Here is a 54,161-nt window from a genome sequence, read left to right as displayed (position 1 = left end):
AACCCCTGCATCGGAGGATTAATTCTCATAGGCACAATATTGCCAAAGGGTTTTTGCTCCATGGACTCTCGAGGCATTGTACTCTGGTTCACAATAAGATAGTAAAGCTCAGTTTTACCCCAAATGAGCAAATCCCAGTGGAAGCTCCTAACCGTATTCAGACTTTGAATCGGAAGGAAACTTTCTGGATCCATAAATTGAAGACTTTGAATCCATTGGGTCTGAATGAAGTTACGGATATTTTTAAATAATTATTTTTAACTAGTTAATATATGTAAGTCCATTATCTATTCTCCATGTGGAAAACTAATAGTGCTTCTTGTCCCTCCCCCGCCCTGGACTGAATGCTGGATTCTATTGTTACATCGTTTAACTTTTTAATGATTAATCATTGCATGATATTAAACTATTAGATATATGGATATTTTTACCAACCAATTTAATAAATACATAGATACTATTTATTTTTTATACTATTACCTTTTATTAGACTTAATAGTATCCATTCTGTCTCGTTGAGGGTGGGTACTACTATTTGTTTTAGTTTTATTGTATATGATTTTGCATTCTCTTCATCAGTAGATAATCATATATGAGATTTATCCCTTTTAAATGCACGCAATTGTGTGCACAACTCACTCCACAAGCTGCCCCTTTAAATATTAATACAACAGTTTTGATGCATTCAATTATCATCTTGCCTTACTACTTATGGATTAATGATGGATGTATACACAGGGTCTACACAGGGTCTATGTATCTCTTACCTTTATTTGGTTCCCTCCTCCAGAATGTTTCCTGCTGTGATGGTTTTATTACTATGTTGGAGCTGTTTTTTCTTTCAATCTGAATGGGGGACTACTAGGGGTTAATTGCGTTGGTTCGTTTTCTTTATCACCCTCCTGACCGGGTGTAGCCCTACACTGGTCCTGGGCTCATTGCTTCCTATACCACCTCTAAGGGACTGGCGTCACAGTTTGGGGAGTTCTCATAAACTCTCCTCATGGTGTTTTCCCCTTTTTTATTTTTGCTTCATGTTTGTTGATACATTTTACCTGATGTTAATTAGGGGTTTTTATAATAATTTTTATCAGATATTAATGTCCTGAGCAAATCTATAGGTTTTTTTTTACTATTAACAAGTTCAGAGTGAAGAGAATGAGAAAAGAAGCTGTTGCTGGAGCTAAATGGCTGATTTCAGCTAATATGTGTATTTATAAGAACTATTCATTTGTGTTTGCACTAATTTCTGCTCTTGTATTCACAATGTTGTTTCTCATGATTACGAGCGATTTGGATTATGACACCGATCTTCTCTGGTGGCTCCTATGGTTAATAGATAAATACACATGTCCTTTTTCCCGTTTTATTTTGGGGTTCTGATCCCCACTGATTTGTATTTATCTATTTTATTTATTTGGTGTTTATCACATTGTATCTCTTTACAGTGGTTTTATGAGAATTATTAAGAACATATTTGTGTTATTTTTCTGTAACATGTCATTTGATATTTTTTTTCTCTGATCATTGTGAACACTCGCCCCCTCATTTACTAGACCATATATATATGTGCCTTTCACCTGTATATGCTAGTCCTGATGAAGAAGCCTCTGAGGGCTTTTAAACTCGTTGACCAATAAATCACATTTTATCTATATTATTTGGACTGGTTTTGGGGCGCAGGAGATTAACTCTTTTTTTCCTTCCATTGTTTGTATCTCCACGTGGGTTCCGCTGCGGCCCCAGGCATTTTATGGTGGTTGAGACTTGCACCTCCTTTCGGAGATGTTTCACCTTTGATTTTATTTGTATAAGACCCTATTTTGTATGATTTCTCTTTCCAGGTCCTATTTACTGCAGAGGATCTCAGAGCAGATGTGCCTTCAGCTTTTGAGCCAGTTTCTCTTTGAGACCCACGTGTAGGGGGTTATCTCTGACTTTTCTTCATAGCTAACCCTGTTGACGTTGGTGGGCGCACACTGGAAACCGTCTCGGCACTTGTCACATCATGCAGATGCAGGAGAGCATTCTGGCCTCTAATAGACAATTGTCTAGCGCTATCTGGGACCCCCAATCATAATGGTGGTCTAACAGATGGAGGGGCAGGTGGAAATTGTGAATGAGTCGTAGTCAACTTTACCTTTATGGCAGCGGCTTTTGGCGTTACGTATTGCCTTCCAGTACGCTTGCTTATTAAACTGTTTCCTCCTATGGCCTCCATGGTTTGTTTTAGATTTCCCAGTCTAGCCTTTGGTAAACTCTGGCAAGCCATTGGGGGGCAGATAAAAGGTATCACAACTACAAAATTATAATTTTGTTTTTCTCACTGAGAGCAATCAATCAGAAAATCCCAGAGATTGGCAGCACGTGTTGTTATCTGACAGTTCTCTGTTTCTGCAGTAGCGGACTCGGTTGCCAGTCTCTGACTTCCTTTATAAACCTTACCATGGGGTGCTTTAAGTGTGGTTTATAGCTGTTCCTGGCTGTGGTCTTTAGCTGTCTTCTCCTCTTGTTGTTCCATAGATGTCTGTGGTAACTGCTCTTAAGAAAAGTGTTTGACTTTTGCTATATACCTGGGCTCACGTGGTAGCATCTCTTTTTCCCCTGTATTGTTTCCTTTTGTCTCCGTTAGCGTTCGTGGTGTTGACGTCCAGTGCATACCCACCATCCTTACTTAGGGCCCAGATCAGGGTTTGCCTAGGGTGAGGTATTCCTGCTCGACAAAATGTGCACGATTTCTATAGGGTTGGTGAGGGTTAGCTGCAGGTTATTGTCAGGGGTCACAACCGTCCATAATCAGACCATTTCCGGGGGAGTGAAGTCTATAACAATGTTTTTACCTCCCCTTGAAAGCCATTGAAACACTGAAAGCAGCTCGCACTGTGGTTAGTACCGAGTGTACCCGAGCACAGCGATGAGAGATAGTGGTTAGAATACATAATGGACCCGAACTCTGAACTCCATCACTGATTTATTTTTTTTATAAAATCTGTGTTCGGTGCAAATTTTACTGTTCGGGTTCACTTATCTCTGCCCACAAACCTTTATTACAGTTTAGATTATGGGTGTAGAAGAGACAAGAACTAAAAGAGGCCTATCACCTAATGAAGAGCAAGTAACATTTATGATACCTATGCTGGGGTTTTGTGAAGGGATTCTGTCACTAAGTCTTTACTTCTTAATTAAAAATCAGAATAATATAAAGTCAGTGTCACGCTAGGTACGAGGAAGTACTAGGAGAAAGGGAAACCCTGTGTCTAGGGAAGGGGGAGACAGTGACCCCTGACAAAGCCTAACACTGGGCCCTGGGTTCCCTCACTGCCCTTGATAGGTTCCACGCCTATGCACCGAGCCGGATACCTGACTCCAGGCTGACCCTGATCTGAGCCCTAAGTAGGGAGCAGATGGGATGAGCTCTTCGTCAACCCCATTAGGCACTAAAGGCCACAAATAGATAACAAACAAGGGAAAACAATAACTTATCTCTAGACGACTCAGTAAGAAGTTCAGTAAACTGAGCAGCAACGATCCTACTGATGCGTGCAAGCCACCTGCTTGCATCCAGGGCTTGTAACCCACCTCTTCCGACAAGCCTACAACCTGCAGTAACCTTCAGTCCATTACACCACTGCAAAACCAGCTCTGTCCTCACCTATTGTACCCTCACCCATTCCCTGTAGACTGTGAGCCCTTGCGGGCAGGTTCTTCTCTCCTGTACCAGTCTGTTTTCATAATGTTCATGATTGTTGTACTAGTTTTTTATCTATACCCTTTTCACTTGTAAAGCGCCATAGAATAAATGGCGCTCATTATTATTATTAATAATAATAATAATAATAACTGAATATCACAGGGAAAATTAATGAATTTAAGCCCAAGGGGAAATACAGATGATTAACAGCTGAAAGGAAGAGGAGCTCCCCTGGATCCTAAATGGAAAAGGATGAAAACCTGGGAGAAAAACTACCTAGTACACTGTATACTGACAGCAGGAACAATAGAAAATCAGGAACCATTTTGCACAGCCAGACGCTGTGACCTTCTATTGCCGGACACCACAGGACTGTCTGTCACCTGTGACAGACAGAGACTCTGATTCCAATGATGTGTAATTTTCTGAGCTTCTTGCTGTAGTTTTGATAAAGTCACTGTATTATCGCTAGGGGCTTATCACTAGATAACTAGTAAATCTGCTGCGATGTATCCTCCATCTCCATCAGCTCTGTATAACCCCATCCCCACCCCTGATTGGCAGCTTTCTGTCTGTGCTCACTGTATACAACTGAAAATCAGTGGTGTGGGTGGGTTATACACAGAGCAGTATTTCGAGAACTGGTAGATCTTAAGCAGATAAAACTGATTTTTATCAAAACTTCAGCAAGCAGCCAAGTAAGTGACACATCGCTGGAATCAGGGTCCCTGCATATACAGGTGGATTGGACACACGTTACAGGTAGCTTTGTCCCTCCTAATCTAGAAAACACATCCCGAAGCCATACACTATTAAATGTTGTTATATATTTAATCTGAAAAGTAGGCAGGAAATTAACTCCTGCTAGTCTGATCACTAATGAGCACATGGCTGTTCGCCTGTGCAGCTCAGAAGCACAAGAGAAAGTATAGTGTGGAGTGTCACAGTCTGTGGTCTGAACAGCGTCTGATGCCGCCATGACACTCGGCAAGTTTACAGAAAAACACCTTGGACATTTTTAAAAAGTAATTTTATTGTAAGTTTATTTAAAATACCATTTTCAAACCTTCATCCAACATATTTATAAGGATTTAGAAAATACATCAGCTGCATTGATTGTAATCTACGGTAAGTAGTATTATTGTCATATGTCATATTTTCATTTTATATAAAGAGGCAGCAATAGCCCTATACATCCCGCCTTGTCTGACTTACGTATAACCAAATAGTTATTATTTTATAGTTCACAATCAGCATTTAATTGAATTTTTTTGTAAATTATATACTTTATTTTTATTGGAGGAGACATAACGGTGCGGAGCCAACTGGTCCTTTTCTATCATATTCTGGAACATGTGTAATGATGGTACGCGAGATGTTACTGGATAATAATGAGGGTGGGAGACCTTTGGTTTTACGTCATGATCCTCCACCAATTCTTCCAAATTCCGATCCTCATCCATTTAGTTTAGCATTACAATGGCCTTCTGTTCAGAGAAGGAGAATCCTTCCAATTCATTACACGTTGTAAATTTATTAGATAAATTCTGACCTGAAACATTTCTATTCTCAGGAAAAAAATTCCACTGAGAAAATTTAAACCCCTGTCCAGGACTTCGATCTACTCAACCGATAAGACTGTGGGTGTCAAAACCAAAACACTATGTCACACCAGAGCGTACAGACACTCAGCATGCAGCGTAACACAAGGGTAGCATCGGAAATGGTAAAAAAAGGAAGACCTTTACGATAGGGAGAGGAGACATCTGCTACTCACCTGAGTCTGTACCCTATGCTCCCTAATGTCCCTATATGGGTCTTTCCCCCCATCATCATCACATGCCTAGGCCCTCATTCACTCGGGCTAGTGAGAAGGCCGGTGAGAGCAGTAGTCTCACCACAGCAATAGCACAACAGGTAAAGGAGATAAAGACAAAATAGACAGAAAGGAAAAACATTTGAAGCTCTTCCAACTCAGCTAAAAACCACAGCTGCAATAGTCACAACTCCTCAGCTTCTTCCAGAGACAGGCTCCTTCCAAAGAGATCTGCATGGAATGATAATCTATAACCAACATCAGATGCTAAGATACATGACTTTTGTATATTGAAGGGAAGTGGTCACATTAGAGATGCACCTGAGATTAAGGCTACAAAGGATAGCCAGATTGGAAAGAGTCTTTAACCCCTACAGCACTAAAAAAAAGTAGATTCACTGAAATCAAGTTGTAGACCTGCGAACAATAAGGCGCTGTGACCTTCTGATCCCAGACTCACCAGAGATCTCCCCAGAGCGGGACACACTCATGACACATTATCCATAAATACATTCATAGGCAAGTTCATTTTTTCTTCCGTATTGGAGATCTTCTCATATCCTTCTTATTGGTTCTCCTTCCTCCTCTTCATTTTTTGAATTCCAAAATTCTCTGAATGACGTATTAGGCTCTGTGCGCACTAGGCCATTTTGCCTGCGGATTTGCTGCGGAAATTTCTTGAGAAATGTCTGCAATCTTTGTGGATTTCCCAGCAAAACCTATGTGAAAAAAAATAGCTGTGCGCACGCTGCGGATTTTTCTCAGGAAAATTTCTTGAGAAAATTTTCTCGAGAAACTTTCTGAGAAAATGATCATGTCCATTATTTTCCACAGGTACCTGCGGAATACCCCCGGAATTTCACTCCATTCACTGTAATGTAATCACGAAATTCCGGGGGTATACCGCAGGTAGCAAATGATGTGCGGTATACCCCCGGTATAGCCGCGATTTCCCTGCGGTAATGCTCATCGCTGCCTGCGGTTTTGCAGGAAGTGATGTCATTATGACAGAAGAGGAAGCGGAGCAGAGTAAACACACACGTCACACTCCCTGGACGCCGCACAGAAGCACTTCCGTGCAACCTCCAGGTGCCCGTGCAGTCTGTGTCCCACTCCAGCCCCGCCGCTGCCTGCACAGCAGTGTCAGTGTCTGCTCGCAGAATCCGCAGCTTGTCACGCGGCAGCGCAGGCAGGAGGTGAGATCATTACCTGCTGTGACGATCTCCTGCCTCCTGACGTCACTGTGGTCACTGCTGTCTATGCCCGTCTCGCGGGCGGCCCGAGACTGTCACTAGCGGTGACGTCACGGGCTCTCGCGATACTTCTGACAACGCGGCGGGCATAGAAGTCAGTGACAGCAGTGACGTCAGCAGTACAGGAGATGATCACAGCAGGTAATGATCTCATCTATGCTCCTGATGACAGCGCTCGGCATCCCCTGCAGTGACCTGGGCTATTGATTTTAGCTCAGGTCACTGCATTGCTCTCCCAGCCAATGGGGAACATTCTGTTCTTCATTGACTGGGACAGCGACTATGGTATGGATCGCCGTGGGACCCCCCCCTTTATTGGATTACGCCGGACGTGGAATTGATTGTTCTTTTCAATAAATTGGTGAAAGAGGGAATGTGGGGAGTGTTTTTTCAAATAAAACTTTTTTTGTCGTCTATTTTTTATTTCTTACTGACTGGGTTGGTGATGTCGGGTATGTGATAGACGCCTGACCTCACCAACCCCAGGGCTTGATGCCAGGTGACATTACACATCTGGTATCAACCCCATATATTACCTCGTTTGCCAACGCACCAGGGCAACGGGATGAGTTGGGGCGAAGTGCCAGGATTGGCACGTCTAATGGATGCGCCACTTCTGGGGCGGCTGCGGCCTGCTATATTTAGGCTGGGGAGTGTCCAATAACAGTGGACCTCCCTAGTCTGAGAATACCAGACCACAGCTGTCCGCTTTACCTTGGCTGGTGATCCAATTTGGTAGGGACCCCACATTTTTTGTTTTAAATTATTTATTTAATGTAAAATAACAGTTTTGGATTACCAGCCAAGGTGAAGCTGCCAGCTGTGGTCTGCAGGCTGCAGCCGTCTGCTTTACCCTAGCTGGCTACAAAAAATGGGGGGACCTCACGTCGTTTTTTAAATTATTTATTTTATGGCTAAATACAAGGCTAAGCACCCTTTAGTGCCACATGAAAGTCACTAAAGGGTGCCAGCTTAGAAAATGCAGGGAGGTGGGACATTATATAGGTCTATCTATCTATCTATCTATCTATTCATCTATCTATCTATCCCTCTATCTATCTATCTATCCATCTTTCCCTCTATCCATTATCTGTCTATCGATTATCTATATTATTTATTGCAAAACTGCAGGGACCAACCTGCGGTAAATCCGCGGCAAATCCGCATGCGTTTTTCCCGTGGATTTTTCCGCAGGTGCGGAAATCTTCAACTCCCAGAAGTTTCTCAAGAAATTTTCTTGAGAAAAATCACTTTTCTAGTGTGCGCACATAGCCTTAGAATGAACATTTTCTCTTTGATAATCACTTAAATTCTCAGGATTACAGTCTGGAGATTCCAGATCTGTAGATTTTGCAGCGTCCGTGCAATAGTTATTGTGAGGGGTTTTCTCCAAGATTTACTTTTGTGAAAGAAGGTGTTTGCCCGACATTGCGCTATGAGCCAAATGTCTATCATGGTGCAGAGAAATGCGGCAATCGCTCCCCCCCTAGAAGTGGACTCCTGGGACAAACAGGGGACAAATGTGGAGTGGGAAAATGTGTGATCAGTGTTGGACAGAAATAAAATCCATTTTAGTATAGGTTATTACTTATGTTGTGCTCTGATCTGGAGGAACAGGAATTGTGAGCACTTTGGGAATGTCACAGAATGGATTGATAAAGGTATAACTAGATTGTCCCCATTATTTAGAGGAATGTGATATGTACATTGTGTAATGTTCAGCAGAGATTTGGGTAACAGAAGAATGACTTTCACTATCTGCAATTATTATTTTACTTGATAAAGGATAAAAATAAATGTTATTCACTGATAAAGGGGAGAATAGATCAATAGAAAACTAATCAATAGATGTAAGGGGAAGGGAAATTCAGAGTTGTCACAATTTTATGGATCATTGTTGGATATTTGGCTGAACACATCCACTTGTTACACGCCTGTCCCGTGTCTGGGATCTGCCCCTTCCCCCGCTCTGCTAAACTTTCCTGTGCTCCATGTTGGGCTTTGTAAGTAGCCGGACACGCTCCATGTGCTGAGCTTAACTGGCCTATATAAGGCTACCAAGATACACCCCTGTGTCCTGGTATTAGGACTATTAGTCTGTGCACAGCGACCTGTCTGCAGCCTCCAGAACATCTCCAGACTATCTGTGGCCTCCAGCACCTCAGCTACCAATCTGCCTGTGGCTTCCAGTATGTCTGCACCTGTCTGAGGTCTCCAGAACATCTCCAGACTATCTGTGGCCTCCAGCACCTCAGCTACCAATCTGCCTGTGGCTTCCAGTATGTCTGCCCCTGTCTGAGGTCTCCAGGACGTCTGCGGCTTCCAATACCTCAGTTACCTGTCTGCCTGTGGGTGTCAGTACCTCTGCAGCCTGTCTGCAGTCTTCAGGACTTCTGCTGTGTTCACACGAGGCTCCGCTCCGTACACCTCGTACACACACGGCTCTGCTCCATACACCTCGTACACACACGGCTCTGCTCCATACACCTCGTACACACACTGCTCCGCTCCGTACACCTCGTACACACACTGCTCCGCTCCGTACACCTCGTACACACGCGGCTCCGCTCCGTACACCTCGTACACACGCGGCTCCGCTCCGTACACCTCGTACACACGCGGCTCCGCTCCGTACACCTCGTACACACGCGGCTCCGCTCCGTACACCTCGTACACACACGGCTCCGCTCCGTACACCTCGTACACACTCGGCTCCGCTCCGTACACCTCGTACACACTCGGCTCCGTACACCTCGTACACACACGGCTCCGCTCCGTACACCTCGTACACACACGGCTCCGCTCCGCACACCTCGTACACACGCGGCTCCGCTCCGTACACCTCATACACACTCGGCTCGGCTCCGTACACCTCGTACCCACACGGCTCGGCTCCGTACACCTCGTACCCACACGGCTCCGCTCCGCACACCTCGTACACACGCGGCTCCGCTCCGTACACCTCATACACACTCGGCTCGGCTCCGTACACCTCGTACCCACACGGCTCCGCTCCGTACACCTCGTACACACGCGGCTCGGCTCGGCTCCGTACACCTCGTACACACGCGGCTCCGCTCCGCACACCTCGTACACACGCGGCTCCGCTCCGTACACCTCGTACACACGCGGCTCCGCTCCGTACACCTCGTACACACGCGGCTCCGCTCCGTACACCTCGTACACACGCGGCTCCGCTCCGTACACCTCGTACACACTCGGCTCCGTACACCTCGTACACACACGGCTCTGCTCCGTACACCTCGTACACACGCGGCTCCGCTCCGTACACCTCGTACACACACGGCTCCGCTCCGTACACCTCGTACACACACGGCTCTGCTCCGTACACCTCGTACACACACGGCTCTGCTCCGTACACCTCGTACACACACGGCTCTGCTCCGTACACCTCGTACACACACGGCTCTGCTCCGTACACCTCGTACACACACGACTCCGCTCCGTACACCTCGTACACACGCGGCTCTGCTCCGTACACCTCGTACACACGCGGCTCTGCTCCGTACACCTCGTACACACGCGGCTCTGCTCCGTACACCTCGTACACACGCGGCTCCGCTCAGTACACCTCGTACACACGCGGCTCCGCTCAGTACACCTCGTACACACGCGGCTCCGCTCAGTACACCTCGTACACACGCGGCTCCGCTCAGTACACCTCGTACACACGCGGCTCCGCTCAGTACACCTCGTACACACGCGGCTCCGCTCCGTACACCTCGTACACACGTGGCTCCGCTCCGTACACCTCGTACACACGCGGCTCCGCTCCGTACACCTCGCACACACGCGGCTCCGCTCCGTACACCTCGTACACACGCGGCTCCGCTCCGTACACCTCGTACACACGCGGCTCCGCTCCGTACACCTCGTACACACACGGCTCCGCTCCGTACACCTCGTACACACACGGCTCCGCTCCGTACACCTCGTACACACTCGGCTCCGCTCCGTACACCTCGTACACACTCGGCTCCGTACACCTCGTACACACACGGCTCCGCTCCGTACACCTCGTACACACACGGCTTCGCTCCGTACATCTCGTACACACTCGGCTCCGTACACCTCGTACACACACGGCTCCGCTCCGTACACCTCGTACACACGCGGCTCCGCTCCGTAAACCTCGTACAAACACGGCTCCGCTCCGTACACCTCGTACACACACGGCTCCGCTCCGTACACCTCGTACACACATGGCTCTGCTCCGTACACCTCATACACACACGGCTCCGCTCCGTACACCTCGTACACACACGGCTCCGCTCCGTACACCTCGTACACACACGGCTCTGCTCCGCACACCTCGTATACACACGGCTCAGCTCCGTACACCTCGTACACACACGGCTCCGCTCCGTACACCTCATACACACACGGCTCTGCTACATCCACACTGTAAACCCCTCCTGACCCCACACATAAACTTCCCCTCATCCAGCACCATGACAACCAGCACAGCAGAGTCCTGCATACACTGAGGAGCTGACCATGTGACCCTGACTCCTCCCCTCCATGTGACATCATCACAGGTCCTGTAAGCACAGAGCAGCCATATATCTAGTGTGCGGCTCTGCAGGTGGAGGTAGGTGCAGGGTATTATATATCTAGTGTGCGGCTCTGCAGGTGGAGGTAGGTGCAGGGTATTATATATCTAGTGTGCGGCTCTGCAGGTGGAGGTAGGTGCAGGGTATTATATATCTAGTGTGCGGCTCTGCAGGTGGAGGTAGGTGCAGGGTATTATATATCTAGTGTGCGGCTCTGCAGGTGGAGGTAGGTGCAGGGTATTATATATCTAGTGTGCGGCTCTGCAGGTGGAGGTAGGTGCAGGGTATTATATATCTAGTGTGCGGCTCTGCAGGTGGAGGTAGGTGCAGGTTATTATATATCTAGTGTGCGGCTCTGCAGGTGGAGGTAGGTGCAGGGTATTATATATCTAGTGTGCGGCTCTGCAGGTGGAGGTAGGTGCAGGGTATTATATATCTAGTGTGCGGCTCTGCAGGTGGAGGTAGGTGCAGGGTATTATATATCTAGTGTGCGGCTCTGCAGGTGGAGGTAGGTGCAGGGTATTATATATCTAGTGTGCGGCTCTGCAGGTGGAGGTAGGTGCAGGGTATTATATATCTAGTGTGCGGCTCTGCAGGAGGAGGTAGGTGCAGGGTATTATATATCTAGTGTGCGGCTCTGCAGGAGGAGGTAGGTGCAGGGTATTATATATCTAGTGTGCGGCTCTGCAGGTGGAGGTAGGTGCAGGGTATTATATATCTAGTGTGCGGCTCTGCAGGTGGAGGTAGGTGCAGGGTATTATATATCTAGTGTGCGGCTCTGCAGGAGGAGGTAGGTGCAGGGTATTATATATCTAGTGTGCGGCTCTGCAGGTGGAGGTAGGTGCAGGTTATTATATATCTAGTGTGCGGCTCTGCAGGTGGAGGTAGGTGCAGGGTATTATATATCTAGTGTGCGGCTCTGCAGGTGGAGGTAGGTGCAGGGTATTATATATCTAGTGTGCGGCTCTGCAGGTGGAGGTAGGTGCAGGGTATTATATATCTAGTGTGCGGCTCTGCAGGTGGAGGTAGGTGCAGGGTATTATATATCTAGTGTGCGGCTCTGCAGGAGGAGGTAGGTGCAGGGTATTATATATCTAGTGTGCGGCTCTGCAGGTGGAGGTAGGTGCAGGGTATTATATATCTAGTGTGCGGCTCTGCAGGTGGAGGTAGGTGCAGGGTATTATATATCTAGTGTGCGGCTCTGCAGGTGGAGGTAGGTGCAGGTTATTATATATCTAGTGTGCGGCTCTGCAGGTGGAGGTAGGTGCAGGGTATTATATATCTAGTGTGCGGCTCTGCAGGTGGAGGTAGGTGCAGGGTATTATATATCTAGTGTGCGGCTCTGCAGGTGGAGGTAGGCGCAGGGTATTATATATCTAGTGCGCGGCTCTGCAGGAGGAGGTAGGCGCAGGGTATTATATATCTAGTGTGCGGCTCTGCAGGTGGAGGTAGGTGCAGGGTATTATATATCTAGTGTGGGGCTCTGCAGGTGGAGGTAGGTGCAGGGTATTATATATCTAGTGTGCGGCTCTGCAGGTGGAGGTAGGTGCAGGGTATTATATATCTAGTGTGCGGCTCTGCAGGTGGAGGTAGGTGCAGGGTATTATATATCTAGTGTGCGGCTCTGCAGGTGGAGGTAGGTGCAGGGTATTATATATCTAGTGTGCGGCTCTGCAGGTGGAGGTAGGTGCAGGGTATTATATATCTAGTGTGCGGCTCTGCAGGTGGAGGTAGGTGCAGGGTATTATATATCTAGTGTGCGGCTCTGCAGGTGGAGGTAGGTGCAGGGTATTATATATCTAGTGTGCGGCTCTGCAGGAGGAGGTAGGTGCAGGGTATTATATATCTAGTGTGCGGCTCTGCAGGTGGAGGTAGGTGCAGGGTATTATATATCTAGTGTGCGGCTCTGCAGGTGGAGGTAGGTGCAGGGTATTATATATCTAGTGTGCGGCTCTGCAGGTGGAGGTAGGTGCAGGGTATTATATATCTAGTGTGCGGCTCTGCAGGAGGAGGTAGGTGCAGGGTATTATATATCTAGTGTGCGGCTCTGCAGGAGGAGGTAGGTGCAGGGTATTATATATCTGTGTGCGGCTCTGCAGGTGGAGGTAGGTGCAGGGTATTATATATCTAGTGTGCGGCTCTGCAGGAGGAGGTAGGTGCAGGGTATTATATATCTAGTGTGCGGCTCTGCAGGTGGAGGTAGGTGCAGGGTATTATATATCTAGTGTGCGGCTCTGCAGGTGGAGGTAGGTGCAGGGTATTATATATCTAGTGTGCGGCTCTGCAGGTGGAGGTAGGTGCAGGGCCTCTATTATTTGGGATCATCATTATCATTAATCCCTTCATTTCGCAACTATTTTCAACTTTAACCAGTTCAGGACCAATTTCCCGCTATTCCTGACCGGCTCATTTACATTCAGTTTAACCCTTTAAGGACGGAGCCAGTTTTGTACTTCATGACTCGGCCATTTTTTACAATTCTGACCAGTGTCACTTTGACAGGATTCGAGAGGTAACGCCAAAAAGTGGACCCCACGGTTTATTACCCACTTTCTTATGAGCTCGGTGATTCCCACATGTGGTCAGAAATCTCTGTTTGGACAAATAGGAGGAGCCGGAACAGAAGGAGCAATATGTGAATCTTGGAACACAAATTTGTCTGAAATAGATTGCGGGCACCATGTAGCATTTGTAGGGCCACTAAGGTATCTAAACAGCAGAAACCCCCCACAAGTGACCCCATTTTGGATACTAGACCCCTCAAGGATTTTATATAGATGTTTGGTGAGCACCTGGAACCCTGGGAGGCTTCACTGAATTTTATAATATTGAGCTGTGAAAATAAAAAAAATTAAATTTTTACCACAAAATTGTTACTTCAACCAGATAGCTTTTATTCATAAGGATAACAGGAGAAACTGCACAATACATTTTATGGTGCATTTTTTTCCTGAGTACACAGATACCTCATATGTGGTGGAAATCAACTGTTTGGGCGCACTGCTGGGCTCGAAAGGGAAGGAGCGCCATTTGACTGTAAAATTAGCAGGAATTATTAGCGAATGCCTTGTCGTGTTTAGAGAGCCCCTAAGGTGCCTAAACAGTGAAGCTCCCCCACAAGTGATCCTATTTTGGAAACTAGACCCCTCAAGGATTTTATCTAGAGGTATATTGAGCATTTTGAACCCACAGGTACTTTACAGAACTTGATAACCTTAGGTCGTTGTATTGAAAATCTTCATTTTTTTCAACAAAAATGTTGCTTTAGCACCAAATTTCTCACTTTTTCAAGAGGAAACACCAAAAAGTGCACACCACAGTTTAACAAAATTTGTATGAGCTCATTGGGGTACCACATGTGGCCAAAAACCTCTGTTTGGACATACGAGGGGGCTCAGAACGGATGGAGCCCCATGTGAATTTTGGAAACGTTGAAATAAATGGCTGGCACCATGTCGCATTTGCAGGGCCCCTGAGGTACCAATACAGCAGAAACCCCCCACAAGTGACCCCATTTTGGACACTAGATCACTCAAAAAGTTTATTCAGGGTTACAGTGAGCATTTTGACTCCACAGGTAGTTCACAGAAATGTTGCTGTAGTGACAAATGTCTCACTTTTAGGCTGTGTGCCCACAATCCGGTGATACTGCATCTAGCACTCAGTGTTAGCCCTTCTGCACATATGCCAGTGTTGTCAAAACGAGAATGCAGCTGCTCGTGCCCACGATCCACGTTCAGGCCACTGCGACTTTATTCTCCCTGCGAAGAACACTCTCATCTCCACAGCATAAATTGATAGCCTGCGTAAACCTCAGGAAGCCGCACCGCTGGGCAGTTTATGCTGCAGATAAAAGAAGTACAATGGGCAGGAGATCTCTAAACATCCCACTACTGCGCTTGTACTGCACAACATCACAGTCAAAACACTCTGCGTCCAAACCGCTGCAAATCCTGATTGCGGGCACACAGCCTAATAAGCTAGGATGGATGGATAGATGGCTGGATAAATAGATGTAAAACACATAAATAATATCCCACCCCCCTGCATATTCTAAGCTGGCACCATTTAGTAACTTTCATGTGGCACTAAAGGGTGTTTAGCCTTGTATTTAGCCCCCCCCCAAAAAAATTAAATAGTTAAAAAAAAAAAAAAAAAAGACAAAAAAAAAACCAGCTAGGGTAAAGCAGACGGCTGCAGACCACAGCTGGCAGCTTCACCTTGGCTGGTATTCCAAAATGAAGGTCTCCCCATGCTGTTTTTTTTAAATTTATAAATAATTAAAACAAAGTGGGGTCCCCTGTGAATGGGTCCTTCTCCCATATCACACAATCAACAGAGCGAGAGGTGAGTAAACAATCCAAAGCATATTTATTCACTGCAATGTAGAATGACCATCAAATAATCCACCACACGGAGGGTAAAACTAGTCCAGAAACGGCATAAATGTCTCGGAGTTCAGTCACATTCCTCCAGCAGTCCTTCTCCCATATCACACAATCAACAGAGCGAGAGATGAGTAAACAATCCAAAGCATATTTATTCCATGCAATATAGAATGACCATCAAATAATCCACCACACGGAGGGTAAAACTAGTCCAGAAACGGCATAAATGTCCCGGAGTTCAGTCACATTCCTCCAGCAGTCCTTCTCCAGGGAAATCAGGGTTTCTCACAGTCTTTCTGGGGTGCTGGCCGCAGCCTCAGCGTCTCCCTCAGAGGTTCAATCTTGTTTCTTCTCTCTTGTAAAGGTACCGTCACACATAACGAGATCGCAGCTGAGTCACGGTTTCTGTGACGCAGTAGCGATCCCGTTAGCGATCTTGTTATGTGTGACACCTACCAGCGATCAGGCCCCTGCTGTGAGATCTCTAGTCGTTGCCGAATGGTCCAGGCCATTTTCTTCAAAGGCAATGTCCTGCTGGGCAGGACACATCGCTGTGTTTGACACTGTGTGACAGGGTCACAGTGACTGCTGAGATCGTTATACAGGTCACTACTGCGATCTGTATTGTTCCTGCATCGCTGGTAAGATCTGACTGTGTGACATCTCACCTGCGACCTCCCAGCGACTTACCTGCAATCCCTATCAGGTCGCATCGTTTTCGGGATCGCAGATAAGTCGTTGTGTGTGACTGGGCCTTAAGTCTCACCCAGAATCACTAAACTCTCAGGTAAACAGAGAGTTTAGGTGGATTCCAGGCCCCCTCCCCCAGACCTAGGCACAGGAGCACTTCAAGGGGATATAACCTGACTTAACATGACACACAATATATCGAATAGACAGACCACCACGCCCAAAACATGAACACACACAAAATGGTAGATAACCCACAATATCACACCATGATATCCCCCAAATTGGATTTCCAGCCAAGGTAAAATGGACAGATGTGGTCTGGTATTCTCAGGGTGGAAAGAACCATGGTTATTTGGCCCTTCCCAGCCTAAAAATAGCAGGCCACAGCCATCCAGAAGTGGCGCATCCATTAGATACGCAAATCCTGGCGCTTCGCCCCAGCTCTTTGCATTGCCCTGGTGCGGTGGCAAATGGGGAAATAAATGGGGTTGTTTTGGGTTAGGGTTAATGATGTCACGGCGTCTATCAGATACCCGATAGCACTAACCTAGTCAGTAATAAAAAAAAAGACAAAAAAAAATTATTTGAAAAAACACTCCACAACACATTCCCTCTTTCACCAATTTATTAAAAAGAAAAAAAATCCGGTCTGCCATAATCCATTTTGGAGGTTATACGACAACTTTGGACCTTCCAGAATATAGGTGGCACACTTTGAGAACGTATTTCCCATTTTCTGAAAGTGCAAACCCACCTTGTGAGGAGTGTGGGTGCAGTGATACTGCACTCACACTCCCCGGGTCCACAGCATGGTAGTGTGAGCTGCAGTAAGCTCAGTGTCACTACTAGCTGGGTGCTATCTGAGAGCCACTCTGCACATGTGGCCAGGATCTTCTGAGAAGGAAGATGAGGGATCGTGGGGGATCGTCACTGCAGGAGGTAACAGGAGACTGGGGATTGACAGGGTGACCTGGCTGGACCTGAGAACTTTGAGGAGGAGGATGAGCGAAGCGTGTGCGCCGGCCATTTTAGATGATCAGGTGGGGCATGCGACTGGGGGGGCACTTTGGCCACATCGGGGGACCGGGGTAGGCAACTTATCTCCCATCTGACATGATTGATCATGCGAAGTGGGAGATAAATCATTTTTTTCTGCCCGAATCATGATCTCCAGGGTCTGAGCTACCCTTGGTAGCTGAAACCACAGAAATTATCCGATGCTGGGGGGCGGTGTACACTTGATTTCTTTATTGCTTTCCGGCAGCAGCGGGAGGGGATTAAGACTATGACCGCTAGGACATAATTTTACTGCCCACGGTTAAAGTCTACAAGCTCCGAAACCAGTTTAGAATACATTTTGTAATGGGGTTAATTTTCACTATTTTGCTGCATTCATACAAGAAACAGGTGGTAAATTGTGCGCGTCAGCGAGTGCACAGATCTGTACGCCATATGTGGGCCCCTCTTCTTCCGTTAGGATTCGATGTTTTCTTGTTTCTAATTCCATTGCCCTGTTCTTAACCGAAAAACTGGGAAATTATTTGTTTTTGCACTTTTATATCTTCCTACTCTTATTCCGGGAGCAATTACTCTTTTTTTTTTCCGCTCACATTGCCGTATGAAGGATTGTTTTTTTTATAAAGATAATGTACTACTTTTACAGTTGTACTACTTACATAGCACATTTCATGTTGAATATTTTTAGTACCCAGATGATATCTCACCTCCCTTATCGCCATTAATTTTACATATCGGCTCATCTCCTTCCCATTCAGGTCATTATAATATCGGATCCTCTCAGTGATTTTATTCTGTTTAAGAAAACGTCCTGTCCAGGATGGATAATGACAGGGACAAGATGGCGGAGAGGATATTACACCTCACCCTAGAGATCCTCTTCCGGCTTACTGGAGAGGTGAGAGATTCTGATGAAGTCACATTACATCATTCTTATCTATGGGAATAACAGATGGACAGAACTGGAGAGGTGAGGACTCTGGAAATGTCTGGAGTGAGATTTATTACTGTGTCTCTCCATAACCAGGATTACACAGTAGTGAAGAAGACCTCTAGTGAGCGCTGTCAGGCCCCTGTGTCTGAGGGATGGGGAAGACCCCTGATCCCAATCACGGGGCCTCCACCTCACCCCCCGATACATAAGGACATCAATGACCAGAAGATCCTAGAACTCACCTACAAGATGATTGAGCTGCTGACTGGAGAGGTGACACTGCTGGGAATGCTGGGACATTATACAGTAACGCTATGAAGGGATCGGGGGTGACGGTATCATTGTATGTGTCAGGTTCCTATAAGGTGTCAGGACGTCACCGTCTATTTCTCCATGGAGGAGTGGGAGTATTTAGAAGGGCACAAAGACCTGTACAAGGACGTCATGATGGAGGTTCCCCAGCCCCTCACATCACCAGGTAATAGACAGGACTAAATACACACGGCCTATAATTATCTGTATGTAAGGAATGAATTCAGTCCCTGTATGTGTCTCCTCCAGGTCTATCCAGTAAGAGGACAACACCAGAGAGATGTCCCCGTCCTCTTCTCCCACAGGACTGTAACCAAGAAGCTCCCAATGTTCCTCAGGATCATCAGGTAGATGGAGAGAAGGGGCCATGAAATCTCCCTATGATGTGTAGACGGCTGTGAAGGTCTTGTGCTCAGTCTTGTTTTATCCTCCAGTATTATATGTGTTATACTTGTGTAATGAGAGCGGTGGAGATGGCAGGATTAGAGCTGATCATAGATGGGACTTCTCCATCTGTCTGTGACTTTTACAATATTTGTTTCAGGGGGAAGATCTGCCCCATATTAATACTACAGAGACATATGTGAGGGGTGATGAGCGGAGTAAAGAGGAGATTCCTACAGATAACCGCCCAGGTGAGTAGTGACCACTAAATGCAGAGAAGTCACAGATTCTTCTCAGTCACCGGCTGTGGCTGCTTTATCAGGGTTGTAGTCCGGCCATATCAAATGGTCACCATTCTGCTGCTAGACCACCACATGGTCCTCACCCAAAACTGTCCCCTTTTATTTTGGGCATTGGACGCCGTTGTCTTGGAGTGAGATCTGTATCAGCCAGATCTTACAGGTAGGATCTATCCTATCCTCTGAAATTAGAAAATGTTGACCCTTAGCTGCCCAGATCTCTAATCTGTAAAGCCAAATGACAGTGTACGTAGAATGTGCAGACAACTTAGAAAATCATGGGAAGAAGAATCTAATCTGTATGGTGGACCCCTAAGAGAAAGCGGAGGGTAATGATGCTGGTGACGTCCTAGATTCTTAGTTTGGTGCCGTGTTCTCCAGGTGAATAAAGATTGATTGTTCTCAGTGGGAGAAATAAAATAACAATCTTGTAGTTGATGAAGAGACCTAAGTAGTCTGGAAAGCTTGCTCTGTAACATGATTTATTTTATTTTTGTTCGCCATTTATAAGTATCATATCTACAAGATTTTTATTGTTTCTCCCACTGAGAGCAATGACTCCATCTTCCTAGAAACTCGGCATCTTATTGATGGATCTTCCTTCTCTCCCTTCTGATGAATGTGCTGATAGGGGTGTTTATATCCAAAGTTGGGCACAGGGTAACTGTAACATATGAGTTGGGTTAGATTTATCCCACAGTGGGTACATGGAGGTCTGGCAGCCCACCCACAGGATTCCCAAAATGTAATTAGGAAATAAATGGTAGTAGTTAACACACAGTTCTGATATTTTTACCTTCAAGACCCTGAAAGATATTTTCTCTGAATTCTACAAAAGTCCATTATATAAGAACTTGTACTGGAGCCGTCCATTGTGGAGTCCGAGAGGCAGAAAATAAATGTCTAATATTTCTTCAGGAAACTCATCTGACATAAGATATTGGCCCCTACAATAGTTTGGATTGCCGAGAGCCCCCGAGCCACATACTGTAATTACTCCAGATGTGGCACCTTTAGTTACTAAATCATTGACGGTGAAGGCTGTCGGGTGGAGGGCGATCATTTTAGTAGATGTGTTATTGTCTATAGTCACAGTTTTCTCTATAGTAGTTAGTACCAAAGCCACTCTTATTTCATGGCTTTCCACTGCAGCCAGTTTTCTGCTCCTATCCAGGCCCCATTTCTCCAATCTGACATCTGTCACTTTACATGATAACATCTTTGTAATGCTGAATCTGATCCCAGTGTTTCTGAGATTTTTTCTGTGGCATATTCTACTTTATCTTAGCTGTAATGTTAGGTTGATTTGTTTTCCATTTATTAAAACAAAAAACAAAAATAACCCTGAAATTCACCAAGAATGCAAAAGAATTAGAAGTGATCAAACATTGAATTTGATGCTCTTTAAACAAATAGTGATACCACAACATATAGTCAGTAAATAGCATTTACCGTATTCTGCTTTAGTGTAAATGACTATTTTGATTCTACAGAAGCCATACAGTTAGGTCCAGAAATATTTGGACAGTGACACAATTTTCGCGAGTTGGGCTCTGCATGCCACCACATTGGATTTGAAATGAAACCTCTACAACAGAATTCAAGTGCAGATTGTAACGTTTAATTTGAAGGTTTGAATAAAAATATCTGATAGAAATTGTAGGAATTGTACACATTTCTTTACAAACACTCCACATTTTAGGAGGTCAAAAGTAATTGGACAAATAAACCAAACCCAAAAAAAAATTTTTTATTTTCAATATTTTGTTGCGAATTCTTTGGAGGCAATCACTGCCTTAAGTCTGGAACCCGTGGACATCACCAAACGCTGGGTTTCCTCCTTCTTAATGCTTTGCCAGGCCTTTACAGCCGCAGCCTTCAGGTCTTGCTTGTTTGTGGGTTTTTCCGTCTTAAGTCTGGATTTGAGCAAGTGAAATGCATGCTCATTTGGGTTAAGATCTGGTGATTGACTTGGCCATTGCAGAATGTTCCACTTTTTTGCACTCATGAACTCCTGGGTAGCTTTGGCTGTATGCTTGGGGTCATTGTCCATCTGTACTATGAAGCGCCGTCCGATCAACTTTGCGGCATTTGGCTGAATCTGGGCTGAAACTATATCCCGGTACACTTCAGAATCATCCGGCTACTCTTGTCTGCTGTTATGTCATCAATAAACACAAGTGACCCAGTGCCATTGAAAGCCATACATGCCCATGCCATCACGTTGCCTCCACCATGTTTTACAGAGGATGTGGTGTGCCTTGGATCATGTGCCGTTCCCTTTCTTCTCCAAACTTTTTTCTTCCCATCATTCTGGTACAGGTTGATCTTGGTCTCATCTGTCCATAGAATACTTTTCCAGAACTGAGCTGGCTTCATGAGGTGTTTTTCAGCAAATTTAACTCTGGCCTGTCTATTTTTGGAATTGATGAATGGTTTGCATCTAGATGTGAACCCTTTGTATTTACTTTCATGGAGTCTTCTCTTTACTGTTGACTTAGAGACAGATACACCTACTTCACTGAGAGTGTTCTGGACTTCAGTTGATGTTGTGAACGGGTTCTTCTTCACCAAAGAAAGTATGCGGCGATCATCCACCACTGTTGCCATCCGTGGACGCCCAGGCCTTTTTGAGTTCCCAAGCTCACCAGTCAATTCCTTTTTTCTCAGAATGTACCCGACTGTTGATTTTGCTACTCCAAGCATGTCTGCTATCTCTCTGATGGATTTTTTCTTTTTTTTCAGCCTCAGGATGTTCTGCTTCACCTCAATTGAGAGTTCCTTAGACCGCATGTTGTCTGGTCACAGCAACAGCTTCCAAATGCAAAACCACACACCTGTAATCAACCCCAGACCTTTTAACTACTTCATTGATTACAGGTTAACGAGGGAGACGCCTTCAGAGTTAATTGCAGCCCTTAGAGTGCCTTGTCCAATTACTTTTGGTCCCTTGAAAAAAAGGAGGCTATGCATTACAGAGCTATGATTCCTAAACCCTTTCTCCGATTTGGATGTGAAAACTCTCATATTGCAGCTGGGAGTGTGCACTTTCAGCCCATATTATATATATATATATATATATAATTGTATTTCTGAACATGTTTTTGTAAACAGCTAAAATAACAAAACTTGTGTCACTGTCCAAATATTTCTGGACCTAACTGTATCTCTATTTATAATCAAGAGTCTTTCAGCTACAACCGTTGTGGAAACTTCCATTTTTGCACTGATGGAGAAGCAGTTTGGAATAATTTTGGCCTACAAAATATGATTTGGTGGCTTATGATTCCATTATACAGGAGGCAAAATGAACATAGAGGGTTGAACGTCATGGACTACTGGTTCCTGCTCTGAGGTCTACTGTTAGGGGTACTTTGCACGCTGCAACATCGCTAGCCGATGATAGCGATGCCGAGTGCGATAGCATCCGCCCCGGTCCCACATGCGATATCTTGTGATAGCTGCTGTAGCGAACATTATCGCTACGGCAGCTTCACACGCCCTTACCTGCCCTGCGACGTCGCTCTGGCCGTTGACCCGCCTGCTTCCTAAGGGGGCGGGTCGTGCGGCGTCACAGCAACGTCACACAGCAGGCGGCCAATAGAAGCGGAGGGGCGGAGATGAGCGGGACGTAAACATCGCGCCCACCTCCTTCCTTCCGCATAGCCGGTGGAGGCAGGTAAGGAGATGTTCCTCGCTCCGGCGGCTTCACACACAGCGATGTGTGCTTCCACAGGAACGAGGAACAACATCGTATCTCCTATTGGTACGACATTATGAAAATGACCGACGCTACACGGATCACCGTTTTTCGATGCTTTTACGATCCTTCATCGGCGCATCTAGGCTTTACACGTTGCAACGTCGTTACCGGCGCCGAATGTGCGTCACTTTCGATTTGACCCCGACGATATCGCAGTAGCGATGTCGCAGCGTGCAAAGTAGGTCAGCACACATGGCGAGTAATACGGAGCGTGTGGAATGCTATAAAAAATTGCATTCCACTCGGACCAATATTACTCTATAGGGCATCTCCCATAAGTTATTGTTTTCTGAGCCCTAATCGGAGCAAGAAAACAGTCACAGCATGCTGAGGGTGGAATGCAATCTTGTTTCACTAACACCCATTCAAGTCTATAAGGCGAGAAAAACATCGCATTGCTCTCGCTTTACACCGGTGTAACGCGAGAGCAGTGCGATTCTCGCATTAGCCAGCAACGGAGGAGATAGTGAGATAAATCCCTCCCCTCCGCAGCTGTGGTCTGATCGGAGCACAGTCACATGACATTCCTGCGAGCATGAGCTGAGTGTCATGCGAGCACTCGCAGTAATCCCTGTGTGGCCTCAGCCTTAGATTGTAAACGTTTTTTGTTTTATTAAATAATCACAATTTATAGAACTTGAAATTTGATTAGCTATGTTATACTTGCGGGAGTGGACCCACTGGGTCACAGCACTGACTCATCCATGAGAGGCGTAAGTAAGCAACTAACTTGTCATCAAGAGAGTCTCTAATGGTGAGAATAGGCTTGTTCTAGAAGATACCCACCTGGTGCTACTCCAGGGAGTCCCGTTATTGCAACAGCTGGCCCCAGGGGTCGGGGATAGGATACTGCAGCTCTAGCTGGCACAGCTGTTATAAATAGATGCAGTAGGTATGGTAGGTGCAGCTGGTATAGATAGATGCAGCAGGTCCGCCGGGCACAGTGGATACTAGGATACAGACATGTGTTCGCACACATAGCATAACACTCAGGAAATGAATCTAACAACTAGCAACATGTTGCCCAGGCACCTCCCATAGGGGGGAGGATGCCTTAACTACCTAGTGCCTCTCAGCCATAGGTTGAGAGGCACTTCCTGGTTAGGTCACGCTGACCTTTTAAGAATAGGTGTGAGTGCCCTAAGCACACTTCCAGGCCCTGGGAGATAGCAACAGGGACCGTGTACACTGAAGACACCATTGGGTAGCCAGAAGGGTAAGTGTTCTGGAGTTCCCGCCGGGGAAAGGGTGCAGGACTGTGCGCGGGCGCCAGTAAAGGTGTTACAAGCTAATTTATAAATTATATCCTTAAATTTGAATATATTATAAAAAATAATTTTTATTCTTGGCAGATGACTGTACCAGGAGATTAGAGGCACAACTGACATCTTCAATTTTAAAATCAGATAACTTTGAGATCACGCAAGATATAACTGAAGTGAATGCCACTATTGCAGATATACCATCGTCCCTTCACAGCAAAAATGTATCATCTGAGTCTATTAAAAAAGTCATACCCTCTGATTCATCACAGACTATTAAGGAAAATAATTGTCACAAAAAATGCATTAAAGATGGAAGTGTTATTACAGGAAAGAAGCCATTTTCAACTTCAAAATATCGAAAAATCCCAAAAAATATTAACACAGGGGAGAAAAGATTTTTTTCAAAGTCTGTTAGTTACCAGAGAACTCACATGGGGGAGAAGCCTTTTTCGTGTTCAGAATGCGGGCAATATTTTGCACGCAATTCAAGTCTTGTTATACATCAGAGAATTCACACAGGGGAGAAACCATTTTCATCTTCAGAATGTGGGAAATGTTTTAACCACAAATCAAATTTTGTTACACATCAGAGAACTCACACAGGGCAGAAGCCATATTCATGTTCAGAATGTGGGAAATGTTTTAACCAAAAATCACATCTTGTTACACATCAGAGAACTCACACAGGGGAGAAGCCTTTTTCATGTACAGAATGTGGGAAATGTTTTGCAGATCAGTCCCATTTTGTTACACATCAGAGAACTCACACAGGGCAGAAGCCATATTCATGTTCAGAATGTGGGAAATGTTTTAACCAAAGATCACATCTTGTTAGACATCAGAAAACTCACACAGGGGAGAAGACTTTTTCATGTTCAGAATGTGGGAAATGTTTTAACCACAAAGCACATCTTGTTACACATCAGAGAACTCACACAGGGGAGAAGCCATATTCATGTTCAGAATGTGGGAAATGTTTTAACCACGAAGGAAATCTTGTTATACATCAGAGAACTCACACAGGGCAGAAGCCATATTCATGTTCAGAATGTGGGACATTTTTTAACCAAAAATCACATCTTGTTAGACATCAGAAAACTCACACAGGGGAGAAGAAGTTTTCATGTTCAGAATGTGAGAAATGTTTTACCCGAAAATCAAATTTTGTTATACATCAGAGAACTCACACAGGCCAGAAGCCATATTCATGTTCAGAATGTGGCAAATGTTTTAACCAAAAATCAAATCTTGTTACACATCAGAGAACTCATACAGGGGAAAAGCCTTTTTCATGTTCAGAATGTGGGAAATGTTTTGCAGATCAGTCCCATTTTGTTACACACCAGAGAACTCACACAGGGCAGAAGCCATATTCATGTTCAGAATGTGGGAAATGTTTTAACGAAAAATCACATCTTGTTAGACATCAAAAAACTCACACAGGGGAGAAGACGTTTTCATGTTCAGAATGTGGGAAATGTTTTAACCGCAAATCAAATTTTGTTATACATCAGAGAACTCACACAGGGCAGAAGCCATATTCATGTTCAAAATGTGGGAAATGTTTTAACCAAACATCACATCTTGTTACACATCAGAGAACTCACACAGGGGAAAAGCCTTTTTCATGTTCAGAATGTGGGAAATGTTTTGCAGCTCAATCAAATCTTACTAAACACCAAAGAATTCACACAGGGGAGAAATCCTTGACATGTTTAGAATAAGGGAAATATTTTACACACAAATAGCATCTTTTAAAACTGACAAAGAAAGAAGGCATTATCATACCTAGAAGGTGAAAAATGTTTTACTTACTGTATATTATAAATTGTTGACCACTAAGAAAAACTCACACGGGAAGAAAATATAGATTTAACAAACTGAACAAATAAACACAAAAGAGACAGTCAACGTAAAGGCAAGTAAGGAAAGAAGAAAGGGAAAGCACGTTAGAAGTTACATTAGAATTATAATATATACAGTTAGTAATAGACGTCTGTTTTCTAAAAATCTAATAAAAAGCAATATTCCATGTGCACAGAACATTTCACATTGTTATAATTTATACATTCATTAGTTACTTTCAGAGCACAATCTCCATGTCTGAACAATGTCTGTAACTTCTCTATACTACAATAATAAACATGTTCATATTACAAATTACTATTTCCATCTATGATCCATTCCTTCTTTGTGGGAACATCTGATGTGATCGAGTTTTATAAAATGTCTTTTCGTTAAGTTTAGTAGTTTTTTTCCCATCATTGGGACCTGACTCCCTTCTCTATTCCCAATAAACAGATTATAGGTTCTAAGGGGAGTTTGATTGTAAATTCTTACTAAATTGTCCCAATAACCTGACACCCAAAACATTTTTTCAATAAAGTCTGATTATCTAAACTAATGTTTTTGATTTATTTTTTTTCTCCATTTGCTTTAATAATAATAATAATAAAAAATAAAATGCCCCTTTCCATATTTCCCCAATCTGGAATGCTGGTGTAGGTTTATCTATACAGAGACGTCATGTACAGAAATATTAGGGCTACTGCAACATCACATATGGTATACAGAAGAATAGCGCTGTCTCCATAGCTCTTTATACAGTGACTTATAGATCAGACAAGCCCCTCATATTTAAGCAGTTTCTATGTTACTCAGTCGCTTTTTATATGAATAAGATCAGTGAATCTCATTATACCGAGTAGAGAAGCTCCAGGGACAAAGCCCCCGTCTCGTACTGACACGCTGGAAGCCCGAAGTCTCCAGCCCCGGGGCCCAGATTCTCTCATTTTTGGCTCCAGCGTTTCTTTTAGAATAAATCCCCTTCTCATACCGCCCTGTACTAATGACTTTGTTAATCACGTTTTGTCGGAGGGTCGTCTGAATCCATCTAAATGTTATCAATTTATGTGTAAGAAACAATAATCGTCATACCGCAGTTTTCCCGCGTGTGTCCAGTGTCAATTGTTCTTCTATATTCCCTTATATAAAACCTTGGTGTCTCCAACCAAACCTGCTGATTAGGATTTTACAATTGTAATAACTTTACTCCAAATAAGTATTTATAATCCGCAGCCTGTGTATAAAGGCCCGGTCACACTAAGCAACTTACCAGCGATCCCAACAACGATAGGGATCGCTGGTAAGTTGCTAGGAGGTTGCTGGTGAGATGTCACACTGCGACGCTCCAGCGATCCCACCAGCAACCTGACCTGGCAGGGATCGCTGGAGCGTCGCAACACGAGTTGCTGGTGAGCTCACCAGCAACCAGTGACCAGCCCCCAGCGCCGCGTGGAAGATGCTGCGCTTGGTAACTAAGGTAAATATCGGGTAATTACTCACAGCAAGTTGGGCTGCAGTGTGTACATCGCCCTGGCCAAAAACTGATGCTCTAGCAGGATACAGCTAAACCCCCACTAAGTGGAGGCACCACAGGTGCAGGAGAAGCAGATCACACACACACCTTCATGGAATGGAGGGGAGGTGACTGCTAGATGATAAAACTGCACACAAGTGGCTTGCATAGAGCGCTGTTCACATGCAGATGACACAGTCACAAACCCGCAGCCTATTAGGTAACGCCCTTCTATTAGATCAGGCGGGCTGCCAAGCCGTACTCCACTGTATATCATGCACGGACAGACACTCTACAATGCAAGGCCCAACAGAAAAGGGGCCTGGCTGTATCCTGTACAAACAAAAAAATATGAGGTTTTTGTTGGTATTTATGGCCATAAAACGTAAGCCTACACCCTCGTCAAGGGACCTCATGTCTGTAGGTCCCTACACTAAATATAAAAAAAAGCAACAATAAGAGGATAATGTCCTCCAAAAATCAAGTATTACTCACAGCAAGTTGGGCTGCAGTGTGTACATCGCCCTGGCCAAAAACTGATGCTCTAGCAGGATACAGCTAAACCCCCACTAAGTGGAGGCACCACAGGTGCAGGAGAAGCAGATCACACACACACCTTCATGGAATGGAGGGGAGGTGACTGCTAGATGATAAAACTGCACACAAGTGGCTTGCATAGAGCGCTGTTCACATGCAGATGACACAGTCACAAACCCGCAGCCTATTAGGTAACGCCCTTCTATTAGATCAGGCGGGCTGCCAAGCCGTACTCCACTGTATATCATGCACGGACAGACACTCTACAATGCAAGGCCCAACAGAAAAGGGGCCTGGCTGTATCCTGTACAAACAAAAAAATATGAGGTTTTTGTTGGTATTTATGGCCATAAAACGTAAGCCTACACCCTCGTCAAGGGACCTCATGTCTGTAGGTCCCTACACTAAATATAAAAAAAAGCAACAATAAGAGGATAATGTCCTCCAAAAGGTCCCTTGACGAGGGTGTAGGCTTACGTTTTATGGCCATTGTAGAGTGTCTGTCCGTGCATGATATACAGTGGAGTACGGCTTGGCAGCCCGCCTGATCTAATAGAAGGGCGTTACCTAATAGGCTGCGGGTTTGTGACTGTGTCATCTGCATGTGAACAGCGCTCTATGCAAGCCACTTGTGTGCAGTTTTATCATCTAGCAGTCACCTCCCCTCCATTCCATGAAGGTGTGTGTGTGATCTGCTTCTCCTGCACCTGTGGTGCCTCCACTTAGTGGGGGTTTAGCTGTATCCTGCTAGAGCATCAGTTTTTGGCCAGGGCGATGTACACACTGCAGCCCAACTTGCTGTGAGTAATACTTGATTTTTGGAGGACATTATCCTCTTATTGTTGCTTTTTTTTATATTTAGTGTAGGGACCTACAGACATGAGGTCCCTTGACGAGGGTGTAGGCTTACGTTTTATGGCCATAAATACCAACAAAAACCTCATATTTTTTTGTTTGTACAGGATACAGCCAGGCCCCTTTTCTGTTGGGCCTTGCATTGTAGAGTGTCTGTCCGTGCATGATATACAGTGGAGTACGGCTTGGCAGCCCGCCTGATCTAATAGAAGGGCGTTACCTAATAGGCTGCGGGTTTGTGACTGTGTCATCTGCATGTGAACAGCGCTCTATGCAAGCCACTTGTGTGCAGTTTTATCATCTAGCAGTCACCTCCCCTCCATTCCATGAAGGTGTGTGTGTGATCTGCTTCTCCTGCACCTGTGGTGCCTCCACTTAGTGGGGGTTTAGCTGTATCCTGCTAGAGCATCAGTTTTTGGCCAGGGCGATGTACACACTGCAGCCCAACTTGCTGTGAGTAATACTTGATTTTTGGAGGACATTATCCTCTTATTGTTGCTTTTTTTTATATTTAGTGTAGGGACCTACAGACATGAGGTCCCTTGACGAGGGTGTAGGCTTACGTTTTATGGCCATAAATACCAACAAAAACCTCATATTTTTTTGTTTGTACAGGATACAGCCAGGCCCCTTTTCTGTTGGGCCTTGCATTGTAGAGTGTCTGTCCGTGCATGATATACAGTGGAGTACGGCTTGGCAGCCCGCCTGATCTAATAGAAGGGCGTTACCTAATAGGCTGCGGGTTTGTGACTGTGTCATCTGCATGTGAACAGCGCTCTATGCAAGCCACTTGTGTGCAGTTTTATCATCTAGCAGTCACCTCCCCTCCATTCCATGAAGGTGTGTGTGTGATCTGCTTCTCCTGCACCTGTGGTGCCTCCACTTAGTGGGGGTTTAGCTGTATCCTGCTAGAGCATCAGTTTTTGGCCAGGGCGATGTACACACTGCAGCCCAACTTGCTGTGAGTAATACTTGATTTTTGGAGGACATTATCCTCTTATTGTTGCTTTTTTTTTATTTTTAAATATCGGGTAACCAACCCGATATTTACCTTGGTTACCAGCGCACGGAGCTACATGTGTAGAGAACAGGGAGCAGCGCACACTGAGCGCTGGCTCCCTGCTCTCCTAGTTACAGCACACATCGGGTTAATTACCCGATATGTGCTGCAGCTAAATGTGCACAGAGCAGGGAGCAGCGCACAATGCTTAGCGCTGGCTCCCTGCTCTCCTAGCTACAGCACACATCGGGTTAATTAACCCGATGTGTCCTGCAGCTACATGTGCACAGAGCAGGAGCCGGCACTGACAGTGAGAGCGGCGGAGGCTGGTAACAAAAGTAAATATCGGGTAACCAAGGACAGGGCTTCTTGGTTACCCGATGTTTACTGTGGTTACCAGATTCGGCAGAAGCCGGCTACTGCTGCCTGCACATTTAGTTGTTGCTGTCTCGCTGTCACACACAGCGATCTGTGCTTCACAGCGGGACAGCAACAACTAAAAAATGGCCCAGGACATTCAGCAACAACCAACGACCTCACAGCAGGGGCCAGGTTGTTGCTGGATGTCACACACAGCAACATCGCTAGCAACGTCACAAAAGTTGTTCGTTAGCAGCGATGTTGCTAGCGATGTTGCTTAGTGTGACGGGGCCTTAAGATCCGCAGCTTCCGCTAAGCACTTCTCACCTTTGTCCTCTGTACGTATGCCGACCTTGTGGAGGAACAGAGGGGTCCTATATCCCCTATGGAAGATTTATAGTTCTGGCAGTCTACAATGTCCACTAGGGATACAGATCTCACACCTTCAAGGATCCTTGTCCATTGATCGTCAGTAATGACCCAATGTCCCTTTCCCTTTTACATATAATAATAAGATAAAAAGTGAGGCTTTTATCTCCAAAGTGTTTTATTTTAGATGATAATTAACCTCTTCACGAACGCGATCAGTAAAATTACATTCTATGTTTACGGGATTTAACTATCAGGGACATAACTTTACTGTCTAAAATTCATCTGATTACCGTGGCCATAGCAAAGGCTTTCAAATGATGACCCCTGTTGTTGTTTCTTACAGCTGGGGACCTTTCCTTAACCCCGGAGTGGGGTGGCATCGCCACCCCGCCATCCACAATTGTTGTGATTGGCTGTTCAAATCTTAACCTCCAATCACAGAAATCGCACTGTTTCACATAAACTAAATGCCTAAAATAGTGGAATCCAGCTATGATCGGTGTTTCAGGAGTAACGATCAGTGGCTGGAGGCCAGCAAACACGACGCCCTCCTCCTCCCCACAGCACTGATTGGAGCGATTGTGCTATGACGCGCAATTGCTACAATCAGCATGCAGTGGGGCCGGCTGACCTGGTGGTGATGTCTCTCCCAAGGCTTGTTTTTTGCCTGGAGAGCCCTCCCCAGCCAGTCTGCGCCATGCCCCTGCTGGGACTTGTAGTTCCACGCCCCTGCCTGATCTCCGCTGAGCTGCCCGATCTTTGCTGTGCTGCCTGTAAGTACCGCTCTTCTCCTATATCTCCAGCTTTCCGACCTCCCCCGTCCCCCATTCCCATGGCTTCTACTGTCCCCTGCCCCTTTCCCCCCCCCCTCGACTTCTCCTGTCCCCCATCTTATATCCCCTTGCCTGCTGCCGCCGCTGTCTGCTTGCTCCTGCCGGGTCATCCAAGGTCTTCATCTGTCTGAACTCACCTTGCAGTGGGAGCCTCCATCGCTGGGTCCTAGGTTCAGTCGTCCATCTAGCTGCCTGCTGCAGAGTTCCTCTGTTTACTGATCTTCCTGGTTCTGTGAATATAATTTTTTTTGTCTGTCATCTGTCATCCTACGTGGCTTTTTGCACCCCATCCGTTTGTGCGTCCTGCAGCTGCCGAACACCGATCCATGATGCACATCACAGATCAGCATCTGTGCTCCCATTTTGGGCAGAACTTTTTTTTTTGCTTTTGATTGACGTCGGTTTAGTATGTTTCTTTTTTATGTTACCAAATTTGAATCTCCTTTCTATTTTCTCTTTTTTTCTTTCTAGGTTTTTTTTTCTACTCAAAGAAAATAGATTCACAGAAACACACATACACACAGAGTTTAGTTCTTTTTATTTTTTTTCACATGCCCCACACACCGTACACAATATCCCTAGGTTCCTTGGGGGGGGGGGGTCACATGTGGGAGGTTTCCATTGTTTAGGCATGTCAGAGGCTCTTAAAATGCAACATGGCTTCTGCTAACTATTCCAGACAATTTTGTGTTTGAAAATTCAACTGGCGGTTTTTGCCTTCTGAGCCCTACCGTGCACCTAAAGAGTGGTTCCCTCCCACATGTGGGGTATCAGAATATCAGAATACTCAGGAGAAATTGCCCAACACATTTTGAGGTCCATTTTATCTTGTTGTCCTAATGAAAATCAAAAAAATAGAGACTAAAGCGGGCTTTACACGCTGCGATCTCACTACCGAGATCGCAAGCGATCGTACCCGCCCCCGTTGGTTGTGCGACACGGGCAAATCGCTGCTCGTGGTGCACAACCTCGCTTAACCCCGTCACACGGACTTACCTGCCCTGCGACGCCACTCTGGCCGGTGATCCGCCTCCTTTCTAAGGGGGCGGTTTGTGCGGCGTGACAGCGCCATCACACGGCAGCCGTCCAATAGCAGAGGAGGGGCGGAGATGAGCGTCCGGAAAACCTCCTTGATTCCTCATTGCTGGTGGATGCAGGTAAGGAGATGTTCCTCGTTCCTGCGGTGTCACACATAGCGATGTGTGGTGCCGCAGGAACGACTAACAACATCGCTAAGATCCTGAAAATTATTTTTTTGTTTCAGGACGACGTCTCCACAGCAAACGATTGCGATCATTTAAGGTCAATCGTACTTGTCACACACTGCAATATCGTTAATGTCGCCGGATGTGCGTCACAAACACCGTGACCCAGACCATAATTCATTAACGATATTGCAGCGTGTAAAGCCCCCCTTTAGAGAACGTTTTTGTGGTAAAAAATTTTTTTTTTTCATTTTCACAATGAAATGCAATTGAATAGGGCGGTCGTTCAATGCTTCATAACTTCCGTCAGGGGCCCATCAATCACTAGTGAGTAACGTTATGCCAGGTAATAAAATGAAGAGCTAAGGATGTGGTGCGGTCAGAGGCCGTTCTCATACCTCCTGTCCATCTGCCACACATTACACACTGGCCACTGTGACAGGACTTGCAAGTTGACTAGTAGCAATTCCATCTTTAGACCCTGTGCACACACTGCATTTTTGCTCCATTTTTGGGTGGTTTGTTGCCCAAAACTGCATGCATTGCCTTCCCCAGCAAAGTCTATGAGAATTCAGAAAGGCTGTGTGCACGTTGCTTCTTTTTTTCCTTGCAGTTTTGGTTGCAGAAAAAAGATGCAGCATGTCAATTCTTTCTGCATTTTGTCCCTGCGTTTCGGAGGACTGGCAGATCAATCCCCCCTGACTCAGGGTCAATGGGGGGGGATTGATCCCCAGTATCTGGCCAGATGCTGGTCCCCATAGACTTTAGAATCTGTCTCAAAGGGGTAGGAGCAAGTGCTTCATACTCCCCGATCACCAGCATGGCTGTCACACTGCTCCTGCAGCCTCTCATTCTTCTCCCGGGCCACTCATACATATTCACTGCTTCCGTCGCCCACTGGTTGCTGTGATTGGTTGCAGTCAGATTCGCCCCCACCCTGAATGACAGCTGTCTGACTGCAACTCATTACAGACGTCGGTGGATGGGTCTATATCGTACAGTAAAAAAAATAATAACGGCATGCAGTCCCCTCTATTTTCCACAGCTGGGGGCTGGTATTCTCAGACTGGGCCTATGGTTATTAGGGTGCCCCCAGCCTAAAAATATCAGACTGCCAAATCATCCCAGTTGCCCTGGTGCAGTGTCAATCGGGTAATACGGAGTTAATATCAGCCCATAGCTACCACAAAGTGCTAGATTAGTGAAGGCAGGTGACTGAGACACCCCATCAGTAATCTGTAAGAGAAAGTAAATAAACATGTATCTCATCCTAGATCCAGTGACAGTCTGGAAACAAACCAAACCCAAGCAGACCGATTCAAGGAATTGTTTACTGCATTGGGGCCTGAAGCTTCAAGGGAAGAGAGGGCTGGTGTTCTGCAATTTGTGTTTGGATTTCCAATTTCCTCACCATCAGCATCTACCTCCAGGATAGACCACCACCAAGGAAGTCATCTTCTCTACAGAGATGTGCCAGTGTTTAATGATTCCAGCACTGAGATAGATGAACACTTGCAAAACTTTGAGATGCTAATGCGTATGCACTAGGTGCCCACAGATGAGTGGTCCAAATACCTGTGGACAAGCTTGCCGGTCCGGGCCCAGGAGGCTGTCCGATCACTTGGGCCTCCGGACTGCTTGGACTACAGAATTATTAAGGACACTTTGTTGGCCCTTTTTACCATAACACCCGAGAGACATCGCACTAAGTTCCGAACTATGTCTCGCCAGGGTGTCTCGTACGTCGAATTTGGCAGTCAACTCCGACGACACTGTAATCGCTGGCTCGATGGTCGGGCTGCCCACTCCGCTGCTGCCCTCCGGGATGTGATAGTGCTTGAACAGCTGCTGGAGCAGATGGACCCGGAAATCCGAGAATGGGTAGCTGACAGGAAGCCCGACACCCCAGAGCAAGCAGCGCGATTGGCTGACGAATTTACAGCCAACCGACCCAGCTGGAGGCCCAATAGGCCCACCGATCTGAGGAGGTCCCTCCACCATGGATCCAAGCGACCCCCAGACTCACGTGCTGGACTAACTCATTAACCCACAGAAGCCCCAACAAGACAAAGGTTTACCAACAGGGTGGGTGACTTGTCTAACCCACGGCGCTGTTATACGTGTGGGCGCCTTGGACACATGGCCAAAGAGTGTCTACAAAACCGGGGCCTCATGCCTGGAGCCCGTCTACCAGTCAACATATGCCGAGATGAACCAACGAGACCCGAGGAATGCTACTCCCGAGAAACACCAATAGCTGAGGAAGTGGCTTATCCAGTCCACACCCTACGGCAGGCCGGACACCGTACACCAGCTAACCTCCATACCCACATCCAGACGGTCAAGGTCGGTGATATACAGGCTCAGGGACTTCGAGACTCGGGATCTTCCATCACCCTGGTCAGCCCAGATATTGTTCCCACAGAACATCATTTACCTGGCCGCCAAGTGACCATTACCCTTGCTGGGGGCCAGCGCTCGAACATCCCTTTGGCACGAGTGCAGTTGGACTGGGGAACTGACCAAGGAGAGGTTGAAGTGGGGCTCATGGACGGCCTCCCCACCCCTGTAATTTTGGGAAATGACCTAGGACAAGGACTATCCAGCCAGTTTGTCACCGCCATCACCCGCAGCCAAGCCAAACACCATCCTGGTGCAGGTCTTTCTTCCAGCCCATCAGAGGAGAACCCAACTCCTCAATCTTCAGTCTCCTCATCAGAGCCAACAAATGTGAGTACATCAGACCCAACTGTGGCCATTGATTGGGGGGAGATAGATCGTAAGGAGTTCAGGGAAGCTCAACTGTCAGACCCCACCCTAGAGCTTATCCGTAGTGCGGACGCCCAACCTGGGGGAGGAAATCAGGGGGAGGTATATAGATGGGAAAAAGGCCTCTTATATCGGGAGAAGCCCGCATCCTGCCCAGAAAAACCCTGGACCCGTGTACATCAGCTTGTGGTACCCCAGCAATACCGACCCCAACTATTGCGTTTAGCTCATGATGTTCCTGCGGCTGGGCACATGGGGACCAAAAAGACTCGGGCCCGCCTGCTGCGTAGTTTTTTTCTGGCCAAGGGTCACTCAAGAAGTGCAAAAATACAGAGCCTCTTGCCCAGTGTGTCAGCGTATGGGGGGAGCCCCATGCCGTGCCCCACTTCAACCCATGCCCTTGATAGGAGAACCGTTCCAGAGAGTTGCCATTGATATAGTAGGCCCCTTAGCCATCCCCAGCCGCAATGGAAAAAGATTCATCCTCACCCTGGTAGACTTTGCCACCCGTTACCCAGAAGCCATTGCCTTAACCTCCATAGATGCAGAGCACGTGGCTCAAGCTCTACTGGACATCTTTAGCCGGGTAGGGTTTCCACAGGAAGTATTGACTGACCAGGGGGCACAGTTCCAAAGTGAACTGATTCACACCCTGTGGGAAAAACATGGAGCCCGCCCCATGCGCACAACCCCCTACCATCCTGAAACAAATGGATTGTGTGAGCGCTTCAACAAAACGCTCAATCAGCTCATTAGCCGATATGTGGAGTCCGAGGGGGGGGACTGGGAGAAAAACTTGCAGAAGCTCCTTTTTGCTTACCGGGAGGTGCCGCAGGACTCCACTGGCTTCTCTCCCTTTGAATTGCTGTACGACCGAAAAGTACGAGGGCCCCTAGAGCTGGTACGAGAGAGTTGGGAGGGCACCTTCCCCACAGAAGAGGTTCCCATACTGGACTATGTTCAAAAGTTTAGGGAAAGGATGAGGCACCTCATGGCGTTAGCCCATGGGAATTTAGAAGTGGCTCAGGAAAGGCAAAAACGATGTTACGACCGCATTGCCCGGCCCCGAGAATTTGCCTGTGGACAGAAGGTCCTAGTACTAGTACCGGTGCGGAAAAACAAACTGCAAGTCCATTCACCATTACCAAGAAATGTGGCAATACGGACTACACCGTGGCCCTGGATCGAGCAGGTGTTCGTGAGCGTACCTACCACATCAACAGGCTAAAAGCTTATGAGGAACGAGAAGTCACCAATTTAGCAGTTTGCTGTCCAGAGTTAGATGATCCAGAGTTGGACCAGATCCCAGACCTATTAGTGGACTCCAAAAGGGAAATGGGGGTAAAAGATGTATCACTAGGGGAGCAGCTTTGTCCATCACAGAAGCGATAGATATCAGACATACTCGGAACATATGAAACCCTGTTCACAAGTCAGCCTGGTAGAACCCCCCTGGTCCAGCATCATGTCAATACAGGGGCAGCCACCCCACTAAGACAACCCGCCTACCGGGTGACCCCTCCTATGTTGGCAATGATGAAGGCCGAGGTGGATGACATGTTAAATATGGGAGTCATAGTCCCCTCCCATAGCCCATGGGCTGCCAGTGTGGTGTTGGTGCCAAAAAAGGACAAGAGTACTCGTATCTGTGTGGACTATAGACGGCTCAATGAGGTCACGATTACAGATGCTTACCCCATGCCCCGGGTGGATGAACTACTAGATAGGTTAGGGGGGTCTCGGTTTATATCTACCCTCGATTTGAGCAAGGGATACTGGCAGATCCCACTCACAAAAGACGCTCAAGAGAAATCGGCCTTCATAACCCCTTTTGGCCTCTTTGAGTTTACCAGCATGCCTTTTGGGATGAAAAACGCCCCAGCCACCTTCCAGAGAATGGTAGACCATTTACTAGAGGGATGTCAGGGGTATGCCCAGGCCTATTTGGATGACATCACTATCTTCAGCGACACTTGGGAAGAGCATCTTCAGCATGTGTCCCAGGTGCTGCAGAGGGTAGCCAAAGCCCAGCTCACCATCCGACCTGACAAATGCCAAATGGGGATGGCCGAAGTGCTATACCTGGGACATCGGGTGGGAAGTGGGTGCATTCGTCCCGAACCTGCAAAAGTAGAAGCCATTATCCAGTGGCCACGCCCGGTCAATCAAAAACAGGTCCGTGCGTTTCTAGGAACCGCAAACTACTATCGAAAGTTTATCCCCAATTACAGTACCATAGCAAAACCGCTCACTGACCTCACAACCAAAAGATATGCCCGTAACCTTGTCTGGACCCCAGAATGTGAAACTGCGTTCCTCCAATTGAAAGACCGGCTAGCCCAAAGCCCAGTCTTAAAAAATAAGGAATAACGTTTGGAACACCATTCTAAGTCTGAACTGGGTGCAAAAACCTAAAAAAACAGCTAAATTTCTCTTGATTCATATGTTTATGGCAGTAATGCAGATTCCATTTTTCACATTTTCACTCTTACATATAGCTATTGGATTTTTCAAGTCAGTATTCACACAGCAGTTTCTGCTATTTCATGTATTCCCCTTACATAGTCACTGGTGTGCATACCTTATCTCCCCATAGTGATGTTTTTTTAGGTTTTTGCACCCAGTTCAGACTTAGAATGGTGTTCCAAACGTTATTCCTTATTTGTTAGTAGTTTTTCGTTTGTGAACCCTCCCCAACCACACCTATTGCCAATCCATATCATACGCATAAATAGCCTGGGTCTCAGCTTCCCATACACGGTAAGTTTTTTAACTGCATGAGAGGACACACACAAGCTAGGGACCCCAACGTAGAGAAATACTTTGGCGTAGTGTTGGGTAGAGTTTAGCGCGGTTCGTGGTTCGAGGTTCTCCAGTTCGCGGCTCGAGTGATTTTGGGGGCTGTTCTAGATCGAACTAGAACTCGAGCTTTTTGCTAAAGCTCGATAGTTCTAGATACGTTCGAGAACGGTTCTAGCAGCAAAAAAAACCAGCTAATTCCTAGCTGGCTTTCCGCTGTAATAGTGTAAGTCACTCTGTGACTCTCACTATTATGACATTTCAGTGTATAGTGTGCGGGAACAACGCATTCAGATCACTGCTGTATGTATAATGGCCATTTTTTTTTTTTCCTTGTCTTCCTTCCCTAAGCGCGCGCGTGTTGTGGAGCGGGCCAGCATGTCAGCCAATCCCAGACACACACACAGCTAAGTGGACTTTTAGCCAGAGAAGCAACGGCATGTGTGATAGGATGTCCATGTCACATGTCCCTGCATTATAAAAACGAGTATCTGCCCGTCCGGACGCCATTATCTCTTCTGCGTCCTTTGTGTCAGACATCACTGGCGCAGCTCCGTCCTGAGTCCTATCGCCGATACTGCTGTATGCGCTCCATACACAGCGCTGGACAGCTTAGGGATAGCACTTTCTATCAGTCCTTTTAAGGGCTCATACCGGCATGGCCGGAGCCATAGGTGACAGGTCCGTGAAAACAGAGTTTAACAGCTACACAAGATGACAGCGTCTGTGTAGCTAAGGTCAGGTATTTCCTCGCTGCATTTCCCCATTAGGAGGGATAGAAAGGCAGGCTTCCATTCCTCTACCCAGACCCACAACCCTGCCACTGTACCCTCCTGCCCTTTGCACACTCCAACTCATTGTTACTAAGCCATTATACTAGCAAACACTGAGTGAACGTAGTGGCTTCCTAAACGTGGCTATTGGACTTCTGTATAGTCCCAGTAGTGCACAAATATTTGCAGCACGTCTGCCTGCATTGCACACTCAAACTCATTATAACTAAGCCATTATACTAGCAAACACTGAGTGAACTTAGTGGCATCCTAAACATGGCTGTTGGACTGCTGTATTGCCCCAGTAGTGCAAAGATATTTGCAGCACGTCTGCCTGCATTGCACACTCAAACTCATTGTTACTAAGCCATTATACTAGCAAACACTGAGTGAACTTAGTGGCATCCTAAACGTGGCTATTGGACTTCTGTATCGTCCCAGTAGTGCAAAGATATTTGCAGCACGTCTGCCTGCATTGCGCACTCAAACTCATTATAACTAAGTCATTATACTAGCAAACACTGAGTGAACTTAGTGGCATCCTAAACATGGCTGTTGGACTTCTGTATCGTCCCACAAGTGCAAAGATATTTGCAGCACCTCTGCCTGCATTGCACACTCAAACTCATTGTTACTAAGCCATTATACTAGCAAACACTGAGTGAACTTAGTGGCATCCTAAACGTGGCTATTGGACTTCTGTATAGTCCCAGTAGTGCACAGATATTTGCAGCACGTCTGCCTGCATTGCACACTCAAACTCATTGTTACTAAGCCATTATACTAGCAATTTATGCTGCCAGTTTAAGGGCCGTAGTTGCATTGTCAGGGATAATTATTCTTTATTATTCTGCTGTTAATAAAGCTAGACCACCGCTGCAATCTACACCACCTCTCAATTTTTACTACCACCTTTTAAGTGCACAATCTTGTCGCAATCAACATGAGTGGCAAAATGCCAGATGCTGGTGGAAAGGGGAAGAGGCGTGGTGGAAAAGGAAAAAAAGGGTTTGTCCGTGGGGAAGGTGGCAAAGCTCCATTAACATCTGCTGAAGATAGACCATCTACCAGCAAAAGTAAGATGTCTACTACTTACCGTGGACAATCCGATGTGCTCCCTTTTTTACGGACACGAACAACAGGAACAAAGGTAGATGATGGCCAAAAAAGGAAAATGCTTGAATGGATCTCAAGTGGTCCAACAAGTGCCCTCTCAGCCACCTCAACTACCGCATCCAAAAAACACCAGTCCTCTGAGTTGTCATCCCAATCAAACTTGCTTTCTCCCAGCTCTGAAGTCTCCATCAGCCCTGCACAGTATGGTGGAACTGAGATGGCTGAGTCTGCAGAGCTGTTCAGTCACACTATAGCCTGGGAATCAGAGGTCTGCTCCCAAGCTACAGTGAGTACAGAACATGAAATGGTCTGCAGTGATGCCCAGAACCTTTGTGACTCTCATTCAGGCCGTGAGGACCAAGTTTCTGAGCATAATGTTGACCCTTTGTCACAAACTGTAACACCTGTGGTTATAGACAATGAGGAACATACTGATGACGATGAGATGCAGATACCAGATTGGGATGACAACTTAAATATTCGGTCAGGGCAAGAAGAGGCTCGGTCTGAGGGTGAGGGGAGTGCAAACACAACAATTGATGAGGAAGTTCTAGATCCCACCTACTGTCAACCCACAGTCAGGCACTCGAGGAGGTCAACAGAGGCGGTGGAGGAGGATGCAACCGACGACGAAGTTACCTTGCGCCTTCCTGGACAGAGTCGGAGCACTGGTAGCACGTCTACAACTGCATCCTCAGCCACCACTCTGCCTCTGAGCACTAGTCGGGGGGGCTCAGCAGGTCGCATGCCCTCAAAGCCTTGCCTAGCCTGGTCCTTTTTTGACATAGCAAAAGATCGCCCAAATTATGTGATCTGTAAAATTTGTCGTGATTCTGTTAGTAGAGGGCAAAACCTCAGCAGTTTGACAACTTCTTCCATGAATCGTCACATGAATAAATATCATATGTTCCGGTGGGAAGCTCACCGTGCTGCAATGCGGCCTAGCGGATCGAACCATCCACCGCCTGCCCTTTCCAGTGCATCCGCGCGCTCTTCATCTTCTAGGACTGTGGTGACAGCTGTCACACCTGGTTTTCCACGCACAACTTCCACCACTGTAACCGCAACAGGCAGTTTGCTTGGTAGGTCGTCAGTTGGTTTGGAAGGGGAAACAAGTGCGTGTGTACAGCTCTCTCAGACATCGATAGCACCAACGTTGGATGAAGGCAACATCATGTCTCCGTCTGCACTTTCCTCACAAACCTGCATTTTTCCAGGGACACCCTACTCACCACCGTCTACACACAGCAGCCAGATCTCTGTCCCTCAGATGTGGACAAATAAAAGGCCATTTCCTGCGACCCATGACAAAGCTAAGAGGTTGACTTTATCCCTCTGTAAGCTCTTGGCTACCGAAATGCTGCCTTTCCGCCTGGTGGACACAGGATTTTAGAGACCTTATGTCTGTCGCTGTGCCCCAGTACCAGATGCCCAGTCGCCACTACTTCTCTAAGAAAGGTGTGCCCACGCTACACCAACATGTCGCACACAACATCACCGCTTCCTTGAGAAACTCTGTGTGTGAACGGGTGCATTTTACCACCGATACTTGGACCAGTAAGCATGGACAGGGACGTTACATGTCGCTGACTGGGCACTAGGTAACTATGGTGATAGATGGTGAAGGGTCTGCTGCACAAGTCTTGCCGTCCCCACGACTTGTGTGTCAATCCTCTGTCTGTCCAAGTTCCTCCACTGCTTCTGCCTCCTCCACCTCATCTGTGTCCTCCACCTCCGCCCCAAGCCTGCCTGGTCAGGCCACCAGCGTTCTCACTGTGCAGAAGGAATCACGCACCCCTCATTACTATGCTGGCAGCAGAGCGCAACGGCATCAGGCGGTCTTTAGCTTGACATGTCTTGGGAATAAGAGACACAGCTAAGGAGTTGTGGTCAGCTCTGCGGTCCGAGTTTAATAAATGGTTGTCTCCACTCAACCTGCAGCCTGGTAAGGCCGTGTGCGACAATGCTGCAAACCTGGGTGCGGCACTTCGCCTGGGCAAGGTGACACACGTACCTTGTATGGCTCACGTGTTGAACCTTGTTGTCCAGCAATTTTTAACACACTCTCCCGGCCTAGATGGCCTTCTGACCAGGGCACGAAAACTGTCTGCTCACTTCCGCCGTTCAAGCGCCGCAGCTGAGCGACTTGCATCGCTCCAGAAGTCTTTCGGCCTGCCGGTTCATCGCCTGAAATGCGATGTGCCGACACGCTGGAATTCGACTTTCCACATGTTACAGCGACTGTGGCAGCACTGCCGAGCCCTGGTGCAATACGTCATGACGTATAGCCTGGGCCAACGAGATGCAGAGGTGGGTCAGATCACCCTGATGGAGTGGTCTCAGATCAAGAACCTATGCACCCTTCTTCACAGTTTCGACATGGCGACGAATATGTTTAGCGCTGACAATGCCATTATCAGCATGACAATTCCAGTCATTTACATGCTGGAGCACACGCTAAACACTATTCGGAGTCAGGGGGTGAGACAACAGGAAGGGGAGGAACTACAGGAGGATTCATATGCGCAAGACACAACAACATCACCAAGGTCCAGACGTTCATCATCACCAACGCGGCACGCATGGGACCATGGGGGACAGGGATCAACAAGGGCGCATGGTAGCAGGCGAAATGTTGAGGAAGGTGCAGGAGAACATGAAGAAATGGAGGACGAACTGTCCATGGACATGGAAGACTCAGCGGATGAGGGATACCTTGGTCAAATTTCAGTTGAAAGAGGTTGGGGGGAGATGTCAGAGGAAGAAAGAACGGTTAGCACCTCTATGCAACAAACACAGCGTGGACTTGGTCCGCATGGCTGCGCAAGACACATGAGCGCCTTCTTGCTGCACTACCTCCAACATGACCCTCGTATTGTCAAAATTAGAAGTGATGATGACTACTGGCTTGCCACACTATTAGATCCCCGGTACAAGTCCAAATTTTGTGACATAATTCCAGCAATAGAAAGGGACGCACATATGCAGGAGTATCAGCAGAAGCTGTTACTCGATCTTAGCTCGGCTTTTCCACCAAACAACCGTGCAGGTGCAGGGAGTGAATCTCCCAGTTGTAACTTGACAAACATGGGACGGTCTCGTCATCTTCAACAGTCTACCCGTACCAGTAGGACTGTATCTGGTGCTGGTAACAGCAATTTTATGGAATCTTTTCATAATTTTTTTAGACCCTCCTTTGCAAGGCCAACAGAGACAACAAGTCTAACACATAGTCAACGGCTGGAGAGGATGATACAGGAGTATCTCCAAATGAACATCGATGCCATGACTTTGCAAATGGAGCCTTGCTCATTTTGGGCTTCAAATCTTGAAAAATGGCCAGAGCTCTCCACTTACGCCTTGGAGATTTTGTCGTGTCCAGCTGCCAGCGTTGTCTCTGAACGTGTCTTCAGTGCTGCTGGGTGTGTGCTGACAGATAAGCGCACGCGTCTGTCCAGTGACAAATGAACAAGTCATGGATCCACAAGGAATTTACTACCCCTGTGTCATCCTGGGGAGAGTAAATGCTTGTGGATTTGGAATGTGCTTGATGCAAATCAAAACATCCTGTTTGCAACTAGGGCACAAGTGCTGCCCCTGATGGGGTGTCTGTGTGGCCCAATTTTTTGAAAAAAGGGAGACTCCGCTTGGAGTAACCCTTGCTTACATTGTTTTTAAAAGGAGCCAAGATGAACAAGTCATGGTTCAGCAAAAACTTTGCTACCTACCCCGGTGTCATCCTGGGGACAGTTAATTATGGCGTATTTTTGAATGTGCTTGATGCAAATCAAAACATCCTGTTTGCAACTAGGGCACAAGTGCTGCCACTGATGGGGTGTCTGTGTGGCCCAATTTTTGGAAAAAAGGGAGACTCCGCTTGGAGTCACCTTGCGGTGTTTTACATGATTTTAGAAGGGCGTCCCATGCCTATATCTGTGTCTCGTCCTCTTTTTCCTCGTTACGCTCTTTTGTTTTCGCATGAGAATTTGTTCTTGTCACTTTCCCATGTGTTTGTGTTGTGTTGTGAGTTGTTTGTCACCTTTTGGACACCTTTGAGGGTGTTTTCTCTGTGTTTTTATGTGTTTGTGAATGCCTGCCATTGTTTCCTATGCGGTTCGAGTTCGGTTCGTCGAACGTTCGACGAACCGAACTCGAACGGGACCTCCGTTCGGCGAACCGACCTCGAGCCGAACCGCGACCGGTTCGCTCATCTCTAGTGTTGGGGCTCTATTGCATTGATCAATTCAGTAGCTAAATTTCTCTTGATTCATATGTTCTTGGCAGTAATGCAGATTCCATTTTTCACATTTTCACTCTTGCATATAGCTATTGGATTTTTCAAGTCAGTATTCACACAGCAGTTTCTGCTATTTCATGTATTCCCCTTACATAGTCACTGGTGTGCATACTTTATCTCCCCATAGTGATGTTTTTTTAGGTTTTTGCACCCAGTTCAGACTTAGAATGGTGTTCCAAACTTTCTTCCTTATTTGTTAGTAGTTTTTCGTTTGTGAACCCTCCCCAACCACACCTATTGCCAATCCATATCATACGCATAAATAGCCTGGGTCTCAGCTTCCCATACACGGTAAGTTTTTCAAATGCATGAGAGGACACACACAAGCTAGGGACCCCAATGTAGAGAAATACTTTGGCGTAGTGTTGGGGCTCTATTGCATTGATCAATTCAGTAGCTAAATTTCTCTTGATTCATATGTTCATGGGAGTAATGCAGATTCCATTTTTCACATTTTCACTCTTACATATAGCTATTGGATTTTTCAAGTCAGTATTCACACAGCAGTTTCTGCTATTTCATGTATTCCCCTTACATAGTCAGTTACTTATCTCCCCATAGCAAAGCCCAGTCTTGACTGCTCCTGACTTCCGTCGCAGATTCATTGTCCAAACAGACGCATCGGACACAGGACTAGGAGCTGTACTTAGCCAAGTGGGGGACAACGGTGACGAACATCCGTTAGCTTACCTCTCCCGGAAACTGTTGGACCAAGAGAGGGCTTATGCCACCATAGAAAAAGAATACCTGGCCATAGTCTGGGCCCTAAAAAAATTGCAGCCCTACCTCTATGGCAATGAGTTCACAGTCCTCACTGACCACAATCCATTGAGTTGGCTAAATCGCACTGCCGGGGACAACGGACGCTTGCTCAGGTGGAGTCTGGCATTACAATCTTACAATTTTTCCATCTCCCATAAACAGGGCAAGAACCATGGAAATGCGGATGGGCTTTCCCGACAAGAGGAGAAGGATGATCGGAAGCCTATCATGTCTGGCTAATATTAAGAAGGGGGAGGAATGTGACGACATGGACTCTTATGGGTTAACGTTTCTTAACATTCAGCCAGACTATTGTTCTTATGTGTGCTAAGTCATGTTTGCTTAGCTATTGCTCTCCAGACTTTTCCAGTAACCATTGTATTGTAGTTGTGTATTGATAATGTGATTACCTTAGTAGCCATTGTCTAGTCGGTGACTTGCCGACTCCATGTAGATATACTGAGTCTTTCTATGCACATCATTTAAATGAACATTATCCATGCAGCTTGAAATTCATCCAATGGGAGAAGCAATCTTGTCCAACCAATCGATGAGGACGCAGTGTATCCTAAGGGAAAGTTATGACTATAAAAGGGACTTCTTTAAGCCACCAGGGTTGATGAAGGTTGATGGATCCAGTCTAAGCTCTTTGGAGCTGACTAGAGGATCAGGATATCTTATGGCTTCAATCTAGGGACTCCGGATCCGGTTGGAGACCATATCCACAGCCTAGGGATTTCGACTCCGGCTGCCAGGATTGTAACATCATACCAGGCCTACCTAAGGAGGACACTCAGGTTGGGACAGTTCAGTCACCTGGAACAGACTTTGCAGACCTCAGCCAGCTTCCTAAATCTGGCATTATTCTTTTCTCGGTGGGTGCCCGCCAAAAGCGGGGTGCTGCTGGATTTGAGTAAATAGCCCTGGAACCTCTGAGGCATGGACATTCTAAATCCCTGGTGAGCCAGCGGAAGGGTGAGACTCTGTTGCCTGTTACATTTGTGTGTTTTGCTGGTTATGTGTTATGTGCCGTTAATTGTTTGGGGATCCAATAAAGTCTAATTATTGTGGTTCCCTCACCCTGTGTTGTCTGAGTAGTGTTACGCCCACGGTTAAGGAGGCCGGCGTTCAGTTGGGATGAGCCCTGAGCCACGCTGTCTTTCTAAAGGCGGCGGGTTTTAGTGGATGAGAGCACCCACTGAGCCCCGTGTCTCCACAAACACCACTCCTGGTTCGACGTAATCCACACGAGGTCCTACATTGCTTCCAACACTGCTACATCTGACGTTCACAACGAGCGCCATAAAACAAGACTGCCCGCTGTGAGCTCCATGCAGCAACTGGAGTGAGCCGCATGATCAGCGGTGACATAACTCAGGTTATTTCCGGTCAGATTGAGCACTCCAGCTGTGACCGCACATCAACTGAGTGATGTCACCGTTGATTGCATGGCTCACTTTAGTCGCAGCCTGAACCTCACAGCGAGCAGTCATGTTCTATGGCTCTGTGAGATTCAGATGTAGCAGTGCTGTAAGACTCATGGGACCTGGTGTGGATTACATCGAACCTGTAGGGGTGTTTTAAGGGGTTAATAAAGTGGTAAAAGAGGGTGCTTTTTTGTCTTTTATTTCAACTAAAGGATTTTTGGGGTGTGTATTTACTTTCACTTACAGATTAGTGATTAGGGGTGTCTCAGATGCCTGTATGACGCCCCTGTACTAGTCAGGGTGTTAAAGGGTACTGCACTCTTTTATCTTCTGGTGCAGGACTAAACCCCCCATGGTTCTGGGATCCTGACTTTTGGTGTTGCTCTATCAGCATTCAAATCCTAACCACACCTCACACCACACCCTGTCATGCACACCAGTGGGTGGTCTAGCTGGAATAAGGCCACCTTCCTAGGGGTCAGGCAGACTAGTGGGAGGGGAGAGTCAGTTGAATGGTAGCTCCCTGAGAGTGAGGAGCTGGGAGTAGGAGCTCCCTGGAGAGCAGTGGTACTCCTCAGAGAGTGAGAAGCGAGGGGAGTTGGAGCTCCCTGGGAGACGTTGGCTAGGTCGCAGACGGTGGTCTGGGACCGGAGGAGTCAGAGACCCGGTCGCAGAGTATTAGAGAAAGGAGCCAGACTTAGTTTTGAAGAACGGTTGGCACCGGAGTACCTAGTAACCGAACCGGTACCGAGCACAGCGGGGTACTGAACCCTAGATCAGGGAGTAGCTTCAAGCAACCTGATAATTAACCTGCGGAGGATAGTATCTCTATGAACTGTCCCCAAGACTTCAGAGATCGAAGGCATCAACATAACGAGGGTGATAGGGCTTTCCAACCCATGGAGCCCATTGAAATCCCAAGTGTCAGCCATCGAGAGCATAGCTTCCTTACCTAATCATGAGGAGCGGGACCCAGAAAGCTTCAGGCCGAGGGGTCACACAGAACATCTAACACTAGTGCATGGAGGCAAGGTACTGACCACCCGCAACACCAAAGGGAGCAGACTCCCGGATGGGCTCCCCCCAGAGAGGCAGTGAGTACGTGGTCCTCCTCTGCTTCCAACCAGCGCTTCGCTCCCCAGCACCTCCACCATCCAGAGTCCCGGGGCCTCCCCTACCCGTGGAGGGAACGTCATCTGGCTGCCCCACTCAATCTCCCCCGGGTACTCCCATCGACAGCAGCGGTACTCCCCTTACCACGAACCATGGGTGGCATCACTAACACATCCCCTGTAAATAGCGGCACGGTGGCTCAGTGGTTAGCACTGCAGCCTTGCAGCGCTGGGGTCCTGGGTTCTACTCCCACTAAGGACTACATCTGCAAGGAGTTTGTATGTTCTCCCCGTGTTTGCGTGGGTTTCCTCCGGGTACTCCGGTTTCCTCCCACACGCCAAAAACATACTGATAGGGAATTTAGATTGTGAGCCCCAAGGGGGACAGTGTTGCGAATGTATGTAAAGCGCTGTGGAATTAATAGCGCTATATAAATAAATATATATATATATTATTATAATACCCCTTTTCATTTGAAGTGGCCGTGAGCCCCCGGGTCCGGAGACCCTCGAGCCACAGTAGCAACCCCCTGATCCGAGCGGTTCGACCGCTGCAGGAGAGGCACACCTGCCATCACTAATCTAGGACTTAGTGGCAGCAATGGCCTATTAACTCCTTATTACCCAGATTGCCACCGCACCAGGGCAACGGGAAGAGCCAGAGCCCACGCCACAATTGGCGCATGTAATAGATGCGTCACTTCTGGGGCAGCTGTGGGCTGCTATTGTTAGGCTGGAAAGGGCCAAATAACCATGGCCCTTCCCACCCTAATAATAATTTCCAGTTGTCTGCTACACCTTAGCTAGTTTTAGAAAAATAGGGGGGACTCCACGTCATTTTTTTAAGAAAAATTAATCAAATAATGAAAAAAAACAAAGCGTGGGATCCCCTCTATTTTTCATAACCAGCCAAGGTACAGCAGACAGCTGATGGGTTGTAGCCTGCAGCTGCCGCTGTTCCTGTGCTGGATATGAAAAATGGGGGGACGCCACTTTTTTTTTAATAAGAAGTAAAATTAAACAAAAAATAAAAAAAAACAGCTGTCCAACCTAGCTATCACCCATCTATCGATAGAAAGAAATAACAGAATCAATCTACGTTATATGTTTGATCTATTCTAGCTATCAATTGTCCTATCCTGTTTTGTTTCTCCTATAAAAAAATGCATTAACAAAAACGCGGCAAAACAAATGCGATTTTTGGATGCATTTTTGTGGTCACTACAAATATGCAGTGTGTGCACATAGCTGTGACCCCCTTGAGCTGTCAGGTACCACAGGGTATTGCATCTAGTAACAGGTGCAGTGCTAACGTCGCGTTCCCGGAAGACCAATGCCGGTAAAAACTAAACATCAACCGAACACACACACAATCATGCCCTTGTCCCCAGACTGGGTAACAGGCTAGAGACGGACCTGATGGATAGCCACCTATAGTTGGGGCTCATCCAAACCCGCCAAGCAGTTGACAGTTGTCAGACATGGAGTGAGGAGGTCTGAATTTAACATGCAGACAGACAGCAAGTGTGGAATGACTGAACTGTAGCAAAAAGGAGTATGGTCGCTGAAAGAGTACAGGGAGTACTCACAGGACCAGGCACTGGCGGGGTGCAGAGCCCTAGTTCAGAAAGACGCTTCACGCTCATCTGATAAATCTGACTGTTGAGGGAATCGTCCCGGTTCCTCACCAACATTAGTGTCCAGAGAACAGCCGCAAAGAGGGAACCCAGGGAGCTGACACAAAGGTCCAACTCCAGGGAGGATCAAGCTGCCTGCCATACGAGCCAAGACTGAGAGACCAGGAGGGGACCCCAAAACGCTTCAGGCTACAGGGATCCACCAACTACTCACCAGGTCAAATCACCGGCACTGAGACAAAAGGAATACCGAGGCCCCGTTTGGGACAGACCAGCACCAGCCGGACTGCAGCTCACAGAACCCGTGAGTAAAAGACAAGTTAAACCGCAGCTCTTGTGTGGTCTGAGTTCTTCTCATACCTGTTTCACCTGTTATCCCCTGGGGCTCAGCCCTACTTGCGGAGGGCCATTACATCCAGGCTGTTAAATACCACCAGCCCCAGCAGTGAGAGACTTTGCAGCCGCGGCGTCTTTCCTCACCTAGCCGCATACCGCAACTAGCATCATGAAAAACATTCCTTTATTTTTATTTTACCCCGTTTTTAAGTGTCCCCCAGGGTCACAGAACCGGGCATCAGCCAGACCCGTGATGTATCCCTGTAATACTGGGTCCGGGACAGAGTACCCCCACAGTCCCTGGGTGGGTCATAGCCATAGCCTTTCTGCATTTCTGACCTGTGTTTTTTGCATTGAATATAGTGACAAAAACACATGGGCAAAAATGTCCCCATCAATTGATAAAAAAAAACCCTCAAAAACGCACCGAAATGCATGTGTTTTTCAGCCAGTGGGTGGGTTATTTTGCTGAAGAAACAAAACTGCAGCGTGTGCACATAGCCTTAACTGAGCTTTGGAAAAATCTTTAGCTTTCTACCTTTAGTAAAGTTGCTTATTTCAAGTGTCATCTTTGCTCCTTGTGGCAGCTTTTCCCCCCGCTCCAGTCACCATTATAGCGTCCATGTTCTGCTCACGCTTACCATGATCAGGTTTCTCTACAGCTCCCCAATTCCCCAAGATATCCTCATTACAGGCATCATCTGTTCAGCTACTAATCATTTCTCTTTCCATTAATTTTACACCTCTGTAATATAAAACATACAGGAGCCATAAGAGCTCGTACCCACATCTCAGCAGATTTATATCCCAAAGTAACGTCATCACAGCAGAAGCATAGTTACCATCCTCCATCCACTTCTATGGGAGCAGAGGTGTAATGTGTGACCCCACGCTCCGTCCACTTCTATGGGAGCAGTGGTGTAATGTGTGACCCCACGCTCCGTCCACTTGTATGGGAGCAGTAGTGTAATGTGTGACCCCCGCTCCGTCCACTTGTATATAAGCAGTGGTGTAATGTGTGACCCCCGCTCCATCCACTTCTATGGGAGCAGTGGTGTAATGTGTGACCCCCGCTCCGTCCACTTCTATGGGAGCAGTGGTGTAATGTGTGACCCCCGCTCTGTCCACTTCTATGGGAGCAGTGGTGTAATGTGTGACCCCCGCTCTGTCCACTTCTATGGGAGCAGTAGTGTAATGTGTGACCCCCGCTCCGTCCACTACATTACTACTCCCATAGAAGTGGACACATTACAGTACTACTCACATAGAAATGTTTGATCGCGCTGTATTTCTAAGGGAGTAGTAATGTAGACAACGCAGGGTCACACATTACATCATTACTCCTTTAAAAATGTGTAACTGATTGTCTACTTCTATGGGGGTAGTGGTGTAATGTAATGGGTATATTTGAGAATATCCCTGAAAATAGTGGCAGCAAAATAATGTGTCCATGAGAAAAAATTCTAACATGTAGTTGATTATCGCAGGTCCACAAATGAAGAGTCAAATATTCATGCAACGGTTCTGTCTGGTGACAGAGCAGAAATCTTGGATAAGATCAATGTTTCGGCCTTGCAGCTTTTCTCAAGGTCTCTACGTGAAGGTTGCCTGGAGGAGTCTATCAGTGAGGCTGAAACAGCTTCCAGGACATACTCCTCCAGGAAACCTTTACTTAGAGACCTTGAGAAAGGCTGCAAGGCCGAAACATTGGTCTTATCCAAGATTTCTGCTCTGTTCCTAGAAGAATCATTGCATGATTATTTGACTCTTTGAGGACCTGAGATAACTACAAGCGATGTAATGGGTATTAGCTACATGACTCTAAAGGGGGGGGTATAATATATTATATATATTTTTTTATATATACACACATATATATATATATATATGTATATATATAATTATACACACACACACATATATTATAAAAATATATATTTTTTTCTTCACAGCTTTGCAGCCCTTATAAAGTAATTTTCATTCTACTGAACAACCTCGATTCCCTATATAGTCCTCCATATACTGGAATTCCCCCTTCATTGCCTTCCATATCATACAGCGTGCCCCATATAGTCCTCCATACAGTATAATGCGTCCTATATGATTCTCCATAATATAATGTGCCCTATATGATGCTCCATAATATAATGTGCCCTATATGATGCTCCATAATATAATGTGCCCTATATGATGCTCCATAATATAATGTGCCCTATATGATGCTCCATAATATAGTGTGCCCTATATGATGCTCCATAATACAATGTGCCCTATAGTGCTTGATACAGTACACAGCTCTGCTGTCAGTTTACAGTGATACAGCAGAGCTGTGTCAGTGTGTTTTCACAGTACTAGCCTTGTCTGTATCCCACCCTCTAAAGAAAAATAAATGGAAAAAAACACGACACAATATAAAGCTTATATATTTCTTTATAAAACTTTGGAAAATATAATATTAATACAAGTATATATTTTACATTAAAGGGAACCTGTTAATTTAAAAATGCTATTAACCTTCAAATATGGTGTTAACCCCTCAGTGACCAGACAAAATCTGACAGCTCACTATGTGGTAATTGTGGCACCCTGGACAAGCCAGGACGTCACAGAAGCCACACCAACACACCCCACACCCCGGTTAGGCACACCAGTCACACAAAAATCCTTGTTGCCTCCCTCCAGGGGCTGATGTCCACACCAGGTGGGGCGGAGCCAGGCGGTTGGCTCCGCCCATAGAGGAGTTCACAGCCCTGGAGGCGGGAAAAGGACTCAGTTGAATTTTGACAGTTGAGAAAGTGGTAGTGGAGCTGCAGACTGACCGTGTCCGGGTACGTGGTCCAGGCATCTACAGCAAGGTTGGCAGACGGTGGTGACCGTCTGCAGGCGAGGCCGATTGACGCACAACCGTGAGGGCCGAGGTCGGGCGGTGGCCCACCGGTACCGGATCGAGGAGCGAAGAAACGCCAGCACCACGCGGCAGGGCCTACGGACCCCGACCAGGCTTGGAGTCGCCGTTAAACTGGTCAAATCCGTTAGCGACGGGAACCTCCGGGGTTCCTCAGCAACCAAAGACCCGACTGAAGGCAACCGCTCAACCGTGAAGGGAAATACAGCTACCGCCAAGGCCAGGGTTCTCAGGGCCAGAGCCTGCGGGCAAAAAGGAGCTCCTCTAGCAACTATACCGGTGGGGAGCAGGCTACCGGTGGGAAGCCATCGGGGCCACAACACACCGAAGGTGCAGGGAGAGACAGTCACCGCCAACCTACCGGGAGTGACCGCCGCAGCCGTCTGTGAGACCCGTCCATCCAGCCGTTTGTGTGACCAGAGACTCTGTGTAAATTACTGGCTGAGTGAGTACCACCGTGCCGCCTGGCACTGCGCTGCCCCTGCGACCCTGCACCTCCCCAGCTCCCACCATCCACCTTCCAACCCACAACACCGGGCCCCGGGACCACTAAATCCCCCTACCCATGGAGGGGAGAGAACCATCTCAGCTGCTCCCTGTCATCACTCCCGGGATCCCCCGTCCAGAGCAGCGGTGGTGTCCCAACCTCACCACAAACCGTGGGTGGCGTCACGGACTATATCCCAACAACCAATCTCCCCTTTCAGTCACGGGCGAGGAGCGCCGCTCGAGTCCCCAGATCCGGCCCACCGCTTGAGCCACTGAGCAGCACGCAGCAGCCGGACCCGAGCCGCAAGCGAGCGGTCGAGCAGCGGCGCACCCCCCGCCCGCGACATAATAACTCTGCATATTTCAAGATGTCTCAGTGATTTTGAGATTGTATTTTTTTCTATCACATTCTATTTATATTAAATGGTAAATTTAAGTTGATATTTTTACAAATAAACAAACATCATTTTTCCAAAAAGACCAACAAAATAGTAATTTCCAAACTTTTAATGACTATCCATTTAATCCAGACAGTCAGACCTCACATGGTTAATAAATGACATTTATCATCGCCATGTTCTTTACATGAACTGATGCAAACCCTTTAAAAAAAACAAAAAAAAAACAAAGAAATAAACCAAACCCAAAAATGTAAATTCAAGGTTGTGAGGTAGCAAAACATGAAAAATACCAAGGGGGTTGTATACTTTCGCAAGCCGCTGTATCTTAGGTCAGTCTAAAGTCATATTGACTGGTTCCTTTTACAGTTGACCGTGTGAAGAAAAAAAAAAAAATTCCCTGAGCTGCAAAGAAATGAAAATACAAAAATA

The 54,161-nt window shown here is 46.7% G+C and overlaps 1 protein-coding gene across 1 annotated transcript; it reads left to right on the top strand.

Moving 5' to 3' along the window:
* The first annotated feature begins 11,308 nt into the window (after window positions 1-11,308).
* LOC142312467 (uncharacterized) lies at window positions 11,309-26,750 on the top strand. Its single transcript, XM_075351407.1, is given in 8 exon segments — window positions 11,309-11,372; window positions 18,191-18,330; window positions 18,460-18,639; window positions 18,721-18,844; window positions 18,928-19,025; window positions 19,223-19,313; window positions 24,477-26,083; window positions 26,086-26,750. Coding segments are annotated over 7 exon segments (2,274 nt in total). The 5' UTR covers window positions 11,309-11,372; window positions 18,191-18,252; the 3' UTR covers window positions 26,182-26,750.
* Window positions 26,751-54,161: the final 27,411 nt, after the last annotated feature.

The sequence above is a fragment of the Anomaloglossus baeobatrachus genome, chromosome 5 (genome assembly GCF_048569485.1).
Source record: "Anomaloglossus baeobatrachus isolate aAnoBae1 chromosome 5, aAnoBae1.hap1, whole genome shotgun sequence".
Classification (NCBI taxonomy): domain Eukaryota; kingdom Metazoa; phylum Chordata; class Amphibia; order Anura; family Aromobatidae; genus Anomaloglossus; species Anomaloglossus baeobatrachus.
The sequence above is the reverse complement of the archived record's forward strand: the minus strand, read 5'-3'. Positions and strand labels throughout refer to the sequence as shown.